The sequence below is a fragment of the Cryptomeria japonica genome, chromosome 9 (assembly GCF_030272615.1).
Source record: "Cryptomeria japonica chromosome 9, Sugi_1.0, whole genome shotgun sequence".
In the NCBI taxonomy this organism is placed as follows: domain Eukaryota; kingdom Viridiplantae; phylum Streptophyta; class Pinopsida; order Cupressales; family Cupressaceae; genus Cryptomeria; species Cryptomeria japonica.
Window position 1 is genome coordinate 610,402,828 of NC_081413.1, and position 72,089 is coordinate 610,474,916.

At 35.5% G+C, this 72,089-nt stretch overlaps 1 protein-coding gene and 1 pseudogene across 1 annotated transcript; one reads left to right on the forward strand and one right to left on the reverse strand.

The window, feature by feature from the left end:
- The first annotated feature begins 21,266 nt into the window (after positions 1-21,266).
- On the forward strand, positions 21,267-32,758 carry LOC131042853 (L-lactate dehydrogenase B-like; annotated as a pseudogene).
- A 16,197-nt stretch (positions 32,759-48,955) lies between these two features.
- Positions 48,956-50,126, reverse strand: LOC131042863 (L-lactate dehydrogenase B-like). The gene has a single exon (XM_057976192.2). The coding sequence runs from the start codon at positions 50,124-50,126 to the stop codon at positions 49,077-49,079; it is 1,050 nt and encodes a 349-aa protein (XP_057832175.2). The 3' UTR covers positions 48,956-49,076.
- Positions 50,127-72,089: the final 21,963 nt, after the last annotated feature.

A 72,089-nucleotide genomic window follows, 5' to 3' on the forward strand; every position in this document is an offset into this window, starting at 1 on the left:
AAGAAAAGGTAGACTTTTTTAATCTTGTTGGCCAACTTATCAATTCCTGCTTCAAAGTTGGTTGTCTCGGAGCCTGCCAATCTAAACCCTTCCTAACCAACTCCTAGCATTCTTGATCCACTTTACAATTTCAAGGGAAAATAATCTATAGTTTCTTCTTCCTCTCCAAACATAGCACATTTGGAAGGCTCACAAAACCCGAGTCTCTTTCAATGCTCACCTGTAAGAATTTTGTACCTATAAGCCAACCACGCAAAGGTGCCTACTTTTGGTAACACCTCTTTGCTCTAAAACAAATCCACCGACCAACTTTCTGCCCTTTCCTCCATCTCCAAAAAAATAACTTAATTTCACCGAATACCTTCCATCAACTGCCCCACACCACACTACTTTATCCTCACGATTTGCAAACTGACACTGTCAATCTCTTAGAATACTATGCATCTGAAGTTTTTGTTGATCTGATAAGTTAACATCATCAATTGATTTCTAGGACCAATAAATATTAAAAGCTCCTTGTTGAAAATGAAGGTAGTCGCACACTCTTTCCCCCAAATGTTGAATGAACCACAACCTCAAATCCTGAAAATTTGCAGTGTCCTTAAGTGTTGGGTAACCATTCCAAGAATCATCCCAAAATTTGGCAGTTTTCCCATTACCTATCTGCCAAGTAATGTGATCCACAATAACTTTACGATATGAAATAATGAAGTCCCATATCACTGAGCCACGGGGGGGTTTCTAATAGTAAATATTCTACTTTCCTCCATGGAGTCCAAACTTTTTTCTTTAAGAATTCTCACCCATAACATAGAGGGTTGAGCATATAAATTCCAAACTAATTTAGCACCTAAAGCTTCATTCATAAGATTCTAGTCTCTCAAACAAGCTCCCCCATTGTCCTTCATAACACATATTTTATTCCAAGATAATAAAAGAATCTTATCTTGATCTCTAGCCCCATTCCAAAAGAACTTCCTCATTCTTTGCCCGATTAATTTAATAATTTTCTTAGGAATATTCAAACACATCATAGAATAAATAGGAATAGCAAATACAATAGATTTTAGCATAAGAATACTTCCAGTTGAAGATAGACATCTACTTTTCTACCCTTCCATTCTTTTAAAACAACTCTCCACTAAACCTTTCCACACCTCGCTCCTACTAGCTCCTCCAAAAAGTGGAATGCCTAGACATTTCCTTGGAGGGTACCCAGTTTCATGCCTAAAATACCATAGATTTCCTTTTACTTTTGCAAACTAGTATTAAATAATAAAACCTCTGATTTCCTCCAATTGATGCACTGCCCTGATATCTAGCTATACTTATCAATTACTTCTTTAATAACCCTAGCTTCCTTGAATGAGGCCTCGCCGAGTAAAAGAGTGTCATTTGCAAATTGTAAATGAGAGATATTTTCCACACCATCCGCCACCTTTACCCTCTTCCAAAGACCATTAATTTTTCTCCTCAAAATTAACCTTCCAAATGCTTAAGCCATAATAATGAAGAGTGTTACTACTTATCAAGTTGCCATTAGTTTTTATATTCAAAGTCATACTTTATATTCTAGTCGGTTAGCACTATCGAATCATGCAGTCGGTATAAACAGAGAAGTTGGTATGCACAGTCTATTTGGTTACAGAAGAAAGCAGTCATAGAACGCAGTATACACCGAGCTGTCTACCAAGTATCTTTTTATGGCTACAGAGCAGTAAAGTTAACACACCGATTTGATATTCACCAAGTGAAATGTGTTACCAGATACATTGAACCTGGACATGCATATGAAAACGTGTTACAAGATCGAGGCACATCTTACCATTATTGCATTGGAAATTGCACTAGAAGATTGTGTATGATTGCAAGGTCAATCCAACCAATGAAATATTTTGTTTAGTTATTCATTCGAGGAATCTTGTTTGTATGATCGAAGCAATGAATTAGATCACCGTTTTAAGAGATCTATATATACAACATTATTGAAGTATATGTATGTATGAAGGAAGACTGTTATAGAGACACAGAGGTCACCGAGAAGGTTTTCAGAGAACAGTCAAAGAACAAAGTAAACAGAAGGGTTTACCAAGTTACTATATGAGTTACCGAGGTATGCTATAAGCAAGGTAATCTTATCCTGAGCACATAGAATCTGCTATAACATTTCAGATGTAAAGTTGCAGATGTTTGTAATGATTTTATTGTAATATTGTGAAGTTGAAAGAGAAACCTTTAATAGGGTAAATGACTCTAACCAAGTCTATAAATTGTAAAGCCTCTAACCAGGTGCAACATTCAGAATAAATGTTGTAAAAGCCTTTAGCAAGGTAGATCTAACAGATCTTATTACTCCTAATAGGGTAAGCTATCAGAAATAGCTAAATTTAGCTCTAACTGAGCATTCTTTATTATTGCAGTACTGAAGTTGTGGGTGCCATCCCCACCACAGTTTTTCTCTCTAACCAAGAGTTTTTGCGTAACCAAAATATATGTGTTATAGAGTGAATCATGTATGATTGTTATCTGTTTGTTTTAACTTTATTTTATGTTACTGCACTATTCTGTTTATGCATAATAGTAAGGTTATTATTAAAGAAAGGTTTTGGAGTACTGATTCACCCCTCCCCTCTTAGTACATTAGCTTTCCATATTGGGCCTAACAATTGGTATCAAAGCCTCAATCTTGGAAAAGGGTTTAACTACCTAAAGAGAAAGATCTTATCAATGGAAGGCTATAAACAATCTTGAAGGATTGTGTATCTGCAAGAAGAGCTGGATCATGCAAAGGCAAATGCAAAAATCTCTGAAAATAAGAAGAAGATTATCTGATGACTTGCAGGATTCTCAAGAGTTAGTGGAACAAATTGAAACATCATCTGAGAATAGTATATCTGAAGAGACTAAAGAAATGATTGGAGTATTGAAAGAAAAGAACAAAGCATTGACTGATCAACTAAAAGCAATGAAAAGAGAACATGAACATTTCAGTACACAGATGACTGAAAATCTAGATGCATTAAGGACAGTAGAGGATAAAGCAAGAGATCTTCAAAGAGAGAAATAACAACTTGAAGTCTTAGTATTTGATGAGAACGATGAAATCATAAGGTTAACTGGGATTCAACAAAATATGACAGATCAACTAGGTTATGCACATCATGAAGCAATTCTAAAGAATGATGAAAATCAAGCATTAAAACTTGAAGTATCAAGGTTGACTGATGAACTTGAAACAGAGAAGAAATCCAAAGAAACATTGAAGAAGAGTTATGATGCATCAAAGATGTTGGATGAGAAACTGAATACAAGAAGACCCAATAAAGATGCAGGACTCGGTTACAAAGGAAAGGAATCAATCGAGAAAGGAATTCATACTACTGAGAGAGGAGAATCATCAAAGCAAGCTGGAAACAGGAATAACATCAAAAGGAAGAAGCCTATTTGCTACTACTATGGAAATCAAGGTCATACTACCAACATATGCCAGATTAGAAAAGGTAAGCAACCAAATATCACTAATTCCAGTGGATATTGTTACAATTGCAATAAATATGGTCACACATCTAATCAATGTAGGACAAAGTTTGTTAACAACTATCAGAAGGCAAAATTCAAAGGGTTTTGTAGAAACTGCAATAGATATGGACATAGTACCGAGAAGTGCTGGTCTAAGCAAACGAACTACATGCGGTGTCCACACTGAGCAGACACAAGAGGTTACCGAACTCACACAGATCCTTACCGACAATATGCAGCAGTACCATGGGATTACAATACAAGGATATGGTGCGAATGTTGTGGAAGATATGGACATATTAGTACCAACTGTTTTATAAGGTTTGGAATGAACAACCGAAGATCATGGAGAAATCCTGGTATGGCATGTTTTCATTGTCACAAAGTTGGACATTTAGCTGGAGATTGCAGAGATTAACCTAGAAGAGACACTGAAGAGATAAAAGAAAAATTTAAGATGATTTGGAAAAAGAAGGAAATCATGTTAGATGAAGAAAACACCTTACCTACCGAGTTAGGTGCACCTATTCCAAATTAATCAGAAAAGTTATGAAGGGACTGCATTCTCTAAAGGTTAAATCATAACAGTTCCTATTCTATTAGGTACAAAATTCAAAATTTGCATAGTTAAGATGCATTAGTAAGTTTGAAATTCTATCAAAAGTACTTTACAGGAAACTTGTCAAGTCGGTGTATACAGGAAGCCTATCAAGTTGGTAAATGAAGGAAATTTGGTTACTCGGTTAAAGGTGAACCAAGTGCATTTAACGTTTTGACCTAACTCGCACGAAGCTCGATAAGGTATTTTGTGTACTTAAAGGTATTTTCGCTGTCATTTTCATTCACCAAGTTTTCAAGAGAGCATAGTAGAGCGAATCAAGGCGATCAAAGTTCATTCAGAGAAAATTTCAAGGTATTTACATCAAATATATTCACACTGTTAAGCTGGTTTTTGATCTTGTCAAATTGCTATTATCTACCGAGTGTGAAGTGTCAGTCATTTGTAAACCATCAAACCCTAAGGATAGTTTGCTAAGTTTTACCTGAAACCTACAATGGCACCCAAGATCCAAGATCCCGTAGTTGTCAAGAATGTGGAGAAGCCCTCGCTGAAGTACTCTTTGACTCCTAAAGTCGCCTTTGAACCGGATGACAAAACTACATTTTCACTCTTCCCTGATCGAGTCTTGTTAGTCAAAGATGTTAGATTCTTCACCAATTGTCGTGTTGAAGAACTCGGTCATGTTGAGATTAGTGACACATATGATGAACTTTTTACCAATGGCAAAATGGATAGCAAGTACGAGCATATCAAAATCAAGGGATTAACTGAAGCCCTAGCCTATCCCTGTGTGTTCAAACCCCAGTGGGTTAAGTTTGTTTTAAGCAGAGTTGATGATGATTTTATGTGGCTAGAGGAGCAACCATTCAAACTCACCAAGGAAATCATTCATGTGATCACCGGGTATCCTATCTATGATCATGCACGAGCACAGAAAATGATATCACATAAGGAGCTAATCAGTCTAACTGGAGTAGAATCTGATTATCGAGGACTGAAATTGAACAATCTCACTGATGCAGAACTTAAGTTTGCAATTAGAGTAATTGGTTACTGTTTCTTCCAATCAGCAAGGGAAAATAGTGTACCATGTGTCGTAGTTGACTTAGCCTATAAAATAGTGAAAAAGGAAATGAAAGTAGATTTATTTGAAGTGCTATTGAAAAACTTGTTTGAGAACCTCAACACAATAAGGAAGCCAAAGAAGAACAACTCGGCAAACACACTAAAGTTTGGTTCACTTCTTGTATGCATGTTTTTCTACTTTGAGAAGTTCTTTCCCTCAGTTGGTAAAGTAGTTTGGGAGCTACACCGACTTATCACCCATCAAATCAATGATTTTATCAAGAAACTGGGAGATAATTTTAATGATATCATGGATGACTATTTCAGAAAATTTCAAGAGAAGATGCACAACAGGTACCGAATTCCACCACAACTGGTAGAGAAAGATAAGGATGATATATGTTTTGAGGTAGACAACGATTACTGTTATATGAATGTTGTTGAACCAAGGACTCAATCTTTGCCACCAATGGGTTATGAGATTGACTATGATATAACACAATAGCAAATTGATGCCTATCTTTCATTGCCAAGGCATGCTACCAAAAAGATATGGAACTTATGAAGAGGTGAAAGAAAAAGTAAAAATGAACATTATAGTACCTAAGGCTACAAGAAAGGCTACAAAAATGATAAAGGTTTTATCTGAGAAATTCGGAGAAGAATCCTCCTCTACACCTATCAAAGGCACTCTTGCCATTACCGAAGAGGAATCAGAAGCTCAAGAGGCAGCAATAACATTAAGTACCGAGTTGCCTAAGGGTAAAGTTTTGAAAAGAAAGAAACAAGACATTTCAAAGGCCCTACCGACTCCACCAACAAAGAGACCTAACACTAGAGCATCAGCTGCATCACCAAGTAAGAAACAAAAGAGTGTTACTATACCCAAGGTAACCAAGACCTACAAGAAATCTACTCGAAGACTCATTTTGGCAAAAGAGTCTAGTGATACAGAATTCGATGATGCAAACAAATTTCAGATTGTAAAAAGCAAGAAGGTAAACATTCATAGTGTTGAAATTTTTTGTGCCGATCTTAAAGAATATGGTGGATTTGCAGGATTTAGATATGTCAAGTATGAGACTAGGAATAATGATGAGAAGCGAAAAATTGAAGAAGCTGTCATCTGCACACTTCTAAAGTTTCAGCTAGCTCCATTAGAACTAGTTAAGTCACTTCCGAGTGAATTATACTTGCATATTGATAACATATGGAAATATGCAATGGACTCAGAGAAACAAATAAGAGAAAGAAGTCTAGTCCATCTATTCCCTGATATGTCTATAGCAGAAATTAAAGAACATTTGACAACATACATTTCTAAATTTATTGTCAAACAGAGAGCCTTAAAATTGATGAATGGGCTATACATTGATGTAGAAAATGAGACGAAAGCCAAGTGGTAGGAAATCTTCAAAATAAAGGATGTCGGTGAACAATCTCAAGTTGAAATTGTTGATGTCACCGAGCAAGGTCCTGATGTTATTGAGCAAGGTCCTGATGCTACTAAGCAAGACCCGGCTGACACTATTCAAATTGATGAAGATGCCATGGAGAAAGAAGCACCGGAGCAGGAAATGATTGAAGGCACTACCTATGCAAAACTTGTATCTAGTGAATCTGTCTTAGAACAAGTTCAACCTTATCCGTCGATCAAGCCACCTGTCTCTACCGAAGCTCCTAAGGATATAGAACAAGGCACCGAAGGTTACAAGTCTGAAGCAGTAGAAGATACAACTAAAGATCAGACGTCTCAAGCACCGTCAAGCACTGAAAATGTTACAGCTAAGACCCCTAGTACTGAGACACCCAAGGACACCACAATGGCTACAAGAACAGACCAAAGTGTTGCATCTACCGAGCAACCTATCGAGGGTCAGTAAGCCTCACAAGAACTTGTCTTAGTTCAACCGATCAAAGGTAAAGAGAAGAAGGTGAGAAAGCATAGTTTCAAAGTTGATTTAACTAAACCGATAGTGTTTCCCAATGTGGATATCTCAAAATTAAAAGGGCAAGCACTTATTGATTTCGGTGAACTATGTAAAGCAAAGGCCGAACAAGAAAAACAATTGGCCATTCAAAAGAAGAATAAAGTACTACAGAAGGTAAAGACACTACTAACAGATATGCTACCTTCAGTAACAGTGTCAACTGATGCAGCCATCCACATTCAACTAGATGAACTCCTTACTCAAATAGAAACATCTGGAGTTGATGCATCTGAGTACTTGAGCAAGCTAAAAGATAAAGAGCTTACTACAAAGATGATAGAAGAGGTACAAAAAGCTCTCGCTATAGGAAAAGTAAAGCTTGTCAAATTCATTGCTGAGTTGTCCCCTCAACTCAAGCACATTCTTTATTTATTTTAGAAACTTTGTACATTTTCCTTATTCATTAAAGATATCAAGAATAAAACTGATGCAATTGAGAAAGAGATCACCGATCTCTCAACTAAGTTGACCACCGAGCCTAATTCAGTTCAGAATTTTTATACCAAGCTTCAACAGCTCATGGCTCAGCAGTTAGAACTCAAAAATGAAGAGCATAAGATCAGGATGGATATAATGACCCTCCAGACATTATTCCTTCCTCATCTCTCATCAGTCCAAGAGCAGATTAACTGAGCTACACGCCTATCTACTACACAAGAGGGAAGCACTCTTGATGGATTAATATCACTATTGGCTGATATTCAAGCACAAAATTCTTTAATGGAAAGTGTAAAGGATGCACTCTCAATCACACTCACCGATGCCCGGAACAAGTATAAATCTTTTTTTGATCAGTTACCGCCCCCGGATGAAAATTAAGTTTTTGATGTTTGTCAAAAAAGGGGAGTAATTTACTATATTTGGAGAGTGATACAGTTTTGGTAATATAGTTTTGAGTATTGTATACAGGGGAGTATACCGAGCAGAGCATGCAGAGCAAGCAGAGCATACAAGCACAAAATAGAACCGAGCATGCAAAATCTAAGTTATGTACAGAATAATGATAAGGGGAGTATATCTGCATATACTATTCATTGACTATTGTATATATTATCAAGTGTAGTCATTTTGCAAAGTATATAGCTTTTTGAGTTATGACTTTGAAAGTAGTTTTTGTCAAACATCTCAACTAATGTCAAAAGGGGAGATTGTTACTACTTATCAAGTTGCCATTAGTTTTTATATTCAAAGTCATGCTTTATATTCTAGTCGGTTAGCACTATCAAATCATGCAGTCGGTATAAACAGAGAAGGTGGTATGCACAGTCTAGTCGGTTACAGAAGAAAGCAGTCACAAAATGCGGTATACACCGAGCTATCTACCGAGTATCTTTTTATGGCTACTGAGTAGTAAAGTTAACACACCGAGTTGATATTCACCAAGTGAAACGTGTTACCAAATACATTGAACCTGGACATGCATATGAAAACGTGTTACAAGATCAAGGCACATCTAACCGTTATTACATTGGAAATTGCACTAGAAGATTGTGTATGATTGCAAGGTCAATCCAACCAATGAAATATTTTTTTTAGTTATTCATTTGAGGAATCTTGTTTGTAAGATCGAAACAATGAATTAGATCACCATTTTAAGAGATCTATATATACAACATTATTGAAGTGTATGTATGTGTGAAGGAAGACTGTTACAGAGACACAAAGGTCACCGAGAAGGTTTTCAGAGAACAGTCGAAGAACAGAGTAAATAGAAGGGTTTACCGAGTTACTATATGAGTTAGCGAGGTATGTTATAAGCAAGGTAATCTTATCCTGAGAACATAGAATCTGCTATAACATTTTAGATGTAAAGTTGCAGATGTTTGTAATGATTTTATTGTAATATTGTGAAGTTGAAAGAGAAACCTTTAACAGGGTAAAAGACTCTAACCAAGTCTATAAATTGTAAAGCCTCTAACCAGGTGCAGCATTCAGAATAAATGTTGTAAAATCCTTTAGCAAGGTAGATCTAACAAATCTTATTACTCCTAATAGGGTAAGCTATCAGAAATAGCTAAATGTAGCTCTAACCAAGTATTCTTTATTATTGCAGTAGTGAAGTTGTGGGTTTCATCCCCACCGCAGTTTTTCTCTCTAACCAAGAGTTTCTGCGTAACCAAAATATGTGTTATGGAGTGAATCATGTATGATTGTTATCTGTTTGTTTTAACTTTATTTTATGTTACTGCACTATTCTGTTTATGCATAACAGTAAGGTTATTATTGAAGAAAGGTTCTGGATTACTGATTCACCCCTCCCCTCTTAGTACATTAGCTTTCCATATTGGGCCTAACAGAAGAGAAAAGGTGAAATAGGATCCCCCTGTCTTAAACCTTTCTTAGTCTCAAGAATGCCCTGCGGGCTTCCATTGACAAGAACAAATAAATGCGGAGATTTGATACAGCTTAAAACCCAATTAACTCATTCATCATAGAAACCAAATCTTTTGAGAACATTTCAAAAATCTCTATTAACTTCATCATATGCTTTCCTAGTATCCAATTCAAATAGCATTCTCTTAGCCTTAGAAACCCGAATAGAGTGTATTACCTCATGAGCCACAATAACCCCTTCATAAATGGACCTATTAGGAGAGAACCCACTCTACTCGCTTGAAATAATAGTGTCCAATAACTTCTTAAGCCTATTCGCCATAACCTTAGATATAATTTTATAAATTATGTTGCATAAGGATATCGGTCTAAAATCTCCAAAATTTTTAATCTAATCTCTTTTAGGAATTAGGGAACTAAATGTATTATTAAAATATTTTAAAACAAAGCCACCAGCTCTAGATTCCTCCACTACCTCCAACAACTCCTCAGCCACCAAATGCCACATATGCTGAAAGAAAAATGCTAGAAATCCATCAAGGCTAGGAGCTTTATTTGCTCCCAAGTCAAAAAGAGCGAGTTTGACTTCCTCCATGGAAACCTTGGTTGTCAGGAGTTCATTTTGATCCCTTGTAAGGAATCACATTTAAGAGTTCCTCCCTATGGGCATCCACTACATAATTATTCCTTGCACATGAGAAGAATTTTACCTGGCTTCATTACAAATTTCGTACTTATTCGTAATTTATTTCCCATTCTCCTTCTGAATTGAGAAAATTTTATTGCTCACTCTTCTCACTTTGACAGAGTTGTGAAAAAACTTTGTATTTCTATCCCCTTCTCTTAACCATGTTTCTCTTGACTTTTGTCTCCAAAAAATCTCTTCACGAGCTAAAATCTCTAGATTCTCCTTGTTAAGAGCTTTCTCCTGTTGAAATTCTAACGAGCTCATACCATCCTCTATTAATTTTTTATTTAGGATCTCCAACTCAACTTCCAGTAACTTTTCTACAAAAATGGTTTTAAAAACTAGTCGGTTCCATTGTTTGATCTTTTCTTTGATGAACTGTAGCTTCTTGAAAAAAATAAAAACTTTATTGTTGTTTCTAAAAGGAGCCTGCTTCCATCAATCCACCGCAAGATCCGTGAACCCTTCTTCCCTCATCCACATCTTTTCAATTTTGAAGGGGCATGTGTTTGGAGTAGTATCTTCATGGATCCTTGCACATATAGGGTAATGATCTGAACCACTAATCAGAAGGATTTCAGCTTGCACTATCCATTGATTTGTGACCCAATTTCCTCCCAATAGAAATCTATTTAGCTTCTCAGCTATGTTGAAGAAGCCAACCTGTTTGTTGGTCCACGCAAAGTCTCCACTTTTGAAGGGAATATCTAACAAGTTATTAGAAATTAAAAAATCACTAAAGTCCTCCTACTTCTGATTGTTCCATCCAGCACCTCCTCATTTATCCGTAGGGTTTAGAATAGCACTAAAATCTCCACCCAATAGAAAAAACATGTCTTCATATTGAGATAAGACATTAGAAATTTCCTCCCAAACCCCTTTAAGGTCAACTATTTTGTTGGGTCCATAAACATTAATTACAAAAAATCTAGCATAAAGTTGTTTGGACCAGACTTCCACCCATTTCCATGATTTCTTAACTCGAAGAATTGTGATCTCCACCACCTCCTCTCACCAGAGAATTACCAAGCCTCTGGAAGCTCCCACAGACTCTACAATACAACTTTTCCATATGTTAAACGACCTACCAAATCTCTCAATCTCCTCACCACAAAGCTTTATTTCTTTTAAAAGGACCATGTTCGTTATTGTTTGATCAAAACAATGCTTGATCAAATGAATCTTGTCAGAGGCATTTAAGCCTCTGACATTCCACAATAAGACACTCGTGGCTCCTGGGAAAAGGCATAGCCTTTTCCCAATCTCAATTTTTTTTGACCCACAACACAACCCGCCATTTCCTACTTCACGTGCACTAATTTTCACCCTCTTTTCTTCTTTTCTCCCACCGAAGCCTTACTCTTCTTTGAAGAAGTTTGTTCAAGTGTTCGCCTCTCCAAGATCCCTTCTTCTGCTTCAAAGCCTAGCTCGTCTCCATCGTCAAAATCCCCCTCTAAGTGTCCTTCTAACTCTAGCTCCTCTAACGAGTTTTTGTTATCCTTCTCATCTTTAAAGGAACTCTCCAGATTCCTTATCGAATGTATTGCAATATCCTTAAAAATTGTCTCAAGTTCCTCATTTCCATCTTCAATAAAACTTCTCGAGTAAACTTTTTCTTGAATCCCTTCCTTCTAGATTTCTGAACACTCCTCCCCTGGTTTCTCCCCCTATAGTCCAACCCTTGGGATTTTCTCTTTTCCTAAGAACTACTATCTCTCGACCACTCCTCCCTCCTTCCTTTAGATCAAAATGAATTTCCTACCAGACTCATCTCCACATCTTTGCTTTGGATCTTCAAATCAAGATTCTCCTCCAAACCTTTTGAAACCTCCTCCTCCAACTCCACTCTATCTATATGAGGTGAAATGCATCTATCTCCAAATGGGGTCCTCCCTCTATTCTCTCCTTGGGTTGCATTTGAAACCAAAAGATTCTCTATCACAAGTGTCTCATTTACTGACTGATTCCATGGGCCATCTAAATTGTTACCCAAAGCTTCTTCACTTTGTTGATCCTGATCTTCATTACCAACCTTCGACCACAAAAAATGTGAGTCAAATTTATCCTCTCTAACCTGTCAACCACAGTTGATCTTGCCTATTCACCATTGAATCAATAAAATTTGCATCTTCCATTAAAAAAACCCTCTCCTTACTTGAAAAAGCCTCATTTAAGGCCTCTTCCGCTAAACCCTTCCCTTTGATTTGTGAAGAACACTTTGATTCTAGGTGTCCAAAGCTTTTACACAATTTACACAGTTCTATGTTTTCCTCTACCTCAAGCATTTGCTTCCAAACTCCCTCACCTGTTTTAAGCTCCACCATTCTGGGAAGAGGATGTGTATCCTGCCAATAAATGCAAATCCTTGCATACATATTGTAGTCATTACTAGTGATTGCCTCATCTACCTTTATGAAAGTCCCCAGCTTATTTCCAATCTGGGCAAAAGTTTCCTCATTCCAGTATTCATGTTGTAGGTTATATAATCTGATCCACATTGTGACTTCTGTTAAAGTTTCATCTTTTGGATTGAAGTTTGGAACCTAGTCCTTTATGTAGAAACCCTTGCCTACCATTAAGAAAGGACCACTGTTTAAAATCCATTCCTTATCCTTTGAACTAGCGCAAATAACTAAATAAAATCCATTCGACAGAGTTTTAAGAACTATGGCATAGCTGCAGTTTTCATTCACCCCACTTTTGATTCTCTTCAAAGCAAGCCAAGCCCCACTCCATTTCATAAAAAAGCCTTATCCTTATGGATACTAATTGAACTATTCCATTCACTACCATCTATTAAAAAAGAAACCATTGTAGTGTGTTCCACGTTAGGGTTTACCTTATCCCGACTTTGAGTGTCTTCTGTAACTTTGGCCTCCAGAATTTCCTCTCAATTATGTGAAAGTTGAAAGGGCCATTCAGCCATAGCTTAGCAAAGCCCTAGTTGTTTCTATCTAGCCCTTATGATTTGTGTGATCCTTCTTTGAAACCTCCTCCCCCCTAATAACTGGACTTTCCCGGAACCTTCCATGCATTATGTGGGGGTCGCCAAGCTCTATTCAGATTCATACTAAATCCATACTACCTGTTAAAAGGCCATGAATTCTAACCTTGACCCACCCATCGATATTGAGGTCTGGTAAACCCTAGCTGCCTCTTGCGCTCCACCATTCTTCTATTACATTGATAATAACTCTTCTTTTAGTGAATACATCTTAGGCATTCATGTAGTTGATTTATTGATTTCATATTATTAGATTACTTATAATTTATATTATATATAGGTAGAGTCTAATTATAAGATATATTACAATAAAATTGAATATAATTATCTTGTTAGGTTTTTTTCAATTTTTATGGAATCAATATTAATTATAGGTGTTGATATAATCTTACAATAATAATATGTACAAAAACATTAAAAAATTCAAATTAAAAAATTGTGTCTATAAAGTATATATTTATGTAGCAAAGTTTAAAAAAATAAAAAAATAGATGTATTCATGTATTTGTCATAAGTAAGAAATTTTCTTTTAGGTCAATGATGTTAGGTAGTTTATGGTATATGAGATTACTTCATATTTCTAAAATATATAAGTAGAGTCAATTGAACTTTAATACGAGATATATTAAAATAAAATAGAGTATTTATATTTATTTTTCTTTTAAATTTAGTTTTGTTAAATTCTTTTTCAATCACTATGAAATCAATATTAACTATAAGTGTTCATACAATCTTATAATAATAGTGTGCAAAAATATATATTTATTTTCGTGTATGTTGTAATCTTTTTGAATATTTAATACAGTAAATTATTAAATTTATTTTCAAAATCTATTTAAGTATCTAAACTCGTAAATAAAAATATTAAAATTATAATTAAAAAATAAAATGTAATATTATAATTAAAAGTTCTTAAAGACTATATGATCTATAATTAAAAATATATTTCCACGTATTTTAACGATAGTGTAATGTTAATATTTTCAGTAATAGTCTAATAAAAATATTTTTTATTTTGTATATGTATACATATACATATACGTATACCTATATGTATATGTATACATATACGTATACGTATACGTATATGTATATGTATATGTATATGTATATGTATATTTCATTGAGGTTCCTACTTCACCTAGGCTCTACAAGTGAGAACTGAGATTGAAGCTTAAAAAATATATATATGAAGTACATGTTTAAATATATCTATAGTCTAGACATTATAATATTTTAATAGTTATCATCTAGAAGTTAACTATGCACGTGTGACCCAGATCCATGAAGCAATGAGGTCACAAATGGGGGAACTCATCCCCAATCAAACATTAAACAATAGCACCCCAATGAGGTTTGAACCTTAATGGAAGGAACAACAATACTACAACTTAACCATCACCAAATACCAATGTCAACTCTTAAATTTTTTGTCTATTATAAATTTATATATTTTTTAAATATTTTTGATAAATAATTTTTGAAATTTTCAAAAGGAAAATGAATAATAGTTGAACATGTTTTTTTTAAGTGAATCAAAAATGCATATTTTGTTTTTTTATGCCTTCTATTTTGATTCACTTTAATCATATAACCGGGGCTTCACTTAGTGAACCTGAGTTATAGCACATGCATTCATTGCATACTAAATAATCCTCCTATTTTCAAAAAGTATTGCCCTTAAATCCTTTTTTGTCACCCCCTTCCAATACACAATTCAAATTAAAAACACCTCTATTTTGACAATATATTGCATTTTTTCATAACCCAAATTAAAAAAACCCCTATTTTCACCAAATAGGCAATATATTGAGCTTATTTTTTGAGATATTAACCCCCCCAATATGAATGCATGTGATATAATATTCCCTAGCTAGTGAAGCCCCCATGGATCATATTAATAGATAAGTTTATTTCACATTGTTGGAAAAATTAGATATCATCTACATTTGTATAGTAAACAAAACATATTAATATAAATTTAAATTAGATTCCTTAAGGATAATTACATAGAAATATACAAATGCTTACATGGCATTGAAATCCCATGAAATTACAAAACTACTCTAAACTTCCTACATGAATAACTCCCAACTTATTTTTTATTAATTCACTAACTAAAAACAAACCTACATTTATTTAATACTTGAAGACTTATTTATTGAATCTAAACTATTAAATTGCCTAATTCATGTAATATTCCAATATTTCTCCCTTATTACATTAATTCAAACAAAGGATGGAACTTTACAAGAGTTGACTGCAACCCTTCTAAAAATATTGATGGAGTGCCTTCCCTAATTCTTGTCACTCACTCAAGAAAAATGAATTTGGCTCTACCAATGGATCTCTTGATTGTATACAAAACTCTACTTAAAATGAGAAAACATAAAGTCTCTCCATCCTTCTTGCACAAGGAGAGCACAAATTTCATCTAAAATTCCTCATCTCCTTTGAGTGTGTCAAAATTCATCCTCGATGTTACACATGAGAGAACAACTATCTTTCAAGTGTCCACATCTCGTCCAAGTGTGTCAATATTCTTTCTTTGATGTTATGGAAACAATCTCTTCTTTGTTGTACAAATGAACCTCAACCAAGTTACCTTATATTTCAAGCCCTTGTTTGGATCCACATGAGGTGATGATTATGTTGGCCATTTGGAGGAATTTATTATGTGTTGAATTAATGTTTTGTCATTGATGTCAACACTAGTTGTTTTGGATGCTTTACCGACACCCTTATGGTCACGGTAGGTTGAGTGATTTCTGCTTGGTTTGGATCCGGCATGATTTGGTATGGTTTGGTTATGGAAATGGCTTATTCATGATAATCATGTTCAGATTCAGTTAGTTAGTTTTGGTTTGATGATCGGATGCTATCCCATTTTCTTGGAAGCTTGGCTTGTGGTACCGACGAGGGTTTCATCGGTAGAGATTTGATGAAGATCTATGATTATATGCATAAGTGGTGTTGGTGCAGCTTCTGATATGGATTCAGGATGATGTTGGTGATCATGTTCGAGACTTGGCAGATGGAGATCATTGCTTTAGTGTGTGGACCTATATTGGGTCCCGATTGATCTAGGTTATGGACCGACTTAATGAAACATGTGGATTGGACCTCTCAATGTGTTTCCAGGATGTCTTATGGGTTGAATATTGTTTGTTTGTTCTAAGGTTGACATGTTTTGTAATTATGTAATTAGTTTATTGTCTGGTGGTTGACTTGCTTGTTTATGGCCGAGGGTTTATATATATATGATGTAAGATCTCATTGTAGATCATCATGGTTATGGTCAAGATGGATATGTAATGTACGAATAATGTAATATCATGCAAGCAGAGGATTTGGTCGATCATTGGAGATCGAGTAGGGTTTATGTAAGAGTATTTAACCCTTCGATATTGAGCTTAACTAGAACTGTACTCAGGCATAGGAGATGCTATCTTTGTAGTTCATACCTTATTCTCGATTGTAGTCTGGATTTCTATGTAGTCAGTGAGACTCCTTTTGTGATGAGAAGTGCTCTCTAGGCTGTTAGCATTCCTGCAAGTGCAAGCCCCTGAATTGTAATTCAAATACTTACTGCAGAAGTATAATTTGATTGTGGGTAGGCTTCCCACCATGGTTTTTCCCTTTATAGGGTTTTCCACGTATAAATCTTAGTGCCATGTGGATGGTATTTATTCTTTGATTATTGTTTATGCTTAATTGATTTAAATGCTATTTTGGTATTTGGTTTAAGCATTCTGGTATTAATGTTTTGGGTTCCAACATTAATGTTTTAATTGCTAAATGTTATGGTAATCAATGACAAATTATTCACCCCCCCTCTCAGTTGTCTTCTGGTTATTTGAATTGTCTAATAGATGAAGTCCTACAAGTGCTAGCACATAGAATGATAATAATAATAGTTTTTGAATAAGATAAAATAGGTTTTACAGGGACTTGAAACCCAAATCCAAGTACAGAGAAATCAAAATAACATCGTAAAAGTCTAGAACCAACATCCAAACAACAAAAGAAATAGGGGAAAAAACCCACAAAGGCCAACTAAAAACAATGCTAAAGCCTAGGCTAACAATAAAAAAACTAAACAAAAGAACCTAAGATCTCAACATTTTTCTCAATAACTTCCTTATTGATATCTTCTAGCTCCTCCATGATACTCCTTGGGGTACTTTTTTCTTAATTCCTACTTCTGGTCCTAGTAGACGGGCCTATAGAAACCTGCACCTCCAATCCCTTTGGAATAGAATCTAGATTTTTCCTTTTAGATTTAGTATCAAATGTCAGAATGTTGTTAATCGGTTTAGCTTTATGGATTATGATTTTCTCATTCATCTTTTTAAGGCCTTCAGCACTGTTATTCATAACTTTTTTGTTGATCTCAACCAAATTCCTGAAACTTCCCTTAAGGTGTTCCACATCTTTCTCCAAACTAGCAATTCTGGATTTGTGCTCTGTTTTCATGACTTTAACATCCTTAGTCAAATTCTAGGTAATTTTATGGATCTTATCAATTTTATTAGACATCAAGGTCTCGATAAGGGTATTAATAATCTCACTAATCCCCTATTTGATGATGAGGATTTCATTAATCACCCAACAAAAACACTTCTTCTGATTGGAGGTGGAGTTAGTCAAGGTCAAAATCCTCATGTGAGGGTCAATGCATAGAAAAAATCCAAAATTATCAATTATTGTGGGTACACCTTTTTCCTCTTATTTGAAAAAGGACAAAGATTGAATTAAAAATAACTATTAAGAATCCTAATGAAATAAATAATGATAGGAACCATTTCCACCACTGACATCATTACAAACCCAAGAAAGAATGCAACAAAGCCAAGAAATATGAGGGAATTTCCTACCATGATAACGAAATCACCAAGGTGGAAGAGTTCAACAACTGAATTAACTAAAACTATTTTCAATGAGAATCTTGATGATGTTGCACTACTAAAAATTGTGGTAGTTGCAATAGATGGCATGACATTGGTACTTTGGAGTTGCCATATCCAACAAGATTTTTTGCTTGTTTTTGTTCTACAAGAAAAGAAGATACAAGAAACCTACCCACTCTATTCTTTGCTTCATCACCATTTTTTGGTACAACACATGATTAAATATATAAAAGAGTTAAATATTGCTACTATATTGAACTTATCTATCATAATTGCAAATTTATTCATTAAAGATATTTGTGAATAAAATGTTTCAACTAGCCACCCAATATAATTTGAGAGTATTTTGTTTAAAATAGATCATATGTAGATACAATTATATAGGCCTAATCATGGACTCCCACTAATTGTTGAATCCTAGCCACATAACACCCACAACTATTTTTACCTAACCATATTATTATAAATATTTTCACTAAGTATTGTCTTTATATATCTCCATTAGAACTGCTACTTTATTCAATCAAGATTTATGTGAATAAAACATTTCAATCACCCTTCCAATCTAATTTAATATATGTATTTATTTTTCAAAGTTCAAATTCAGAAAAAATAAATCAAGAATCATTACAAACCACACATTAACTATTTAGGCCTAACCACAAATTACCCCTACAAGCTTGTGAATATACAAAAATATCAATTTACAAGTGTATGTGTCAATGCAATAAATTGAGTCACCTTTGTTAGATAGTTAAAGTAGAGAGATGAAAGATGAGGGTAAGTAGGGGAGAGGGTCCTATAGTGGATCACTATAACTTCATACCTCCCAAAATATGTCATTAAAATTTCAAATCACTCTCAATTTTGTATACCTACTTACTTGTCAAGTCCATTACTTTAAATTTGGTTTCAATTCCACATGGTCAAATATGATGCCACATCAACATGCTTTTTTGCCAAGGTGTCCAAAATGGTCCCAAAAAGAAGTGGGACCCATAGTTGTACACTAAGTCATGTTTATTAGTGTGTTGACGTGGCATCACATTATTGGTTGCTTTTTTAGATTCATTAAAATCTTTTTTGGGGATAAGTATTGATATGAAACCTTTTGCGCTCCACTAAAGGGCTAGTTGTGCCCAACTACCATCCCCACTATTAGACTGCACTCCATTATAGGGCACTCTCCCCTACCTTAACAGATCCCAAATGGAATCCATTACAAAGAGATCCTTGTTGTGGGTAGAGGCTCACTTTTGCCGCTCACTGTAATCTTCTCTTTGATAGAATTAGAGGCTAAGAATAAGAAGTCAAACTCTTAGTACATGAAATAAATAATAAATTTAGTCTACTTCATATTGTCTTCATGATAGATGAAATGTCTATTTCCAACCTCTTAAAACTTAATGTCAAATTTGTCATATTTCCTAGAACTCTTGAATTTTCTATTTAATAAACATTTAATGAGTTGGTCGTATAGGTTAAATTTGAGTTGCACTTAGAATGTACTCCATTTCTAGCCCTGTATAACCCCACTTCTAGATATTTCAACATTTTTATTTGAATATGGGTTTTTTCTTAAGTGAATCCATCCTTGTACCCTTACACCTCAATCTTTTAAACCTAGATTTTTTTAATTTTTGAGTTCATATGATAACAATGTAAATTGGATTCTTTTTTGTTTGTTACAATTGAAGTGCTTCATAATTGTTCTTCCTATGAAAGTATGTCCACACTAAATATGTTCAAATATCATGATATAACATGTCATGCAAATCTATGCAAAGTTGTTTATCACAACTAGTATAAAAGGACAAGAAAATTCAAATTCAAAGTTGAATATTTAAATTTTAGATTCATTCCCACTTTCCTTAAAATTAAACCACATTAATGTAATTAATCATAACTAAACCTTAAATCTTTGACAATAATTTTGAAATACAAAACAAATAAATGAAAAAACATATAAATAAGAGTACATAATAACAAATAATAAATATATGAAAATTAACATAATCAAAGATAAATCAAAATTAGTAAGCATCAAGTGTTAAAATATACCACATATCTATATAATATTGCTTTTAATCAATTCCATCAAAATATAAATATTTGATTTCACTATTATTTTTACATGCCAAAAAAACTAATTTTTTTTTTTAATCATTGCAAGTATTCCTTGTTCGAGGATGCCGCTAATCTAGCTCCAAAATCGCTGACTAACCTTCATGTTATACACATAGCCAAAAAATGAAAGACACAACTAGTTTTGTCAAGCACAACTGAGATCTATAATTTTCGACTTACCCTTGTGTTACGTGGAAATCATGACGTTTTTGGAGCCAGATTAGCTACCACTCTTGATTGATATTTATGGATGTGTTATTTTATCATATTTTATCATTATTTATGAAACATTCTTGATGTACTTTTCATCATATTTATTAATAAAAAATCATATATATTATAATAGCTACCTTTGACGTAGCAAGCATTCTTCATTCAACCCTTCCAATAAGGCAGCCAGCTCGACCCAGCGAACAAATTGGATATTTTACATCAAATTACTTCACTTTATTATAAAAATCTTCGTGAAAGGGGCTTCAAGTTACGTACAAATCTCAACCCTTTCGTATGTCAGGTTTTTTCCGAGCCTGCTGTCGCCTTAAAGACGAACATTAAAGAGTCGCCAAGAAAGAAAATTAACCAAGAAAGGAAGCAAAACGATATGTCATTGTTTGAGGGTGGCGGTTTGGATGACCAGTTCAACATTCTTGATTCAGTATTTCAGTTGGTCAAGATAACTCATTACGATGTGACGGCACTCATATAAAGTTTCATCACATGAAGCAAGTTTCTAGGGGAGAGGGATCAGTAGTTGTTAGGGCTAACTTCGTCAATATGTAGTCGTCACATGGAATATCGTAAGACTTCCGTTTTTTTTTAGAAATATAAAATGGACACTTAACTATCTATAACTAAGGTTTGAAGGCATGAATCATCATGCAACTCGTCAAAATAGCACGTCTACTGCGAAGTGTCCAAAAAATGACATTTGAAGATTCAACCAAAACTTAATCTAAAAATGCCTAGTAATTGAAAAAATATATATCATTTCTTGTTAGTAAAATATCATATTTTTAATTAGAGTATAACTTATATACAACATAAATGGACCAAATACATATTATATATGGACATTCTGAGCTATGTGGCCTGGAAGCTCTCAGGGTTCCCTTCGAATAAGGTGATTGGAACCGGCACCAACCTGGATTCTTCGCGGTTCTGCTTCATGATAGTAGAGCACCTGGACATGAACGTGTGGGATGTGGAGGCGTACATTGTTGGGGAGCACGGGGAGAGCTCTGTTGCGTTGCATCGTCCATTAGTGTTGGAGGGATACTGGTGCTTGGGTTTTTGAATAAGCAGAAGATCCCTTTTAAGAAGCACCACTCGGAGGCTATTCATCGGATTGTTGTTGATAGTGCTTATGAGGTTATCGAGCTCAAGGGGTATACTTGTTGGGCCATTGGGTATTCTGCTACTAACTTGGTTAAGAGTTTGATGCGTAACCAGAGGAGAATACATCTGGTGTATGTGTTGGCCAAGGGGTTTCATGGGATTGAAGATGAGGTTTTTCTTAGCTTGCCTTCATTGATTGGAAGAAGAGGGGTTCTTAGTGTATACGCCTAAAAATGGTCTGAAGATAGTTAATTGAATTCACAAATAATTTGATTAATTTCCCCATTCAGTCTACTTATAAATAAATCTAAGGATTTATTCATTAAGTTCATTTCAATAATTCCCCTTTGATTAATTAACCTAAGTTAATTAATCATCCCCCCATTTTAATTCAAACTTCTAATCTTATAATTAGTTAAAACAAATCAAATCATGATTTGTTGAAATTAATTATCTTTTCCTAATATTTGAATTTCTAAATTCAAAAATGAGCACATGGCTCCTAACTTCTAACCACCTAAACTAACCACCTTCTAACCTAACCCATTCTCTCTAATCCTGGGTTTAACTAACCTTATCCTATCTTGCACATCCTAACCTCTTATGGGTTGGATATTCCCCCCTCAAGACACATGACACTTTTGCCACATGTCTCTTTCCTTGGACACTTGCCCTCTGATGAGAAAGGTTCCTTGACACTTGTCACCACAGAGATGACAAGTGTCCCTCCTCAAACCTCTTCTCCAACTTCTTCAATCTTAACCCTTGATATCTTCAGATCAAATCTGGACCATCAATTCCTGCCACATTAGCTTTGGCCTTGGCATTCCTATAAATACCCCTCATTTTGGAGTAATAAAGATCCCTTGCATTCATAGTTTTAGCATCATTACTATAGGCAATTTTATCTCAATCATCTAGTATAATTAGCATCTTAGATTAATCATGCATACAATCATGTATCTCATATCATTTTGGATTAATCTAGCTTATTTTGTTAATCTTGCATTCATCTAGTATAAATTCATATAAATTAAATCCTCCATCTTCATGTAGTCAAGTCACTAGTATTGCTTAGAAAAATTTGAGAGCATATCTATACTCGCATCTTTTAGGAGGCAATAGGTCGATTTGTCATGGTTTTACATTTATTGATTTTGATCAACTAACCATGCATGTTATGATCTATTGAGTGTTTGTGTTGCAGATGAAGATTCCATATTTCTCGCGAACATTAATTGGCGCCTGCCGTGGGGCCCGAAACTCAATTTTTGGCCTTGCAGACCATCAAATTCTCATCCTTCGAGATTATGTTCATACATTCTACAGAATCTCATATGACATTATTTGTTTCATATTGCGATATTATTTTTTTGTCATACGGTTAGGTAAGAATTAACGTATGGCTAGGTGATAAAGCTCGTATGAGTTTCTGCTTTCTCGTATAAAAAACAAATTGCATTTCAGGTTTTTTCTTGATTGAATTTTGATGATGCTAATGCTAACCCTGGCCTATTTTTAGATTTTTCATAGCCTAACCAGTTTTTGCAGGACGTTTGTCCAAGAACACGCATGTTGCTCAAAAACAATATGACTACTAATTCATTGTTTTTGCAAGTTGCTTGAGGAGACTCAACTAAACTTTGGGTATTCTTAAGTTTTCTAGGCACTTAAATTGCGATATGATAAATGAACAAATCTATTTTTTCATGTTTGAGAAGAGTCTAAAAGGTAGGAGAGTATGCTCTTGTCTATATAGACAATCAGAAATCCAGACCCTTGAAGCTTTTCGAGTTTGAGATTTGTGTTCCTTTAGCGGGCCTGTCACAGTGGGAAAAAGTAATCACCCTATGAGAACAACCCAAGTGACTACAACTAGACCTAAGCATTCCAAATCACTATAATAAATAGGCCTCTCAAGATTAAAGTCTCAGAGGACGGAGTTATTTGAGTTTTCTCTTTGAGATCTCTCATACCAACATTTTGTAGGGCCTCATGGTCTCAATCACGCTAGAGTGACTACATCTTGTTTTGGTACCTTGTCGGGCTATATGCCTCAATTGTACTTGTGCGACTTCAAGGGGTAATTTCGAATGAAAGTCTTTATTAAGAACTTTAAGATAGAAGCTACCCAGTTCACATCCGAAAGGGGGATAATATTTGTGCAAGAGAGATAGTAAATCTCCCAAGATACTTGTCATATCGTGCCCCCATTAGTATTTGGAGTCGGCTAATACGACATTGACAATCCATTGTGTGAGACTCAGTGGCCATATTCTAATTATCTATTGGGTGTGTACCTAAGCTTGCAAGCAAAGCTTTTCTCTCTCAGCCAACTTCCTTAGGATTGCGTGATGTTCTTGAGGTCACTTTGCATCTAGCATGTTTTCTATGTTTTTGTCTTTGAAACTGAAACTAAAATACTGAAACTGGAGAAAATAATCAAAACATCAAAACTCAATGGTCAAAACTTTGTTCTTGCCAAAAACCCATCCCTGTCTAGTCCTATGTAGTATGAGTCTTCCAGTTTGTCATTCTTATCTCTGAGAATTATCATCTGGTTCGCCTTAAAGTGTCGTATGAGTCTTCTAATTTGTCATTTTGGTCTCTTAGAATTATCATCTGGTTCACACTAAACTGTCGTATGAGTCTTCCATTTTGTCATTCTTGTCTTTGAGAATTATCGTCTGGTTCAGCCTAAACTATCGTATGATTATAGGTAGCATCTCATACGATATTTCCCTTTTGTCATCTAGATCACAGTCTTTTGTCGTACGAGATTCTGTTCTCATCAATTCAGAAATCTATGTTTTCGTATACCTTTTCAGATCTGTCGTACTAGCCTAATCAATCCATAGTGAGCATATACCTAGTATTTTCCATCATGTGGATAGGTTGTCTTCTCGAGTCGCTAGGTCAAGTTATCTTTTGTCAAAACAAATTCAAAACTAGACACGCTAAGAATTTCAAGTATTTATTTCCAACAAGTTCAAGATCTAACATCTCAAAGTGCAACATCACATTTTCTTTGATAAACTAATCATTCAAACATAGTTTCTCATCAGGATCTATCATCCTTTATCACAAAACTACAACCCTTTGATCAGATTAACCTCCTTCTCTATCATAGGATATATCATTCCTATTGAACTTGGTCATATCAAAAATCACAAAATTTGCACTCCAAACTAAGATCGAAAAACTTGCAAACTCACAAATACTTGAATGACCATTTCATTTCTTATCAATCTATCATATTTACCTCAACAATTGATCACTTATTAGGGCATATTATAGAAAATTGAAACCTCGCAAAACATTCAGAGCATGTGTATGCCCATTTTAACCAAGGCTCAGAGATGAAAGATCGAAGAAACAAAAATAGAAATGCTTGAAATTGTAGAAGATCATGAGGAAATGGCACACAAAAATGAAATACAAGAAGAAGAGATAGCGGATCAACACAACAGAGAAATCAAGCTAGATCCTAAATTTGATAAATTCATGTAGAAAATATTGGAGGGTGAAAAATAAAAATACTTCCTAATGTTAGCAAAATCTAGTGTTACACTCCCCCAAGATTTTGATGTAAACAATTTAAGACCGAGGGGAGGATCAAGTAACACTTACAATGACAATGAACAAAACGAAGAAATTTTCAGTCATAAAAAGGATGACACGAGAATTCTTGATGATAGAAGAACTCATGAGGATGCACGAAGAACTAATAAGGATGTACGAAGAACTAATGATGACACAAGAAGGAATCATGATGACACAAGAACCAATGAGTACACATGAAGACCTAGTGATGATACAAGAACCAATAAGTACACATGAAGATCTAATGATGACACAAGAAGGGATCGTGATGATATAAGGAGAAATCGTGTTGATGATCCTCTCTTAGCTCTGACACAACAAATACAAATGCTTTAAACACAAATTCAAGATATACAAAGGGGAACTACTAAGAGGTATTCGCTTCAAGAAATCTATCCTTATCCATTTGATAGAAGTATCAACATGATACCTTTTCCTACAAATTGTGAAACTCCTAGATATGACAAATATAATGGAAGCTCTGATCCCCAAGATCATATAAGATAATTTTGCACGATGAGCATGGAGTTCGCACATGAAGACACATACTTAATGAGGTTATTTCCAAAGAGCTTAAGTGGACAAACTATGGATGGTTCTCGAAACTTCCACCTGGAATTAGATCATTCTCAGAATTGGTGGACAAGTTTGTTTCGTGATACTCTTACAACATACAACATGAGGTCACAATGCTAGACTTGTGTAACACCAAACAAAAAAGTGGAGAACCTTTCATGACATTTCTACAGAGATGGAGATGATTAGTTGCATGTTATCCTTGTACAGTGCTAGAATATGAAAAGATGGACATATTCATTGACAATCTAAATGCACAAATGAGTTATAACCTAAAAATGCAATGTCATTCAAGTTTCGAAAAGATGATTGATAATGGAATCAGGATGGAGGAAGGTATGGTAAAGAAGGGAGAGTTGAAGATATACAAAGAAGGAGTTAATCCTCCTCCCAACAACAATACCAACAATGATAAACCAAAATTTTGGAATAGAAATTGAAACATCATCAATTATGGGATAGTGGATAATAATAATGTGAAACCAAAGCAACCAGTTTTCAATCTATCAAATCACACAACAGTAGCTCAACAAGATAATAATCAACAAAAATCATCTTTTAACAAAAAATTTTGCAGGAAATTTACTAACATTGGTGAACCACTTGGGTCAGCCTAAAAGACACTTCTTGCAAACAAATTGATTACCTTGCCAGAAGCAAAAAAATTTGAACCCAAGGTAAAACCTTTTTGGTGGAATGACAACCACTATTTCAAGTTCCATTGAAACAAAGGACACTAAACAAATGATTGTCAGCAGTTAAAACATGTCATCCAAGATTTGATTGATAATAGTGTCATAACCGTAGATGGGCATAAGACAAACGAATCACACATAGATTTCAAAACTCTGCTTCCTAATTATGAGAAGGGTGAATCATCAACAATGCATAATGGCAAGGGTAAAGAAAAAGTGAACTATGCTCGTACTTATGATAACATGGTTAATGTGATTGTGGTCAAAGAGAAGCAACAACAAGAACCAACTCGTGCTATCATGAGAAGAAAAGACAAAGTTGTTTTGTCGGGTCCTACAACTGACACATCATCCACTTCAAAAACAATCTAGTGGATCAATTACAGAAAACTCTTGCACAATTATCAATTTTAGAACTTTCACCTGCACATAAATAAATCTTAGAAAGAGCGCTAGTAGATATGACAGTATCCAAAGATCTTGATGTAGATCAATTCCAAACCATGGTGGGATACCTCATAGCTCCTCATTTCTTATCATTCACAGAAGAAGATGACATATCTTTACAACATCCCCATAATGCTCCATTGCATATTGAATTCCTTATTCATAAAATGCGCATTAAATGTGTCCTAATAGATGGAGGAGTTGGCTTGAATATTTTCTCATTAAGTCTTGTTTGTGCTTTAGGTTATTCTGAAGATGCAGTTGATCCCCGTAAAAAGATCACAATCAAAACATATGATGAAGAAGAACGTTCCTCCAAAGGAATTGTGGTATTACCCATCTAAGTAGGAGCCTTGCAGAAAGATACAACATGCCAAGTCCTAGACCTGAATTTATCATACAACATACTTTTGGGAAGACCATGGATTCATGACATACAACCTATTCCTTCAACTTATCACCAGTGCTTGAAGTTTCCTTACAATGGGCAAGATGTCACAATTTCAGCAGACTCGAATCCATTCCAATATTGTAGTAATTTGAAACCAACACAAGAGGTCATTGTTCCGCAAAATAGAGAGGCATCGTCTTCAAGCACACAATCCAAGGAAAAATAATTTTCCTTAATCTTGTCAAGTTTTAAAAAATAGATATAGCTAAGGGATCAAGGGAATGGAGAATATTCACTGTCATAGTTACCACTTTCTCCTAAATCTTATGGTAAACCATCAAACTCAAAACAACAACCAGTTGTAAAACCTCTTCCAATATTTCATGGAGTATTTGTTAGTGCTGGGATATTATCTGAGGAAACAGAGGACAAAGATGTGCTACAATGGCTATATAAAGATAAAGAAGCTCAACAAAACATCAATAATGGCAGAATACCGATAGAAAAATATGGAAAAGGATTTAACATTCTTCAGAAAATGGGATACACTGGAATAGGTCATGTAGGAAAAAAGAAAAGAAGGTATCTCAGACACCATACAACCTCATACTCAACAGGCTATAGACAAATTGAGCTTAGGGTATGTACAAGTTACTCCACAAGAAGAAACATCTTCTAGGCAGCAAAAAGATGAACATGACAAAAGACAAGAGAAACTTGAAATTGAAAGAGAAGAAGCCTCTACCAAACAACAAGAACAAGAAAACATAAGATCACAAAAAGAGAAAGCTTCTAATCAACAATAAAGACAAAATAAAAGCACTTCCCAAGCAGAGTAAACTCCCAATCAAAATAGACAAGAAGATGGTATAAAGCAAGAAGAACTAATAGCAAGACTAACTTAACTAAACATCAGCCCAGAGGAAGCTGAATATGAGAGAAGAAAAGAGATAGCGAGGAGAACAAAAGAAACACACCAAAAGCTATATGAACAAATTTGTAGATTGCAGGCTGCCAGTGAGACAAATTCCAATGAATGGGAATGGGATTCCTATCATTCTGAACAATCAACTGAAGAAACTTGATATGAAGAATATGTGGGTGTCGATGTGGTCCATGCGTATGTAGGACAAATGTTAGGAACTATATCACTTGAATTAGAATCACATTCGACCAACTTGGATTTAATCAAGGACGATTGGGAACTACTTGCGAGAGGTCATTCTGATGAGAGTATCGTCCTAGACATTGAAATACGTAGTGAATACTTTAACGTTTCTATCATGACCCTTAAAGCCTTTGAAACATCTCAACCTGAAGATCCCTTACCTTTAATACATCATGAACTTATTGACTGGGATAATGAAGGACAATATTGAAATTGACACCTTTCCTAATGACCATGCTATAGCCTTATACCTCAATGCAATTGAGCCTACAACAACTTCCCCCAGGGATTTTGCCAACACATCTTCCATTCAAGTGGGTGCCAAATATCCCAGTCTCAAAAGTAAAAATAAAGAAAAAAATATTAGGTCTAATGCTGAAAACCATTTATTGACAACATTAGACCAAAGAAAAGTAAAAAGAAAGGACACATCTAATGGTGAAAACCTCCTTGAGGCGTCAGAAGATGGGAGATTTGAAACCTTACCTGAATATTATCAAGAGAGATCATCTATGCTAATTGAACCAACAAAGGTAGTCAACATTGGAACAACAGATAAACCAAAGATTCTACATCCGGTAACCTCTCTATCAGAACATGAAAAGTAGAAATATCTGGAATTTTTCAAAATACGACAAATCAATTTCGCTTGGTCATATGAAAACATGCCAGGGTTGGATCTAGATCTTATAATGCATCACCTAAATGTTAGTCCAGGAGCTAAACTAGTAAAACAAAAATTGAGAAAGATGCATCCTCATATAGATCTCCTTGTCAAAGCAGAACTGAAGAAATTACTGGAGGTAGGATTCATCAAACCTGTAGCATATCCTCAATGGATATCAAACACAGTTCTTGTTTCTAAACTAGATAAAAGTATCAGAGTATGCACAGACTTCAAAGATCTCAATAATGCATGTCCAAAGGATGCCTCTCCTTTGCCTAATATTGACATCATTGTCGATTTAACTGTTGGACATTCCATGTTCTCTCTAATGGATAGTTTCTCAGAATATAATCAAATTAAAATAGCCCAAAAAGATCAAGAAAGGACAACTTTCACATGTCCATGGGGTACTTTTTGCTAGAACGTCATGCCATTTGGATTAAAGAATGCAGGTGCTACTTATCAAAGAGCCACGACAACAACATTTCATGACATGATGCATACATTCATGGAAGACTATGTAGATGACATATTGGAAAAATCATACAATAAAGAGGAGCATCTAGAAATACTAGAAAGGATCTTTGATCGGTTAGAACAATACAAGCTAAGGCTCAATCCTAAGAAATGTGCCTTTGGTGTCACTCCAGGTAAGCTATTGGGATACATTGTTTTAGCTAGAGATATAGAATTAGATCTGACTAAAGTTAAAGCAATCATGGAAATGGCATCTCCCAAGAATATTAGTCAACTCAGATCACTTCAAGGAAGATTGCAGACAATTAGAAGATTTGTTGCTCAGTTAGCAGATAAGTGTCAACCATTTACACATCTATTGCAAAAGAATGTTCATTTCAAATGGGACAATCAATGTGAAGATGCATTCAACAAAATCAAGGAATATCTCATGCAACCACCAGTTCTAATGTCACCAATTCATGGAAAGGCATTGTTACTATATGTAGATTAGCCACAAGAGTATCATTAGGAGTTCTGCTCACAAAACAAGATAATGAAGGAAAATAACGAGCTATTTAATACATCAGCAGAACATTAATGGGATACGAGATTAATTATTCACCAACAGAAAAAGCATACTTAGCAATAGTTTTCTCTTCTCAAAAATTGTGACACTATCTACTCTCTCACTCCATCAAAAGATTGCTAAAATAGATCCATTAAAGTATTTGCTCAGTAAGATGACATTAACAGGAAGATTAGCAAACTGGGTCATGATCCTGAGTGAATTTGATATTGAATATGTGGATTGAAAAGCTATCAAGGGACAAGTTATTAAAGACCAGATAGCCAAAGCACCACTTCAAGATGATCATCCCTTAAACATTGAATTTTCAGATGTTGATATACTCATAGTCATCAAACAGACATGGAAGTTGTACTTTGATGGTTCATATACCCACCCATGGATTAGGAGCGGGTGTTTTATTCATCACACTACAAGGTCACACAATTCTAAAGGCATATAAATTGAGTTTTCCATGTACCAACAATACAACATAATATGAAGCTTTGGTCACAAGAATCAAGCTGGCCATAGAATGAAATATCACACAATTATAGGTTTTTGGAGACTCCCATCTCGTCATCAATCAAATTAATGATGATTATCAAATAAAGGATAACAAACTAATGCCTTATAGAAAAGATGGTGTATTATTTCAAGAAGTATTTTGTAGAAATCACTTTTGAGCGAATTCTGAGAAATGAAAACAAAGCAGCAGATGCCATGGCAACACTTGCTTCTTTACTTCTAACACAGGAAAATCAAGAGTGTTACGAATTCCTAGTGGAAGAGTTGTTTTACCCTGCCCATAACTATCATGATTCCCAAATTATTTGTCACCTCGTTGGGCATGATTCCTCCCACTATGGCCAAATTTATACATACCTAAAATATAACACCCTCCCTCCCGACTTGTCAAAGAACCAAAAGAGAAATTTCATTTGCCAATTTTCCATTATACTCTTGTCATGGATACCCTTTTTAAATGAGGTCTATACGGTACTCTCTTAAGATGTCTGGAGAAAGAAGAATCCAAGAAGGCCTTAAATCAAGTCCATAACGACATTTGTGGCACTCATTTAAGTGGTCTTACTCTTTTGAAAAAACTCATACGCTTGGGCTATTATTGGCCAACTATGGAACGAGATTCTTTTTAGATAGCTAAAACATGCAAACAATGTCATATCCATGGTAATTTAATTTGTGCACCAACACAAGAGCTTCATGCTTTGGCAACCTCTTGGCCTTTTTGCCAATGGAGTCTTGATCTAGTAGGAAAGATAAATCCTCCTTCATCCAATGGTCACAAATTTATCCTTGTAGCTCTACAGAGTATTTTACAAAATGGATTGAGGCAGTAACTTTCACAAATATCACAAGAAAACAAATTGCTGCATTTATCTTGAACTACATCATATGTCGCTATGGCATACCCATGACCATTATCACTGATAATGGACGACCGTTCAAGAACCAAGATGTACAAGAGCTTTGTGAGAAAATTTAGATCCAACATAGATTCTCTACACCCTACTATCCACAAGGGAATTGACAAGTAGAAGCATTAAATAAATAAAAATTGAAAATCCTCAAGAAGACAATGAATGATTGATGTAGCCATAACCGGTAAAAACCCTCAAAAGAGTCAACTGACTTATGCAACAAGAGAGACACAAAGAAAGCAGTAAGAAAACATAACAAATTCATATAAATAGATCAGGTTGCAGCCTTAGAACTTTTAGAAATAATTTGGTAATCTTCCTATTATCATAAAAGAACATCTGGTAGTTAGCCAGTTACATGCAGGCTTCAAGCCAGATACAATCCAACTAGGACTCTAAGAATCAACTGGATTACATAACATCATATTTATACCCACCAGAATATATCTGGCTTGACCTCAAAAGATTACATTCACCAATGCAAGAAAATGAAACATGTAATTAGGTCGGCCCTATGGTGCAGGAGCACCTGAGGTTTCTTGATGGATTTTTGAATTTTGGAGTGCATGATCCTCATTGGGTCAAATATTGAATAAAGGAATATTGAAGAGTCCCATAATGTGCTTGAGTTTTTTTTGTACTTTGTTGGTCATTAAACTTAGCTTGTTTACTCAGTTTTGGCTTATGTGCCTTTGTAAGCCTAAAATGGCATCATATAGAAATTTTTTGTAAAAATTCTTGTAAGGCCTCATAAGGATTTTGTAAATGTTTATTTGATGTTAGGAAACCATCCTAGGGTGTCGACAGTGTGTAGATATGCAAAAATTGTAAAAATGCACTGTGGAGGAAAAGTTGTCATGTTTGCTTGACAATATTTTGCAACAATGTGAACAATTTTTGAAAAATGATCAAATCGGTAGTTAGAGGACCAATTGGTGGTTGGTCTTGGTTGATTAGGCATATATAAGGCCTCTCAATATGTTGTAGAAGAGTCGGAAGATCCAAATATTGAATTCTTCAATAAACAACTTCAAGCAATTTCTTGTTTTCCACTAAAATTGTCAACTTGCTTGTTGCAGTCCATACTAGATGGATTAGATTCCATAATGTACCTTCATGGGTTCTTAGAAAGTACTTGTGAAATTTCTTTGTGCATATCTAATTGGTGTTTTGAATTTCTTTCTTGTTTTACTGTTCTCAGCCTGAGTAAAGGGTTAAAGCCCAAAAGAATGACTCCAACTTGAATTCCCCTTGTGGTTTCTCTATGCCCTTTGGGATTTGATTAATGGAGTTTGTAAATAGTGTAAATATTCCATTTTGTATCCTGGAAGTTTCTTTGGATCATTTTACTATCATGCCCTAGGCGAGCTCTGCCATAGCCCGACTAGGAGCATGACTACTATTGTCAATTTTTCTTGTAGGGGTGATCTAATCCAATAGAGCCACATGGTTGTATTTGAATTTGGATGTTATATAGTGCTTCAGTGTGAGTGTGAAAGTTTGACAGGGTGTGGAGATCAATAAACCCCTTTGGAGAAAGCTTCTAAGCATAAAACCCTTCAAAAGAGCCATCTTGGGGGTCGTACCTATATGGACAAATAAGACCACCTCATCCCCTATATCCTGAAGAGTGTCCAAATGGGTATCCAAATCACAAAAGCTTCTAGGGGGTCATTTGGAATTTTTTATCACAAAAGAGCAAAAACCGTGAAGGGAGGGCTAAAAGGGGCTCATAGGGCTACTAGGCCTTGAAAATAGGAATCTATGAAAGGGATAGAGAAATAAAGAGAAGCAAACTTAAAAACTACATGGTAGGAGTTGTCAAACCATCTCAAACTCCTCCTAGTCCCCTACAAGTGAAGGATAAATAATTAGACATGTTGGTGGTTAGACTTACTCCTATGAGTCCTAACCTTGATTGAGTAACTCGAGCAAACACACTAGTAGAGAGTTCTCCAAGGGAGTTTGGGGGTTGGTGTTGAATCAAACAAGGAAAGAAGGGCATAGGACAAACAAGGAAGCCCACAATGAGACCTATTCCTAGTGTATGTGCCAAATTGCACTTCTTTGTGAGAGTCTCCCTATCACCCTCAAATTTAAGAAATCTTTCTGAAAAATAACAACCAAGTGATGCAGTTCAATAGGAAGGTCAGTCATACACCAAAGAACATTGGACAAGACCCAAGATGGATCCAAACACCATGAATCGCACTGGTAATGAAAGAAAACCAACCAGTAAGCACAAGAATTATCCCGGGAACCCAAAAACAACCAACTAGAAGTGATAACTGACTGGGTAAGAACCCAAATGAACTAGAAATCTGGAATCAACCACATGAAACTGCTAGGAAATTGCAAACAAGATATGCCATGGAGAACAAGCAACTACCGGTACATATCGATAAGAATACTAAAACTACACAAAGAACTAAACAAGAAAGGAAATGTTTTTGGTTGATGCAAGATTGCTCATCGATCGGGGATGCTCTTACATCAATGATGTTGGCAAAGATTGGCATATTCAATTGAACCCTGCTCTATGGGCCTATCGTACTAGTACCCACACACAAATAGGAGCCACACCTTTCTCTCTTGTCTATGGATCAGAAGCAATATTGCCAATAGAATTAGAGATACATTCTCTACGAGTATCATTAAAAGGACTTATCCCAAATGAAGAACAACAAGTATCCAGAATACAAGAGCTAGAATTGATCCATGAATGATGACAAAATGCCTTTGATCATTTGAAGGTGTATCAGCAAAGAATGTGCTGAAGTTATAATCATAAGGTCAAACAAGAGCCTTTCAAGCTGGGGAACTAGTGCTAAAGGAAAATCCACGCAACCAGTCAGATCAAGAAAAGAAAGGGAAATTTGATCCAAACTAGTTGGATTTGTTTGTGGTCACAACAGTATTTGGGTCAGGAGCCTATCAGCTATCAATGCCAGATGAGGATCATCTTGAGGAACCCATCAATAGCATGAATCTGAAAAAGAGTTATGTCTAAATGCAAAAAAATCCAAAAAACAGTGGAAAAGCAAAAAAATACAAAAAAAATACAAAAGCAAAAAATTCCAAAAAAAGTGAAAAAGCAGAAAATTCAAAAACAATAAAAATAGTGAAAAATAAAAAAAATCAAATATGGGAAAAAGTGCAATAAAGATAGATGGTGAAAATTGGACAACATGCACTATCTGTCAGCGAGCTCTTCCATCTGTTAGTTCATGTATCCTTCCACTTGCATTCATTTTCATCAACGATGTTCATATCCATAATAAAGCCTTTGTACATATGTAGGCTTTGTAGGTGATTTCTCACCATGGTTTGGATCATTGTATATACCATAATAAAGTTTGTTTCTAGACCGAGGGTCGAATCCCAAACCTAGCTAGAGGCAAAATTTCTTTGGGATTAATCAAATAGGTAGAACAACAGATAGGCCACACTTGTCAAGTGAAACCTGAGACAGATCCAACATTGAACACAAGATCAAATTATCAACAATCAAACTACCCACTATCAGTCTAAACATGACAAACACATATGAATGGATGATATCTTTTGATTAATGATTTTAACATTTTGATAATAATGGTTCAACTATTTTATCTTGATTTTCGCTATCATGATTTCAAAGTGACTCAAGGATGTCTCTGACTAGAGAAACAAGGATGGAACATGATATTTTCTTGTCTACTGTTTGTAAATTAATCGTTAATATGTGTAAATTTGTCTTAGGACATGATCTTTGGAGTATCATCGAAGACATTTTGGATTTGCATATAGAAATGGTTAATACTACATGTTTTATGCAAACAACACTCAGGTCATCTTGGTTCAATTATACCTCAATGCTTGTGCTAACTTGCAATATCAAAACCCAGGAAAGTAGTGCTCAGGTCATCATGGTTCAATTATACCATCGATGTTTACACTCACTTCCCACATTTTAAAATCTCAATGATGACAAAAATCAATGACCAAATGACTAATCTGATCGCAGCGTTGCATCTCATTTGCATTATTTAAAGTAGATTGTATTCCATTTTGCATGGGATCGTAAAAGCCCATCTTTTTCCAAGGCGAAAATGCTTCAATAGGTGTTATCTCTCTTATTACATGATTGAGTATGTTGGACATTAACAAAAATAATCAATTCATTCATTCAGCATGATAAGTTAGTTCATTTCATCACATGTCGACATTGCATAATAGGATGTCATTCATATAGATCCATCATCCATATAGATCATTCAATCTTTCATTCATTCATAAATATCAATCATGTCCAAAGACATCATCATTCCATTGCATTGCATCCATCTCATATCAACATGCATGGGCAAAGTCAGAAAAGCATCATACAAATAGGAAACATTTCACTGCACATGCATTGTAATGCCCCACCAAGAACCCTAAACGAAAACAACACAAGTAGGCAACTAAAGGGTGAAATATTTTTTTTTTAAAGATTAAGTGCATTAATTATAACAATTGCACGTTTAATAACACAACGGAAGTCTAACACATGATTTCCTAAGGGTTACCAAGGAAGATTAATTCGTAGATTATATTAACACCACGGTTAATCCAATTGTCCATTTAATTAAGTAAATTAAATGCTTATGATTAAAACTACACATACATCTAAATTCCAAAATGAAAGAATCAAAGTATTCCATGCATTCAATTTATCCATAAATCATTTATACATAGAATCAAAGCAATTGAATTTAACATACATTCTACTGACATAATATTACAATATCCATAAATACACAGCTTCCAAAAATACCATGGAATCCAAAGTTACAATATCAAGGTTACATAAAAGTCTGATACAATGACCATAAGGTCTCAACTGAACAATGATCCTGAACCTAAGCTGGTACATGAACCATGAACCATGAACCATGAACCAAGAAACACTAGCAAAGCCTTTCCTCGCCTGAAGATACAATCCAGAACATCCAATGGGAAGTGGCACTACCACCCGACCATGTGATCCCGAAATGGAACCACCCCACCATGCTAGGAGATAGTAGAAAATCCTCAAGCAAGCAAAATAAGACAAGTACAAAAGAACTACATGACTTCACAAACATCCATGTGACTCAACTCATAAACACTAGTGACTCTAAGGAGAGAGTGTCATCGCATAGCTTAAGATGGATACCATAGTACAACCTCCATAGGTCCTAGCTCACTGTCCTGGTAACCTCTCTCGAACCTCTGGTTCCAACTAAGTCTCATGCGGACCCTACTAATCCTTTCGTGAAGACAAGGTGGTAAGTTTGCCATTCCAGGCCTTCTCGCAACATTATGAGCCCTGTACAAGCACTTCACCTATGCACGAGGTACATTATCTTAATTAATATTTATTTCACTCTCCCCCAATATATTATTAGGTTATCACTTTTTAACTGACTTTTGACGGGTTATCCTATCATCCACTTCGAGCATGGCCCTCGCTCGAAAGCCACTCTCTCTCATAGGACACTAACAGGAAATGTCTCTCTACGAGAACTCTATGGCGAAACAGACAACCATAACTAATCCTGACAAACCATAGGTGAAGGATACACAATCACTAACCCAAGATTGACCATTTAGATAAAACACACAATGGCTCACATCAATAAAGTTACACAACAACACCTGACCAAGGAGATATAATAACATATGACATAATGACAACTCAACCAGAATTGCAACGAATTTAAGCTTGACTGCAAATACCATTTACACAAGATCCTAATACAGGCAATCCTTTCTTAAAACAACCAAAAGCATAAATAACTTGCAATTAAAGATTTTCCAGGAAATAAGAAATTACAACTATTTAAATACAAAGAAATCAATCTATCATTTGTCCAATAAGGTAAAATCAATCACATAAAAAATAAACCCCTAATTATATGTTCATGATTACTTTACAAATAAACCCAATTAGATTGTATCAATAATCTAAATTAAATATATATAATAATATAATAAAATTATATCACATTAAAAATATATAATAAAATGAAGATTTCATTTTACAATAACTTTTTATTTCCAAAATAACAATATATATATATATATATATATATATATATATATATATATATTTTATTTTTTTAATTAATTAATTTTTTTATTTAATTTTTTTTTAATTAATAATTTTATTTTTATTTTTTTTAATTTATTTTTATTTATTTTTAATTTATTTTTTTTAAATACAATAATCTAAAACAAGTAAACTCTATTTTCACCCAAAATTTATTTACAGGGAAATTAATTAATACATAATTTCTCCAAAATAATATAATAAAATAATGTCCCTTAACTTTTATAATACAATAAATTTAATTAATAATTAAATTTATTTCTATAATAAATAATAATATCACAGAGATACACAAATATTAAAAAAGATTGTCATAGACAAATATCGAAACAAAAATCAAACAAGAGGGAATGATTTCTCTGGTAAATTCCATTCCTCCCAAATCTTGCAATTTCCAGGCACAATAAAAATCTTGGCAAAATTTGTCATAATAACATTTCCCAATTTTCTCAAAATTTAATCTACAAACACCCAAGTAATAACTCCCTTCCACAAACTAGAAATTAACTTCAGGAATGGACTTTAGCCAAGAACAAGAAATAATCAAACAAGATTTTAGATTTGACAAACATCTTAACACACACATCATTCAGAAAGATAGAAGAAATAGAAATATTTTCTTTAAAACAAACAATCAAAAAAAGCCACCCAACCTGGTATAACTTTCCTGGAAGAAATTTGTAGAAGAGAACCAATCCTTCAACAAGCTTCCAAATAAATTTCTTTTCACCTAAATCCTTGACCTATTTCCTGTCTTTTTCTAGAATAAAGACCTATTCCCCTTTTTAAACTAAAATTCTAGGTTGAATATATTTCTCCCAAAATCCTAAATTTAGTAATAAAAGCAATTTTATTTTCTTTACTAATTTTCTAACAAAGGATAAGTTAACGTGCAATAATTAAAAATCATTTTTCTTTCTTTTCTTTTCTCGTGCAAATTAATTAATTTTCTAAATAAAGAAATTAAAGCAATACTTCAATTCTAATTAATTCTTTTATTTATTTATTTATTTATTTTTTAATTCTTTTATTTATTTAAAATTCTAGGAAATAATAAATGAAATTAATCTAATTTATTTTTCACTAATATTTAAATAAAATATATTTGTAATATCATGCAACTTGCAATTTAGTTTAATAACTTCTTTTTAATTAACTAAATTTATAATCTCAATGCATAAAATGCATAATTCAAAAATGCCAACTGTGAGATAACTCTATAAATTTAATTAATTAATTAAATACACTAAAACACACAAACTGAACAAACCTCAAGCAAATACTCATAAAAAGATCAAACGACAAAATACGAAAGCCGAACAAACTGACAGGACGACCAACTGACAATACTCACAAGAGTGTAAGTGAGTAAACTAGGGTCAACTATTATCTCCTCCACTTCTATCGAAAAATATAAGGCACGCTCAGACCTGTGACGCCAGGTGTAGACGATACCTTGTACCTACCCGGTACTTGTACCTGCAATATCCTGCATCACCGAACCATGCATGCATATATACAATATAGAAAACACGACATACACACCGATGAAGGAGAATCACGACATTCCCTATCTCACCGAAATGAGTGAAGGAAAATCATCCCCTTGCATCCAATACACTCATAGACACACAACATATAATTACACATTGCATAAATAAAGTAAAATGTCAGTACATAGCAATAATCCATAAAATGCCATAAATCACAAGTACTGAAATACTGCAAATAAATTATGCATCTCATATCTAGATAAAGCATGAAATAATGTCATATAAGTCTGAATAACACATCATGGCAATGTATCCACTGAAAGTAAACAATAATAAAATATGAGTCTAATGAGTTCAAACAAGTAGGGATACTACATGCATCACCATATATATTCACATAGTTCATATAGGATCATCTTACATCATCATATAGAAGGCATACATCCATCATATAGGGTCCATAATCATATAGCAAGTAGAATGCATCCATAATCTCATAGACCATATAAGACAAATAGGATCGACTACATATCATATCATCAAAAAAGAATCGATGTCCAATGTACAATGATATCACAAATATATCAAAATATATCGTAGACATCATCAATGTCTCATCAATGGTGTATACAATATCGGATCAATGATTAAACTCTCATATCAATGTCCACTCGGATGATGACCAAAACTTTCTCTAGATGTTGTCAGCCTAAACGAATCTCATGCTACAACATCAGCACATCTAAATCTTCCTGCAACAGGATATCAACAAAATGTCAGTTCTTTATCCAATCAATCTCTTTGATCATTTGATATTCTATCCTATCTGCTCACTGGATATTTCCATCAACCTCTTTGAGCACCCATCAGTGATTTTCATTCATCATGAGGTCACGCATCTAGTATTTCCAATCTTGAGTTTACATCATTGATGCTCACAAATCATGACGTCAATCAAACTCATCCTATCAGATCATCAAATCTTGAGTTCTTATCATTGACCCTCATCAATCATGCGGTCAATCAAACTCTATCAATAATAAATTCAAGAAAAACATCAATGTAGTCAGAGAACTGACACTTTCATCAACCAAAGTTGCAGGAATCAAGTAAATTTTCTCGAGAAATCAATTTCACACAAATCCAAATAATTCAATCATCAATTCTCTCAATTGATCTCTCAAGGGGGCATCCTCATATCTGATAGTTCTGATACTTAATGTAAGTACAAATCCAATAGCTAATGAGATGAGAAGCGGGGGGTGAATCATACAAACTTAATCTTCCATAAAAACAACAGATTCAACCTTAGTAACATATACTTCAGTAATATAACCAAAACTGCTAAACATGCAAACACAAAAGCATATAAACATCATAACACTCATAACACCAAATTTAACGTGGAAACCCAAATAGGGAAAAACCACTATGGGATTTTGGACCCACTAAGAAATATACTCTTCTAGAGTATGATCGGTTAAAAGCAAATCCTTTAAAGATTACAAATACATTGCTAGATGTAACCTGGTTAAGGGATTTCTCTCAGATCTGTTAGGATCTTCACCTTGTTAGAAGTGACCTTGTTAAAGGATTTCAAACACTCAATTAGAATGTCACCTTGCTAGAGGGTTTTACAAATAAGACTGTTAAGTCCACTCGGTTAAGAGGTTTTCTGTCACTTTACAAATAACAGTAATAAAAATCTATCTGCAACTTCACATCTAAAATGCTAAAGCAGATTCTTATTTGCTCAATACAATAGGACTTATCTTATCAATCTGCTAGGCTCTATACTCTGTTATTCAAACAAGTCTTCAAGCTTATGTTCTCGGTAATCACTATGTAGCATCCCTATGCATACACTTGCCCACATACATTGTTTATCAACAATTCCTTATTTATAAACAATTCGCCAACCACTTAATCTCCTTGATCACATTTCCCATGATCAATCATAGCCATCAGATCTTCAAACTTTGACCAGGTTCAATGTATCCTTCGATCTAAAAATGTTTTACCCCGCCTTGGAACTTGCATACATTTCTTGGAACTTGTGCTTGGGTATTGCGGTTCACTCTGAGCTGTAGATCTTCCTGTCAATTTTCCTTTGCCATAGATTCTTTAACAAACTTCATGCACGACATACCAATCATTCAATCATAGCCAAGTCATCAGCTTCCTTCATTAAATAATACTTTTATTCATTCAATGCATTTTGTTACTACTCGGTTGCAACTCAGTAAATACTAAACTTCACTCGGTAGACATTCTGCCTTCATTAACCGATAGCGACAACCTTAGGGTTTACCGACTAGGTTCTTTGCTCGGTAACATGGTATAGTATTAACCTTACAATCAATAACATATGTAGGATATCAAAACAATCTAAACATCATAATCTCATCACTGTCTAACTCGGTAATAGTTGCCCATTGAATAACTTATTTCTCCCCTTATTCATCACATTCTTTCTGTGTCTTTTACCGACATCTTTATACTCATCAAATCATAGTTTTTAAGATATGGCAACATCATACTGAATTAGAAAATTAATTTCTTGACATCAATGACAAAATAATAATATTAAGACGGTAAACATCCTTAATCAGTTATATCCATAATCATCAGCAACCTCCTCAATATCCTTATTGAAATACCAACAATCTCTCCTTGTCTGTTATAATGCCAACAATCTCCCCCTTTGGAATTGATGGCAAAACCAATTGATTTGACCTAATTGATTCAGATTGCTGTGAGATTTTGAAATACTGAAATGCTCTCCCCCTGTCATCAGTCTTCTCCCCCATACATTAGTATCCATTCTTTTTCTCCAGTCTTCTCCCCCTTTGACAACAATGCCAAAAAGTAAAGAACTAAAACATAATTTCTTCCTGTATGAAGTGATTTCCTATTGTTATGTGTCAACTTAGTCTCGGTCAGAGCATTTTGTCTTCAATTCTTGTCCCCTGTATTGCTTCTTGTACTGTTTCTTGTACACCTTCAGAAAACATCCTAAAGTGTGTAAATCAGCATCAACTCCTAAAAGATATTCTGTAGAGTCATTGAATTGATGCTTTCACTGAACTCGGTCAATGAATGAAAGATAGGGGTAGGACCCCTAACTTACTTCCAAGATACTCAAAAGTGTCCCTTGGCAGTGGCTTGGTGAAGATATCTTCTATTTGTTCCTTTGTGCTAACATACTCCAACACCACTTTCTTCTCTTGAGCTTCTTCTCTAAGATAATGATATTTGATAGAGATGTGCTTTGTCTTAGAGTGCATAACAAGATTCTCTGAAATGTTAATGGCACTAGTATTGTCACAGAATATAGTTACTGACTCGGTAACTTTCTCATTTATACCTTCCAACAGTTGTTTGATCCATGCTATGTTGGTACAATTCAATGCTGGAGCAACGTATTCAACTTCTGTTGTTGACTGTGAAACACATCCTTGTTTCTTGCTAAGCCAACTCACTAGTCTTTCTCCTAAAAAAAAAGCTCCTCCACTCGAGCTTTTCCCATCATCAATGTTGCCTACCCAATCAGCATCAGTATAAACTTTTAAATAAAAATCATTTCTTTTATAATATACTAAGCCATAATCTTCAGTGCCTTTCAAGTATCTAAAAATTCTCTTGATTGTTGTCATGTGTGTTTCCTTAGGATCTACAGAGAATCTTGCAACTATACCTACTGCATGTGCTATATCTGGCTTGCTGTGAACAACATATTGTAGCTTTCCAATCATGGATCGATAAAGTGTCTCATCAATAGTTTACAGTTGGTAGTCATAGGAGTACTTATTGGTTTTGAATCCTCCATTCCAAATTTCTTTAGGATTTCCTTTATGTACTTGGATTGAGTAATGAAAATCTTATTTTTCATTTGCAGTATTTGTAAACCTATAAAATACTTTATCTCACCGATTAATGACATCTCAAATTCTTTGCTCATTTCATTTCCAAAGTTCTTGCATAAAGAATCATTTCCACAAAAGATAATATCATCAACAAATATGGTTGAGATCAGTATTCCATTTTCATCATTCTTCATGTACATATTGTTGTTTTCACTTGTTCTTATAAAACAAATCTTGATTAAATAAGAGTGCAATATTTCATACCATGCTCTAGGTGCTTGTTTCAAACCATATAAAGCTTTGTTCAATTTACATACCTGATCTTTATTATTGTCTTCAACAAATCCTTCAGGTTGTTCAATAAAAACTTCTTCTTCTAATATACCATTCAAAAATGCAAATTTGACATCCATTTGATATACCTTGAAATTCTTGTAAGCAACATATGCCAACAATGTTCTTACTCCTTCAAGTCTTGCCACAAGTGCAAAAGTCTCACCATAATCAATTCCTTCTTCTTGGGCATAACCTTTGCAAACTAGTCTTTCTTTATTTCGAATGACCTCACCTTTTTCATTCAGCTTGTTTCTGAAGATCCACTTTGTACCGATTAGATTTTTGTCCTTCGATCTTGCGACCAATTTCCATGTGTCATTCTTCTTGATTTGATCAATCTCTTTTGTCATAGCATTCATCCAATCTTCACTGTTAAATGTCTCTTCCACTATTCTCGGTTCAAATTCAGATATCAGACATGTGTTATGTCTCAATTTGTTCCTTTTCATCACTGGATCATCCTTATCTCCTATAATCTAACTTGATGCATAATGTCTCTGACATACTTGGCTAATACAGGATTGGTAGGCTCTGTATGATCTTCTTCATCACTCGGTAACTGGACATTCTCTTCATTTCCTTCTACAGTTTTCTCGATAGGACTTGTCGGTTGAACATAGACAAATTCATCATAATCTTCTGGTTCCTTGTAATTTCATTCATCATTTCTTTCTGCAAATTCATCAATTTTCACATTTGCACTTTCTACTATTTTGTTAGATGATTTAATCAGACATTTAAATGCTTTACTTCTAGAAGAATAACCAAGAAATGTTCCTTCTTCACCTTTCTGATCAAACTTGCCATTTCTATCATCCTTGTGTACATAGCATCTACTTCCAAAGATTTTAAAATAACTTACATTAGGTTTCTTGTCATACCAGATTTCATATGGTGTCTTCAAAGTTCCTTTCTTCAGTTGTACTCGGTTCAGGGTGTAAATTGCTGTGCTTATTGCTTCTCTCCAAAATGTTTGTGGCACTTTCTTTTCAATCGTCAGGGTTCTGGCACAATCCACAATAGATTTGTTTCTTCTCTCAGCAATTCCATTAGGTTGTGGAGTTTGCAATGCAGAGACTTGTCTTTTAATACCATGATCATTGCAGATTAAGTTGAACTCATCAGATGTGAACTCTCCTCCTCTATCTAATCTAAGACATTTCAGTTGTATTCCTATTTCATTTTCAACTCTTGCCTTGTACCATTTAAACAATTGAAAAGCTTCTAATTTTTCTTTTAAAAACATTACTGACATCATCCTTGAGTAATCATCCACAAATAATATGAAATATTTATCACCATAATAACTTTGAACTTTCATAGGACCACAAAGATCAGTGTGCACAAGATTTAAAATTCCTTTTGAAGTGTAGGACTTACTTGTAAAGCTTGATCTTGTCATTTTACCCATCTAGCATCCTCGACACATAGCATTCTCAGGCTTTTCCAAATTCGGTAGACCTCTTACTCGGTGCTTCTTGCTTATTTTGATCAGATTATCAAAATTTACATGACAAAACCTTTTATGCCATAACCAGGTATCATCTATCCTTGCATACAGACACTTGTTCTGAGTTGAGTCAAGTTGAAATGTGTTACCTTTTGTTTGTGTCCTGATAGCAGCTAACTTTCCATGCTTGTCATGAACTTTGACAATTCCTTTCTGAAATTCTATTCGGTATCCTGTATCGTTTAGCTATGCTACACTCAAAAAAATTATATTTCAAACCTTCAACCCAATAAACATCATTGCATCTTGCATTGTCAAGAAGTGTTATAGATCCTTTACCTTTTAATGGACATGGTGCATCATTACCAAATCTTACATAGCCTCCATCATAGTCTTCTAACATAAAAAACTTATGTTTATCACCTGTCATGTGATGTGAGCATCCACTATCTATGATCCAAGAATCATTAGTATTTATGTGAGATATTAGGGCTTTTTCTTCATACCTTTCTTCATCTGATCCATCTTTGATAGCCACATAAACTACTTCCTTTGTATCAGTTTCATCTGATTTATCATCATTGAATTCCTCATCGACTATTAAGCATGACTTTCTATCTCTTCTTCTGAAGTCTCGATGTCCTCTGTAATGATTATCTTTCTGTTTGTCATCTTGGTAATCTCTCTTTTCAGTAGAATCTTTGTCAGGACAGTTAGAAGCAATATGTCCTATATTATCACAATTGAAACATTTCAAAGGTATTTTTCCTTTATACTTACCTTTGCCTCTCGGTAACCTTCTGGCTAATAGTGCTTCAAACTCTTCTTGCTTTCTGATTTCCTCATACAGTTTGTGTGCTTCCTCCATGTTTTTGCGAAATCTTTCACTTGCTCCACTGATTTGATTGACAATCTCCTTTAGTCTTGTATTGTATTGGGTTATGTTCTCACCTTCATTAATCCTCATAGATTCAAGTTGTCCTCTTAGACTATCCACTTTTGCTCTTTGAACATGTTCATCTCCACCATACACAAATATGAGCTTGTCCCACATTGCCTTTGCATCATTGCAACCTTCTAGATCATTAAATTTTGAATCGGTCAATGCAGATGTTATTTCAATCATTGCTTGAATATGTTCTTGCTTTTCTTTTATCTCTTCCATTGTCAATGGATAGGTGCTCGGTATAATGAAATCATTCTCCAGATAATATATAGCATATTCTCCAACTCCTGATAGGTGCAACTTCATCCTTTTCTACCATGTAGAGAAACTTGACTTGTTCAGCTTCGGTGCATACCTCTTATACATCTTTGGATCTTTGCCTCAAGTACCTTTAAACTTTTTCTTCCAGAGTCCAAGGCTCTGATACCAATTGATAGTTTTGATACTTAATGTAAGTACAAATCCAATAGCTAATATGATGAGAGGGGGGCAGGTGAATCATACAAACTTAATCTTCCATAAAAATAACAGATTCAACCTCGGTAACATATACTTCAGTAATATAACCAAAACTGCTAAACATGCAAACTCAAAAGCATATAAACATCATAACACTCATAACACCAGATTTAACGTGGAAACCCAAATAGGGAAAAACCACTGTGGGATTTTGGATCCACTAAGAAATATACTCTTCTAGAGTATGCTTGGTTAAAAGCAAATCCTATTAAAGATTACAAATACATTGCTAGATGTGACCTGGTTAAGGGATTTCCCTCAGATCTATTAGGATCTTCACCTTGTTAGAAGTGATCTTGTTAAAGGATTTCAAACACTCAATCAGAATGTCACCTTGCTAGAGGGTTTTACAAATAAAACTATTAAGTCCACTCGGTTAAGAGATTTTCTGTCACTTTACAAAATAACAATAATAAAAATCTATCTGCAACTTCACATCTAAAATGCTAAAGTAGATTCTTATTTGTTCAATACAATAGGACTTATCTTGTCCATCTGCTGGGCTCTATACTCTATTATTCAAACAGGTCTTCAAGCTTCTGTGCTCGGTTTAATAGAAATATGAAATAATCTCATATACTACTTATAGACCAAATAATCCAACATCATTAATCTAAAAACAAAGCTCTTAATAATAGATTACCTATTACTAATATATGAATATAGTTTTAAGGGTAAAGCACAAAATTATGTCATGTTTCATGCCAACTTATCAGCACAAGTGAATTTAAGTAATTCTAACTAAAAATTAATTTTAGTCAAACATATGGTCTATAAAGATGCATTATAGCTATTTTATACATGGGCCACAACTTTTCCAATTGGAATTGTCTACTAAATGTATATTTTATACCACTTTGGGTCTAATTACCAAAAAAAAAAATATTTTTAAAAATATCGATTACAAATCCTACTCATATAAATAATATTCTTTTTGAATTGTAAAAATACCGTTTTATAGATCTATAAGTGAATTTTCCAAAATATATATCTTTTAATATTTTAATTAGTTTTTATATTTTATATTTTATATTTTATTTTTATTGAAAGTAGGTCATTAACACTAAAATATAAGGTTGATTATCTTGTAAAGGAAAAATACTTAAATTTATTTAAGCATTTTGAAAAAAATAAATGCACTGGAGAGTCTATGTCAAGATGATATTTAACCCTTTTCTAATTTGGATAAATAATTAATAAAAAAGGTGATGCCAAATGGAAAGAGTTATGTTTTAGTACACAATTTTTCAAATTTATTGAAAAATATATATGCATAAAAAATAGTTAAAAATATATTTTTGCACTAAATTGTCAAGTTATCAACATACACAAAAAAATTGAACAGAAAAAGGTAAAATTTACTATATTAAGTGTGATGCCTTGTGTAACTTTAATTTTAGTATTTTATCAAAAACTAAATTACAGTGTTTACTTTATAAGAGGTATATTCAAATACTTTTTAAAATTTTTAAAAATATTACAAACATAAAATACACAAAAAAATATACATTTTATTAGTTTACATCATTTCAAAATTCAAAACATATATTTTTTATATTCACTATCATGGTATATATTTCACTTTCTATTGATTCAATTTAAAAAGTTGAATCAACATTGCCCATTTCCTTTATAAAAGTGTGACACAATTTTGTGCTTTTACCCTTTATTCTTTTTTTTTTTCCTACATAGAAATATATTCTCCTTTTATTAAACATTATCAATAGTGAAGAGTTATAATCCCAAGAATAGTCGATATCATAATTGAAACCTCAACAAAGATGATCATTTCCATTAAACTTAAATTTAAAACTCCAAGCAAAATAAATATAATGAATTTTGTTGCAATACATAATATATTGAAATACATATTATATTCTTTTACATTATTATTAGAAGATTGTAACAATAGCCAACATTATAATTGACTCTATATAGATTGAAAAAAAAGGTCTGACAAATTAGATTTAAAATTCAAAACAAAAAAAGATTGTATTCTATTTTATTCTAATACACCTTGTATTGAATTGCAATTAGACTCTCCTTATATAATAAAAATATTAAATAATCTAAAATACTATAATATGAATTATGAAATAATCTCATATACTACCTATAAATTAAAACACTCAACATATATTTACTTAAATACAAATCTCTTACCTATTATTAATAGATGAACAAACCCGCTTTTTGTTCTTCCTCTATTTTCCTACATAGAAATATACATTATTCTCCCCTAACCATTATTAGTAAAAATTATAGTTCGAAGAAGTTGACATCCTAGTATTATTCATGGATGGCTTAAATCACATACACTAAGCTTTGACTTCTAAGCTTAAAAGTGTTAAACACTCAGAATTGACTGACATTTTATAGACTTAATATGTTGCTTCATATGTGTAGCATTATTCATGAATCATATCAATATTTATAATTAAAATTGAATATACGATTAAATTTTTTTATCAAAATTAAATTTAAAATAAAAACTAAATAAATATATTAAATTTTATTATAATAGACCTTATATTGCTACATAATAAAAATATAAAAATAATCCTAATACTATTAACAATCTATAAATCAAATCATTCAACAGCATTAACGTGAAGGCATATCTCTTACCTATTACTAATAAAGGAATAAATCTATTGTTTATTCTTCTTTTATTTCCTTACATAGAAATCCACTTTCTTCTCCCCTCCTTAATCATGACCACTAGCCACGAATTATAGTTCCGAAAAGAAGTCGACGACATAGTTGAAACATCGACAAATATGATATCGTCCCTTGTACGTCATCAAATAGAGAGCTGCTTCTGAACGTCATGAATGGCCTGAGCCGAGAGCCTGAGCTGCTGGGTCTCCTCCTCAGTCAAGTGAAAGTTAACAGCACTAAGAACCCCTCTTCTTCCAATCAACGAAGGCAGGCTAAGAAAAACCTCATCTTCAATCCCATGAAACCCCTTGGCCAAAACGGACACCGGATGTATTCTCCTCTGGTTACGCAGCAAACTTTTCACCAAGTTAGCAGCAGAATAGCCAATGGCCCAACAAGTATACCCCTTGAGCTCGATAACCTCATAAGCACTATCAACAACAGCCCGATGAATAGCCTCCAACTGGTGCTTCTCATAAGGGATCTCCTGCTTATTCAGAAACCCAAGCACCGGCATCCCTCCAACACTAATCGACGACCACAGCGCCACGGAACTATCCCCGTGTTCCCCAACAATGTACGCCTCAACGTCCTGCGCATTAACATCCAGGTGCTCAGCTATCATGAAGCAGAACCGTGAAGAATCCAGGTTGGTGCCGGTTCCAATCACTCTATTCGACGGGAACCCCGAGAGCTTCCAGGCCACGTAGGTCAGAATGTCCACCGGGTTCGACACCACCAGGAGTATGGCCTCCGGGCTGTGCTCCACCACCTGCGGAACGATGCTCTTGAAAAGCTGCAAGTTCCGTTCAACCAGCGACAACCGGGACTCCCCTTCCCGTTGTCGTGCACCCGCCGTGATTATGCAGATGTCCGAACCGGCGGAGACAGTATAGTCGCTACCCGCCACGATCTTCGTCCGGGGCAAAAAGGCGGCGGCGTGTTGTAGGTCCAGCATTTCTCCCCTTAGCTTCTCTGCATCCACGTCTACCAAGGCTAACTCACTGGTGAGCTCCTGGGTCAGAATCGTTTGCGCCACCGCCATGCCCACATTTCCCACGCCCACTACTGTGATCTTCGTGTTTCTGGTATTGGGATGCAGTGGCTCTGCACCTTCGATTGGCTTGAAGAAGGTGCTGGCTATGTCTATGCCCAAATCGCCTGAACTCATGCTTTTTCGACCCTTCTCCATCTTGTTTGGTTTCTTCAGACTTGAGCCTCGCTTAATATAGTCATCGGTTGCCTCGAGGTCAAGGAAAACATAGCGGCGAATCTCACCATTGCATGTTCGTTTCTAGAAGTCATGGGTAGCAGATAATGGAATAAGTCTTTGTATTACAACCGCCTTTTCGCCCCCTGATTGCCATTATAAACCACCTAGAAGCTTGTTTCATGTGCTGAAACTTCATATGGGTGCCGTCAGATCGTAATGATCAGTGAATTGACCAACTGAAATACCTAATCGAGAAGGCTGAACTGGTCATCCAAACCGCCGCCCACAAACAACGACATATTGTTTTGCTTCCTTTCCAGGCAAATTTTCTTTCTTGGCGACTCATGAAGGTGACACCAGTATGGGAAAAAACTGACATACGGAAGGGTTGAGATTTGTACGTAACTTGAAGCCCTTTTCACAGGTTTTTTTATAATAAACTGAAGTATTTGTTCGCTTGGTCGCTAGCTGCCTTCTTAGAAGGCTTGAATGAAGGATGCTTGCTACGTCAAAGGGAGCGGTTGTAATATATAAATTTTTATCATAAATATGATCAAAAGTACATCAAGAATGTTCCATAAATAATGATATTATACATAATAATTTTATTTTTTTTTGACATGCTTAAACTATGGCCTTTATTTTCAAGTGTTTGTATATATACATATAATCATAATTAATTATGATTATAGTGTGTAAAAATAAGATACAATGTAATATTACATAGATATGTAGTATATTTTATTACTTGATTTTTATTAATTTTGATTCATTTTGAATTATGTTAATTTTTATTATTTATTCATATATACTTTCATTTATTTGTTATTTATTCTAATATTATTATTTTATATTTAAGATTTTTTTATATTAATATTGGTTAACATGGTTCAATTTTGAAGAGTGTGAGAATGAATCTAATATTCTAGCTTTTTTGTTCTTTTATACTAGTTGTGATAAGCAAACTTGACATATATTGGCATGACATGTTTTTCATGATATTCAAGGACGTTTAGTGTGGACCTACTTTCATAGGAAGAACAATTACAAAGCACTTCAATTGTAACAAACAAAAGAGGAATCATATTTACAATGTCATCATATAGGCTTACATGTATGCATATGTTGTCTTCAATATATCTAATTGTCAGTAATTTATCCCACTAAATTATGTTGAGCTAGGAGAATGCACCAACATATTGACTAAATAATTTCCTCAATGGCATCCCTAGACACCACATATCAAAAAGGAAAATATGAGAAAATATTCGAGCACATATTCTATTAGATTATTATGATAGATTAGGTCCATGTTAGTTGAGATTAAACTCATGATACTCAAGATCAACCTCCATCATTTTTTAAGCTAGTTTCAATTTTGAGATAGTCATTAGATTAAGGCCATTATTTTTTGGAGATGAATCATTTTCTTGGATTCATTAGGTCCAGAGTCATTCCTATAACCATGGTATACCCATGTCAATTAAAAATATCTACTATTTAAATTAATGCTATGCAATCAGAAATAGCTATCCAACCATCAAGATGCACCCGGAAATTAATAAATGAAGGTTACATAACTAAAATTTAATGTAAAAAGTTGCAAGCCAATGAGAAGTCAAAACTTTAATTGTGTAGCATCCAACCATTGATACCATAATACATCATGATGATTGGATAGTTGTTTCTGCCATCATATAGGAAACATGTACGATTGATATGGCGGATATTGTGGATAAAGATACATATTTGGCGGTAATTGGTAGGGTGATGGGCAATAAATTATGTAGAGAAAATATCAGAAGATGGATTAGAACAAATTGGGATTCGGCCAGAGAAGTGCACTTTATGGCCAAGCAATTTTTTGTAATTGAATTCGAGAGTGAAACAAGCTGAGACGATGTCCTTAAACAGGGCCCGTGGAGGATTGATGAACAGTTGGTTTATTTTCAAAAATGGGTTCCAAATTTTGATATAACGGTCATGTGCCCAGAAGAATCACCGTTATGGATTAGACTTTATCATCTTCCAATTGAATTTTGCACCGAAGAATGTATTTTAAAGATTGGGTTTCAATTAGGTCTCCCTTTAGAAATGGATATGGGAGAAGATGACCAGATTAATTTCGTAAGATTAAAAATTCTGACATAGATCAGAAGTCTTCCATATTCCATTCAATTGAAAACATCGGCTGGGGTATGGCGACAGAGGATTGAAGTTGAAGAAGAGAATTTGTTTTGTTTTAATTGTCGCAGCAGGAAACATAATACAAATCTCTGTAAATTACGTGGGAGGAAGGAATGGCAGAGGAAAGCCCAGACTAATGAGAGGCCGGTGATGGATGAAATACAAAATAATAGGAATCTGGCAGTTATTCCTAGTGAAGTAAGTGATGAAAGCCCAAAATTTGTTGAACCTGTGGCAACAAGTCAGAAAATGATTTCGTCAGAGAATTGGGCAGTTCTTTTGGCTGATCAAAAGGATGTATTGGAAAAGGATTTTCAGAAACCAGAACTGGGGAAGGGTAAGGGCTAAAACGGGTAGAAAGGCCAACAATAGGAAGAGGGCGAAGGATGGTTTACTGCTTGACCAAACTTCTATTAGAACTTATATGACAAGATCCAAGGGAGGAGGCCCTTCCCTCGGGAGGAGATGAGAGTCCTCACTTGGAACGCCCCTAACAAGAGGCGCATGGTCAAGCGACAAATATGCAAAAGTGAGTCAAATCGAGATGGAGAAATTTATTAACCAATGCGCAGGATGGATTGGTTGTGCTTCTGGTGCGAATGGTGCTTCTGGTGGTTTATGTATCATGGTGAAAGGTAAGAAAGTGTCCATTCGAATGTTGAGAACAGCTTTGTTATGGATGAAAGTTGAGATAAAAAGTTTGGACTTGAATCTCCATTTCATTTTGTATAATTTTTATGGTCCTACTAAGACAACAGACAAGAGAGAACTATGGAATAGCATTGATGATAACATGAAGCAGCATGGGGAAAGGATTATTCTTGGAGGGGATTTCAATGCTATCCTCCATGCGGATGACAAAATTGGAGGCCTAGGTAGGATGGGTCAAGTCCAGGCTGATTTTGCTAATTTTGTTCGGAATTGCGGTCTGACAAATATTGTTCCCTCAAATGGGAAATATACATGGACAAATAGAAGGAAAGGCCTATATAACATAACAGAGAGTTTAGATAGGTTTTTAATCTCAGATGACTGGAGTATTCGAGACGTTCAATTTAGTTCCTTGATTATCCAATGTCAAATTTCAGATCATTTTCCAGTGGAACTTTTTGTATTTGAAGATTCTAGACCAGCTAGAGTTCAATTTAAATTTGAAAGCATGTGGTTCAGATGGCCAAATTTCATTCAAATTATGAAAGTATGGTGGGAGGAATTAGAACAATTCAACGACACAAAGATGCTTGTTTTCTACAGGAAACTCAAAGCACTCAAAGAAAAATTAAGAACATAGAACAAGACCACTTTCGAAAACATATTTGGTGAAAAGATTCGGATTGAGTAGGAGATGGAGGCACTTAGTGAATATATTATTCAGAATGGCATGTCTACGACAAAATTTCTCAGAGAGAAGGATTTGATCATGGAATATGAGGAGATCCTTGCTAGGGAGGAAGTCTACTGGAGGTCCAAATCTCAAGATGAATGGTTGAAAGCAGGCGATCAAAACACGAAATTTTTCCATAACTCTATAAAGGTAAGGAGAAATTGGAATATAATATCAATGGTCCTTAATCAGGATGAGCTTATGCTGACAGAGAGAGAGGATATCGAGAAGGAAGGGATCAGGTTCTTCGATGAACTTCTAGGAGGAGACAGTCGGTCAGAATGTTGGAATATGGACATTTTGGAGGTCATCCCAGAGCTAGTGTCAGAGGATGAGAGTAAGTATTTATGTGGGGCGCTCTTTGAAGAGGAGGCGAAGACAACCACTTTCCAGCTTGGCGCTAAGGCCCCGGGGCCTGACGGTTTCACTGCCTAGGTGTTCCAAAAATGTTGGAGTTTTATGGGGAAAGAAATAACTGGGGTGGTTGAGGAATCCAAGAGGAAGGGAGTCATTCTAAAGGAGTTGAATAACACTAATATTGTCTTGATCCCCAAAAAATAGGAAATATCCACCTTTGCAGACTTCAGGCCGGTCTCTTTGTGCAACACGATCTACAAAATTATTTCAAAAGTGATGGCGATTAGACTGAAGATTCCGCTACCCAATATTATTTTAATTGAAGAGAGTGGTTTTATGCAAGGCAAGAACATAGCTCATGGAGTCATTATTGCTCATGAAGTTCTACATTCGATAAAAAAAGGAGAACATGAAAGGTATGATTATTAAACTCGATATTCGTAAGGCTTATGATAATGTTCAATTGAGATTTTTCATATTGATTTTGAAGAAATTTTGGTTTTGTAAAAAATGGCTTGATTGGGTGTGGGGTTGTATCTCCACACCACGGTACTCTGTTATGTTAAATGGTGCTCCATGTGGTTTCTTTCAAGGAGCAAGGGTGTTAAGACATGGGGATCCTTTATCCCCATTTTTATTCATCCTAATGGTAGAGACCTTAAGAAGAAAGATAAAGTTGGGGATTGAAGATTGGAACAGACTTTAGGTTGTGCCATCAATGCCAACTTTCATGTATCAACTCTTTGTAGATGACACACTTCTGTATGGATAATCTACTATGACAAAAGCAGCTAGAATCAAGGCGACTCTAGATGAATATTGTGCAGCCTTCGGTCAATTAGTAAACAAAGAGAAATCATGTATTTACTTCTTTAACACGAGTGAGAAGGTGCAGAAGATGATTGAAGTTGTCCTGGGTTTTCCCTACAAGAAGTTCCCAACGATTTATTGGGTGTGTCGCTCACTAATGACATGGTGAGGAATGATCTATGGGAGGAAACCATTGATAAAATGAGTAAGAAGACCGAGTTGTGGAAGGGAAGATGGTTGATGTATGCAGGAAGGATCACCATGATCACAGTAGGGTTGGTTGTTGTTCCTATATATCTTTTATCCACCATGAAAGTAACGAAGAAGGTTGTCGGGGATATGAATAAATTACAAAGGAAATTTATGTGGGATGGAGCCATAGATCAACATTGTATCCCATTGATGGCATGGGACTTGGCGAAAAATCTAAAGAAGAGGGCAGTGCAGGGATCAAAGATATTATGACCCAAAATAAAGCCTTAGTGGCAAAATTGATATGACATATGGTCAAGGAACCTTTTGTTGGAAATATGATGGAATTGATTATGTATTGCATTGATGGCAACACCGACTATTTTGGTTGTTTACCGGTTTCCAGTTGGTTTCACTAGAGTGGTTGGATTATGATATTGATCCAGTATGCTCCGATATGCTTTGGTTGGTGGAATTGGTTTCGATTGGTTATTCATGTGTTCTGATGCGTATCACGTTCTGTTGGTATTGACTTGATGACCAGATGCTATCTTATGTTCTAGTAAGCTTGCTTTATTGGTCCGGTAAGGGTTTCACCCGCAGAGCTTTATTGAAGATCTTTGTTGTAATGCATAAGTGGTGTTGGTGCAGCTTCTAGAAGGGATTCAAGATGTTGATGGTTATTGTGTTCGTATCTCGACTGATTGGTGTCATTTCTTTAGCGTGTGTGGATCTAATTTATGTCCGGTGCTATCTAGGTTATGGACCGGTTTCATGAAACATGTTGGTGGATCCTCCAATGCGCTTCCGGGATATTTTATTGATTGGATGATGTTTGTTTGGCCTTAGGCCGACATGCTTTATGATTTTATTTTAGGATTATGTAATGTTGCCCCATTTGCCCCTCGGGCTCTATTGAATTATCGTTTGGGTGGCCGACCTAATTGGTTAGGTCCTGGGTTGGTATAAATATATGTAAGATCATTGTAGATCATATATATGGATGGATATATGGTAAGGAAGAATAATGTAATAATCATTTGTGCAGAGGATTTGTTCGATCATAGGTGATCGAGTTGGGTTTATGTAAGAGGTTTTAGACCTCTAGTATTACGCTTAACCGGAACTGTAATCTGGCATGTTTGATGCTATCACCGAAAATTCTTCTCACTGGGTTGTAGTCCAAATATCTTGAGGTGGTTGACATCTCTGTATTCAGTGAGACTCCATTGTGATGAGAAATACGCTCTAGGCAGTGTGCCTTCCTGCATGTGCAAGCCCCTTATTGTAATATTTATTCATCTGATCAGTGGATAGATATTGTGGGTCTCCAATCCCACCATGGTATTTCCTCCTTGAGGTTTTCCATGTATAAATCTATGGTGTTATGGTGTTCATCTTTATGGTTGCATTGTTTCTTATTGTTATATGCTTTTATGTTTATCGGTTGTTGAGTTATTGTATTAATAAGGTTAAATTTCTCAGTTCCGGTAGAACATTGATTCACCCCCCCCTCAGTGTTCTTGGATTCCAACACCTTTGGCCTTGTGGAGTCAACTCTTAAGGCATAAATATTTGGATGATTAATCTCCAAACCATATCCTTACCATTGCTAATCCCCCAAATAGGTTGGCAATCTGTAATTTTATGTTGAAGTGTCGAGAGGTGATCATAGAGCATCTTTCATGGAAAGTTGGAAGCAATGAAAGAGCTTTGTTCTGGTCAGACTCATGGAACAATTATGCTCCATTAAACAGTATAGAAGGTGTGGCAAATGATTGAACCACTACATGTGCACAGATTGGTCTCAAAATCAAAGATTATTTAGAAAGAAAAAATGTAGGAAAATGGCAATGGAAGGATTTAAGGAGGCTCTACCCAATTGAAGGTGGTAAAGTTATGGAGGAATTACAATAGAGGCATATTTTTTGTAATCAAAATGAGGATTATATTATCTAGTGTGCTGCGAAGTCGGGATAATATTCAACCAAATCAAGGTATATAAGATTCAAATTGTAGAAGGGAACAGATGTGTATGGCAGCACTTATGTTGGAATGACCACATCTTACCTAAGGCTGGAGCCTTTGCATGGTTGGAGACCTATCATAAGGTCTTAGCAGAGGATAGATTGATGAAAATTGGATTCCATGGTCCATTCAGGTGTCCGATGTGTAATGAGCATAAGGAAAATGTGGACCATTTGATTGCAACTTGTCCTTTCACAAGTGAATGTTGGTCCTTCTTCTATAATAAATTAAATTGGTCTGGTTCTCTTCTTGGTACTCTACAAGGGATCTTTGAGAGTTGACCAACATTGTATAAATCCTTTGTGTGGAACAGTTTGTGGTATGCAACCTCAACCCAAATTGTGTGGCACATTAGGAGGGAAAGGAACACAAGGATTTTCAATGATAAAATCTCCTCGGTGCTTACAGTCATTAATGGCATTGAAATCGGAATAAGTGAGCATATCAATAGTAAAAATTAGAGAATAAAAACATATTGTGTACTCAAGTTGGGATAAAGCGGTGAGCAGTAAGTGGCCACATCTTATTCCTTTGAAAGAAGTGGTTCCTAATAATCAGGCTAGAGAGGAAGCGTGGTGGATTCTTCCACCAACAGGTCGATTGAAGTTGAACTTCGATGGTGCCTCCAGAGGCAATCTGAGGCCTGGTGCCTCCAGAGGCAATCTGAGGCCTTTCGGAGCAGGATTTATTATTCAAATGAAAGGGGACATATGGTTTGGGGAGGTTCGATAAAACTTCCGGAAGGTACAAATAACGATGCAGAAAATGCGGCATTGCTTGGCGACCTCAAACTTTGCAAAGAGAAAAATCTTCGGATGATAGACATTGAGGGACACTCACTCAATGTTATTAGACCAATAGCTATGAGATCAGCTCTGAGTTGGAAATTGGAGATGTGGGTTGAAGGCATAATGGATATTTTGAAGGATATGGATTATACGATTAAGCACGTGTTTAGGGAGATCAACAAGGAAGCATAATTTTTTCTAATCATGCCATTGATCAAGAGGACAAGGCTATCATTTCAAATTGTATTGATAGTGGGACGAGTCTATACCAAATTGCCGCCAATGGCAGTAGATGAGGTACGAAGTTATGGAGTAGAGTGCTAAGGGATTAGACCATTACCGAGTTGGCAAGGGTTATGCATGAACGATGATCATTTCTTAGGATCTTCTTTTGGTAGAATTCTTGAAGATACACTAGGTCCTTCACAATGGAAATACTACTGACCCACCAGGCTTGCTAAAAAATACTATTGATCCCTAGGAAGGCTTGTGCATTAAATAAGGGTAGTGCGAAAGTTTCACAAACATTGGATGTAGATTTATTTGTGGCTTGTGAAAAAAACTCCAAGATTTTAGAAGTCAACTCTTTGTTTTAATAAAGGGGAGTTAAAGGGAGGAAGGAAAAGAAAGAAAAGCTAAACAAAGGTGAAGCACTAGGAGAAAATATTTTACAACACTTTAATTCCCTTTGTGAGAATCATAAGAAAACTTTGATTGATGAGGATCAACACATCACACCACAACCCTTCATTGTTAGAAGGAGAATGAAATGCACAAAGTGACTCAAACATAGGGCATAAGTTTTAAATCCTCTTGTGGGAAGGACTTTCCAAGGCTCATTGAAAGTAGAACATTTCTTTAGGGTTCTCATAATAACTAACCATTCTTAAAAGTAATGGCATAATCCAATTCCTAATCTAAGAGTAATGATCGAGTAAATTCTACTAATGAACCATCAAATTAAGAAGAATTTTAGAACCCAAAATGAGTATACAACAATTACTTATAAATCAAAATGACATAGAGCACATCAACATAAGAAAAGCAAGTGAAAGGAAAACAGAGGCACAGTCTAGTGCCCAACCTAAGAACAAACATGCCAAGGTCATATCATAGATACAAATTACTGAACTTTAAGACATTCTTTGATTTTTTGAAAGAAAGGGAATTACAAAAAAAATTCTTTCACAAAAGTGTTGAATTCCTATTACATGAATGCCCATGGGATTTTATAGAATTCATTCCACCAAAAATGGAATAATTTTTGCAATTGAATTCTCCTTCACATACTCGTGGCGTGTTTTCCATAATCATGATGATCATTATAACTACTTCCCATGAAGGATTTTTCCGTTATTCTATGTCTTTGACTCTATGCATGAGTGCTCCCAAAAAGGAACTTTAAAAAAAACTTGCGTGCTTTTGAGGGGATTGAGGTTGTGAGGATTATAACTCTCCTAGATTGAAGCCTGACTCAATCTAGCTATAGTTGAAGAATTTGCATAAACAAACCCTCAACCTCTTCCACATGAGAAGAGGCCATGGTAAATGCATCATAGGCCCACATCTTAAAATTAGAACTTTTTGAGTATAGAGAACTCTGAGCACCAATATGAAAAAACTTCTCCCAAACAGTAGAAGAAACTCCTAATCAAAAGAAACTGAAATCCACAAAAATTGCCCCTAAAAGATTAGGGTTAATAAGCACAAGCTTAGGAATAACCTAAAAAAAACCTTCACAAATCTATAGAGTGGGAAAAGTGAACCACTTTGACAAGTGGATAAGAACCTCCCAGGGACTCACTAATCAACCTCTCCACTAAGGATGAGTACAAAGCCTAAAGCTGTCAAATACCTCGTAGATTTTATAGTCTGAGTACAAAATCTGAAAGAGGATGATGTAGAGACTTTTTTAGGACTTTCACTAGCTCTTTGTCCAAGGATGCACACACAAGTTGTGGACGATAGTGCAGCATCCTGGTGTCGCATATAGGTAGAGTATGAAACATCTCACAAAAAGTGTAGAGAAATAGTTATTATATTTAAATATGATGAACATGCAACAAGAAGTAAAATGACTATATCTATGAAGTAAAAAGATAAAGAAAATGAGATAAAGTTATACAAAAGTCCATATATGAAGCCTCCAACAAAATAACTCTTCTTAGCAACCCACACACAAAATAGAAAGGAAAATATTGGGGCTGCATTTTAGAGGTTCGTTGCATTCAGACTCCCATTTTGGTGTTTCCGCCTCTGCATGTAGCCAGATAGATTGATAGATAAAATGATAAGAAAGGTACCAATAATGTTATGGAGATAGATAAAATGATGAAACAAAGAGAGAGAGAGAGAGAGAGAGAGAGAGAGAGAGAGAGAGAGAGTACCCTTCCACACACAAAAACATAGAGCTTGTTCGAGATAGAAGAAGTACAACCCCCTCTCAAGTACAGATCACTAACAATAATAATAGAGCCTCAAGCATGAAGTACGAACAAGTAAGTTGAGATCTAAGAAGCAAGAGAGCAAAGAGTGAGATAAATTTCTAGAGATCTAGGATCAATCAAATAGAGTGAATCTAGAGATCAAAATGAATCTTGGTGTAGCATCCTAAATTGTACTCACCTACAAGTTTTTCCCCACTTTGGTGTTTTGTCCTCCAAGGCTTGACCGAAGCACTGATTTTTCTCACACCACTCATTAACCTTTCATTCTCACCACATTTCTATCTTGACCCCTTGATTGGACTCCTGATTTACAGGACCAGGACATACCACGCCTTGGTCCCAAATCAGGACTAGGACATACCACACCCTAGTCCTAAATCAGGACCAAGATGTATACATCCTGGGCCTCCTTATTTGGCCCCAATTGGATCCTCTTAATGGGGTATGTGCACCAAGTTGTGGTACCAAAAAGGTGCCACTTTTTATCTTTTCATAAAAACGTGTAATTGACATGAAAAGGTCGTCCAAACCTTTGGGTTGGATTCCCAAGGAAAATCCAACCCCAAGGGTTGGTATTTTCCAATGCAAACTATTTGGTGAGTGCCAAATATGGTGCTCGCCAAATTCAAAATTTTGAATTTTCACATTTGGCGTGCGCCAAATTTGGTGCTCGCCAAATGTGAAAAGTCATTTTTTTGCATTTGGCGAGCGCCAAATTTGGCACGCACCAAATGCTCTGCATTATCCAATTTTTCATTTTGGGAATTCATCTTGGGCACAAGTTATACCCACTCGGCGGGAGAATATATACATGAAATATAACATTTAAGTATAAGTCACATTTCAATATGTCTTTTTCCTTTCTTATACTTTAAGTTATATTTCATGTATATATTGGCAGGATGTTTGAGAGTGGTTTCATCTCTATAGGATTTATAATGTAGATTCTAGTTTTTAGAGGATCATATAAAACTTCAGACTTAGTCAAATTTCAATAATCAACATGCTCCTATTAGCATTTTTTATCTCTAATATCTCTCTCCCGCTCTTATCTCTCTCCCTTATCTCTCTGCTCTCTAGGTATATCCCACCCTCTCTACCTTTCATTCCTTAATCACATTTATATCCTTGACTCCTTCCCTTTCTCTTCTTCTCTGTCATTCTCTTAATATTATTTTCCCCTCCCTGTCCATTCTCTTGGTTAATATCTATCCCTTCTATCCTCTCTCTCCCCATATCTAGGTCTCACCCTCCCTCCCTCCTTATATTATTACCCACCTCTCTCTCCTCCTTTAGGTTTCTCACCTATCTAATTGTCCACCCTCTAGTTCTCTCCTTCTATCTCCACCTTTCTCTCCCTCCCCCCTTACCCCTATCCATTTATGAACTCTCTCTCTCTCTCTCTCTCTCTCTCTCTCTCTCTCTCTCTCTCTCTCTCTCTCTCTCTCTCTCTCTCTCTCACACACACACACACACCTATCTATCTCCCTATTCCCTATGTCTTTGACTCCCTCCATGTCTACCTCTCCATCCATTCCCTCTTACTCATCTCTTTGCTCTTTTATCTATTCCCTCTCTCCATTGTCTAGGTCATCACCTCTCCCTCCTACTTTCACTCCCTCCCAATTTCTAGCTTTCTCCCTCATTCTCTCTCCACCTCTCCACCTCTATATCTCTACATCTATGTCTCATTAGGCACCTATCTCTATGCCCCTCCATCTATCTCTCCCCTCTCTCTCCCATCTAGGTATTTAACCTCTCTCACCCTCTACATATCTCATCTCTTTATCTATCCCCTCTCTAGTTCTCTCCCTTCCTCTCCACCTCTCTCTCTCTCCATCGCATCTTACCCATCTCCCTTTATGAACTCTCTCCTTCACTTATCTCTCTCATCACCTCTTTATCTCCCATAAACTCTATACCTATTACTCTCCCTCTCTTCTCTTTATTTGTTCTCTCTCTCTCTCCTCTCTCTAGGCCTCTCCTATACTCTCTCCCTCTCTCTCACCTTCCCTCCTTATCTCCATATCTATCCTTCCCTCCCTCCATCTCTCTTCTCCTCCTATTTCTTCTCTCCACTCTCTTTTTGTTCTCTTCATCACTACCTACCCCTCCCAACCTCTCTCTCCATACATATTTTTCTCCTTCCCTCCATCTTTACCTCTCTACCACTCCTTCTTTGTATCATTACCCACCTCTCTCTCCCCCTCTATCTCCCTTACCTCTATCTTTCCACCCTTAGTCTTTCACCTCTCTCTTCCTAGCCTCTAGATCGCTCACCTCTATATCTCACTTGTCTCTAATTCTTTCCTCTCCACCTGCTTATCCCTCTTTCTCTCTTTGTGAACTTATATATCTTATTTTCTTCTCTCTCTCTCTCCCTTACCTATCTACCTCTTCCCTCTCTCTTTCTCAATCACTCCCTACCCATCTCTCCCTCTCTTCTTAACTCTCTCTTTCTCTTTATTCTTCCCTCTCTCCTCTTCTCTCTCCCTCCCCTCTCTAGGTTATCACACCTCCCTCCCCTTAGGATCCCATATGACCCCTAATGACACCATATGACCCCTTAGGACACCATATAACCCTTCAAGATACCATATGACCCCTTAAGACACCATATGACCCCTTAAGACATCATATAACCCCCTTTAACCTCCTAGTACATGGCATGGCCACTTAAGACACCATATGACCCCCTTTAACCTCATAGTACATGGCATGACCACTTAAGACACCATATGACCCCTTAGGACAATATGATGTCTTAAGGGGTCATATGGTGTCCTGAGGGGTCATATGGTGTTCTAACACATGTATGGTGGGTAATGATACAAAGAGGAGAGAGGTCTAGAGGTGAGAGACCAAGGGTGAAAATATAGAGGTGAGGGAGATAGAGGGGGGGAGAGAGGTGGGTAATGATACAAAGAGGGAGTGGTAGAGAGGTAGAGATGGAGGGAAGGAGAAACATAAGGATGGAGAGAGAAGTTGGGAGGGAGAGGTAGTGATAAAGAGAACAAATAGAGATGGAGGGAGGTAAGGATAGATATGGTGATAAGGAGGGAAGGTGAGAGAGAGAAAGAGAGATTACATAGGAGAGACCTGGACATGGGAGAGAGAGGAGAAAGAGAGAGAAGAGAGGGAGTCATATGGGGTCTTGAGGGGTCATATGGTGTTCTAACACATGTGTGGCCCTTTAGGACCCCAAATGACCCCTAACAACACCATATAACCCCTTAGGACACCATATGACCTCTAATGACACCATATGACCCCTTAGGACACTATATGACCCTTGGGACTATTAGGTCTTGGAGACAACTAAGAAGGGGGGGGTGAATCGGTTGTCAAATAAATTCAAACCAAAAACTTATTAACCAACTTAATGCTTAATACCGGTAAACCAGTTAAGTATGTCGGTAGACAGTGTTAACAGTAAATTGCCATACCGGTAAGAATTAATGCATAAAACATAAACACAAAGTCATCCACAACACATGACACCAATATTTGTATGTGGAAACCCTGTAAGGGGAAAAACCACGGTGGGAAACCTTACCCACAATCAGATGATACTGCTGCAGATAGTAAGTGTACAAAGAGGGGTCTGCACATGTAGAAAGGCCAATAGCCTAGAGCTCACTACTCAATCACAAACGGGAGTCACACTGACTACAATTGGATGGTTAAATCCAATAAGAATGTACTGTACAAAATTGCATCTTCATATGCTGAATTCAATACCGGTGTAATGCTAATATGCTTCTACAAAAACCTAACTTCACCTTCAGATGATGTCTTCGTGTATACCTCTACTTGATCTCGCATATACCTTCACTCAAATCTTTTTCGCATTCCACACTTGATCTTACAAATAAGATCTTACATTTATACCATAGCCTAAGACCAATTTTAGTAGGTTGGCTCTACAAGATATTACAATAAAACATTTTACAAATAATATAATATCTGATACAATAACTGATAAAACATGTCGGCTTAGTGCATAATAAATCATCTCGATAGCATGCCATGCTGATCTGGAAAAGATAAACCTACCGGTGTAACCCTAGATAACCTGGACCTATTTGCCGATAAAGGCAAATATGTAAATAAGAATATATCAATGATTAGTACTTCAAAATAAAGTGTCCACATGATGTCTTCGATATTATCAAGTGTCTTCCATGTCATTCTAGGTACCGGTGAACATTATATCCTGGCGGTTGATCATATACTAGTAACTGTTGCATAGATTATTGCTTGCCAGTGAATGTTGCTGGATCTCCAAAGTAGGTGTATTTAGTAGGTGTTGACATCAATGACAAAACCATACCAAAATACCAACAATCTTCCCCTTTGGCATTGATGGCAACACAAGATAGAAAAACCATCAAAGTGCCAAAACATAAATGCCAAATACAAAAACCAACAATCTTCATTTCTCCCCCTGGGAGTAACAATACCAATCTTTTAAAAAACTTTCCCTTAAAATCTTTTTTTCTTTCCAAAAGGATAATGTGTTTTTCCATAGATATGTCTCCCCCTTTGACATCAAATGCCAAAGTCACAAAAGGTCAAGTTCATACAAAATACCAACCAATTCAATATACCAACTACTCCCCCTGAGAAGTAGCTTCCTCATCAAATACCGGAATAAAAGATTTGTCCATTTAATTCTGTCGGTTGATGACAATCATCAACTGTCTAAGTCACTACCGGTGGTGGTATGACTCCGAGCTGATTTCTGAGATACTCAAAAGTTTCCTTAGGCAAGGGTTTTGTGAAAATATCTGCAAGCTATTCTTTAGTATTCACATAAACCAGTTTTATCTCTTTTTCTTCAACTTTTTCCCTTAGAAAATTCAATTTGATAGAAACATGTTTTGTTTTAGAATGTAATACCGGATTTTTAGATATATCAATTACTATAGTGTTATCACAGTATATAGTAATAGGTTCCTTGCATTTTACCTTTATGTCTTTCAACATTTGCTTAAGCCAAAGTACCTGTGTACAGTTTGTTGCTACTGCAACATATTCTGATTCTGTTGTTGATAAAGATGTACAACTCTGTTTCTTACTCAACCAAGAAACTAATCTTTTTCCAAGAAAGAATGCTCCTCCAGTGGTGCTTTTTCTATCATCCACATCTCCTGCCCAATTTGCATCTGTATGTGCACATAGATCAAAATTTTCATCTTTAGGATACCATAATCCAAGATTTGTTGTGCCTTGTAAGTACCAGAAAATCCTTTTCACTACTGATTCATGATTTTCCTTAGGATTACTCTAAAATCTAGAAACTATACATACTGCATTCATAATATCAGGTCTGGTTTGTGTCAAATACAGTAAACCTCCTATCATAGATTTGTATCTAGTTGGATTAACAAGTGTAGATTCATCCCTTTGAGATAATTTGTCATTTGTAGTCATAGGTGTGCTTACCGGTTTAGAGTTCTCCATCCCAAATTTCTTAAGTAGTTCTTTCAAGTACTTAGATTGACTCAAAAATATACCTTTATCAGTCTGTAAAATCTGCAATCCTAAAAAGAATTTTATTTCTCCAATCATAGACATTTCAAATTCTTGCTGCATTTCAAGAGAAAATTCTTTGCATAATTCATCTTCTCCTCCAAAGATTATATCATCAACAAATACTTCAATAATCAAGATGTCATCATTAGTTACTTTGTAATATAAATTGCTATCTGCATTTCCTTTAGTAAAACCAATCTTTAAAAGATACTTATCCAATCTTGCATACCAAGCTCTTGGGGCTTGTTTTAATCCATACAAAGCTTTTCTTAATTTGCAAATCATATCATTGTCATCTGTTAAAGAAAATCCATCAGGTTGTTCAATATAGACTTCCTCTTCAAGATCTCCATTCAAAAATGCACATTTAATATCCATTTGATAAACTTTGTAGTCCTTGTGAGCTGCAAAAGCCAAAAATAATCTAACTACCTCAATTCTGGCTACCGGTGCAAAGGTTTCATTGTAATCAACTCCTTCCTTCTGAGAATATCCCTTACACACTAGTCTTGCTTTATTTCTGACAACCTTACCATCTTCATTAAGTTTGTTTCTAAATACCCATTTGGTTCCAATTACAATTTTATTTTTAGGCCGGGGAACTAATGTCCAAGTATTATTTTTCTCAATTTGTCCTAATTCTTCTTCCATAGCTTTGAGCCAAAATTTATCTTCACATGCCTCATTGATAGTTAATGGTTCAATTTGAGAAATAAGACATACCTCTTCATTTTCCAATCTTCCTCTTGTCATAACTCCTTTAAATTTGCTTCCAATTATCTGATCTTCAGAATGATTCAGTCTTACATACCGAGGTGTCTTAGTCTGTTGTTGTTCTTCAATTACTGTGGAATCCTCTGATGATACCGGAGTAACTGAATCATCATTATGTATCGGTGGATTTATTGTAGGTTCATTTGTCATAATTTCTGTTTCCAGTTCAGAGTCTATATATCTTGAAGTTCCTCTAAATTGTTCATCAATCTTTATATTTGTACTCACAACAATTTTCTGTAATCTTTTATTAAAACATCTATATGCCTTGCTCTTAGATGAATAACCAAGAAATATTCCTTCATCACTTCTAGGATCAAACTTGCCAATATACTCATCTCTTCTAATATAACATTTACTTCCAAAAATTCTGAAGTACTTAAGAGTAGGAATATTACCAAAGTTCATGAGGGGTCTTGCCGGTTTCACCTTTGATGTGAACTTTGTTGTATGTATAGACAAAAGTACTTACTGCCTCTCTCCAGTACACATGTGGTAGATTTTCTTCTAATAACATACTTCTTGATGCATCCAAGATAGTTATGTTTTTCCTTTCAACAACTCCATTTTGTTATGGTGTCTGAGGTGCTGATAACTGTCTTTTGATTCCATTCACTTCACAGAATGTATTAAAATATTTAGATGTGAATTCTCCTCCTTGATCTAATCTTAAACATTTGATTTTCTTACCGGTTTCATTTTCAACCATTGCTTTGAATAGTTTGAACTTTCCAAGTGCTTCTGATTTTTCTTTGAGAAAAGTAACCCAACACATTCTAGAATAATCATCAATAATCAACATGAAATATATATCACCTTGTAAGCTTTTAGTTCTAGCTGGACCACATAAATCAGTGTGAATTAAATCAAGAGCATTATTGGATTTTTCTGGAATACTTTTGAAACTAGCTCTAACTTGTTTTCCAAATTGACATTCCTTGAAAATTGTATTCTGAGGTTTCACAATTTTAGGTAGATCTCTAACTGCCTTAGAAGTACTGATTTTTACCATGCAATCAAAATTTACATGACATAGTTTTTTATGCCATTACCAACTTTCATCTATATGTGCAATTAAGCATGCCTTTTCACTGTTATTCAAATGAAAGATATTACCTCTAGTCTGATTACCAGTTGCAATTTCCAAACCAGTTCTATTCATGATTTTGCATTTTCCATTTTTAAATTGTAACTGAAAACCTTTCTCAACTAATTGACCAACACTTAAAGGATTATGTTTTAATCCTTCAACATAGCAGACATTGTTAGTGTTATGTTTACCATCAAGAGATATTGAACCCTTACCTTTGATTGAATAGGCTTTGTCATCTCCAAATCTTACTAAACCTCCATTGTATTCTTGAAAGTTCAAGAATTTACCTTTGTCTCTAGTCATGTGATGTGAGCATCCTGAGTCAATAATCCATTCATCCTTTGATTCAACTTTAGCTAGTAGGGCTTGTTCTACTGGTTGAGCAATAGGTGTCGGTTGATCTTTTGTTATAGCAACAAAGATCCATCCATTATCTGCTGGATCCTCATCAGAATCATCAGTCAAACCTTCATCAGCAATGTAACAAGATTTATCTTTGTTCTTCTTAAATCTATATCTCAAAATATTCAGGATTAGGCTTGTATGTTCTTCTAGCTTCTTCTCTTAGTCTAGCATGTCTATCAGGGCATCTTGAAGCCATATGACCAATCTTATTGCAGTTAAAACATTTAAAGGGTGCTTTACCTTCATACTTACTTCCAATTGGACCTTTTGGCATTTTTCTTGCAAATAGTGCTTCAAGTTCTTCAAGCTCTTCATTCTCCTTCCTGGTTTCTTCAAGTTCTTTTGCATAAAAGACTCTCCAGTTTGATTTGTCAAAAGATGGAGCAGATGATGTTGATGCTTTGAAGGCCAAATCAGTCTTTATAGTAGCAACAGGACCAAATTCCTCAATTTCAAAAGCTGAAAGTTTTCCAATCAATGTATCCCTAGTTATTGATGTATTAGGCATTGTTCTCAACTCATTTATAGTAGTAACCTTCATTTTATATGCTAGTGGCAAACCTCTTAAGATTTTTGAAACAATCTCATCCTCACTCAGGGTTCCTCCACAACATTTGATACCCAAAACAATTTCGTTTACTCTTTCCATGAAAGCAGAAATCCTTTCATCTTCTTCCATTTTCAGATGTTCATACCTGACTCAGAAGCTTTCAAGTTTTGCAATTTTGACTATGGAGTCTCCTTCATTCAGTGTTTCCAAATGATCCCAAATAGCTTTAGTAGTAGACCTATCTGATAATCCCATGATTTGTTGATCTGATAATGCGCTCAAGAGTGCTTCTCTTGCTTTGCAATCATTTTCTTCATCTTTAGCTAAAGTAGTTGGAGCAGTCTGACCAGCTACAGCAATAGTATAACCATTCTTAGTAACTTCCCAGATGTCTTTACCGATGCAATTCAGATGTGTCTCCATTCTAATCTTCCATATCCCATAGTTGGTGCCATCAAGTTTAGGACTATCCTTTCTAAAATAATTAGTAGACATTGGATCTCCTCAAGTTGTTAAACTTCTGCAAAAAGAGGACTAGGCTCTGTTACAAATTGTTAGGTCCCGGAGACAACTAAGAGTGGGGGGGTGAATCAGTTGTCAAATAAATGCAAACCAAAAACTTATTAACCAACTTAATGCTTAATACTGGTAAACCAGTTAAGTATGTCGGTAGACAGTGTTAATAGTAAATTGCCATACCGGTAAGAATTAATGCATGAAACATAAACACAAAGTCATCCACAACACATGACACCAATATTTGTACATGGAAACCCTGTAAGGGGAAAAACCACGGTGGGAAACCTTACCCACAATCAGATGATACTACTGTAGATAGTAAGTGTACAAAGAGGGGTCTGCACATGCAGAAAGGCCAACAGCCTAGAGCTCACTACTCAATCACAAACGGGAGTCACACTGACTACAGTTGGATGGTTAAATCCAATAAGAATGTACTGTACAAAATCGCATCTTCATATGCTGAATTCAGTACCGGTGTAATGCTGATATGATTCTACAAAAACCTAACTTCACCTTCAGATGATGTCTTTGTGTATACCTCTGCATGACCTCACATATACCTTCACTCAAATCTTTTTCGCAATCCACACTTGATCTTACAAATAAGATCTTACATTTATACCATACCCTAAGACCAATTTTAGTAGGTTGGCTTTACAAGATATTACAATAAAACATTTTACAAATAATATAATATCCGATGTAATAACTGATAAAACATGTCGGCTTAGTGCATTTATAACACTAATAAATCATCTCCATAGCATGCCATGCTGATCTGGAAAAGATAAACCTGTCAGTGTAACCCTAGATAACCTGGACCTATTTGTCGGTATAGGCAAATATGCAAATAAGAATATATCAATGATTAGTACTTCAAAATAAAGTGTCCACATGATGTCTTCGACATTATCAAGTCTCTTCCATGTCATTCCAAGTACCGGTGAACATTATATCCTACCGGTTGATCATATACCAGTAACTGTTGCACAGATTATTGCTTGCCGGTGAAAGTTGATGGATCTCCAAAGTAGGTGTATTTAGTAGTTGTTGACATCAATGACAAAACCATACCAAAATACCAACAGGGACATCATATGACCCCTTAGGACCCCACATGATCCCTCAGGACACCGTATGACCCCTTAGGACACCATATGACCCCCTAGGACACCGTATGACCCATTTTAATATCCTAGTACATGACATGACCCCTTAGGACAAAATGACCCCTTAGAACACCATATGATCCCTAGCAAAACCATATGACCCCTTAGGACACCATTTTACCCCTAAGGACACCATATTATGTCTTGAGGGGTCATATGGTGTCACAAATGGTCATGTCATGTACTAGGATGTTAAAAGGGGTCATATGGTGTCCTAGGGGGTCATAGAACACTATATGACCCCTCAGGACACCATATGACCTCTTAGGACACCATATGGTGTCGTTAGGGGTCATATGGTGTCCTAAGGGGTCATATGGTGTTGTTAGGGGTCATATGGTATCCTAAGGTGTTGCATGGTATTCTATGACCCATTAGGATGCCATATGACCCCTTAGGACACCATATAATGCCTAACGACGCTATATGGTGTCGTTAGGGGTCATATGGTGTCCTAAGATGTCATATGTTGTCATAAGGGGTCATATGGTGTCCTAAGAGATCATATGGTGTCATAAGGGGTCATATGATGTTATATGACCCCTTAGGACACCATATGACCCCTAAGACCACCATATGGTGTCTTCAGGGGTCATATGGTGTCGTTAGGGGTCATATTGTGTCCTAAGGGGTCATATGGTGTTCTATGACCCCATAGGACACCATATGACCCCTAACAACACCATATGGTGTCCTAAGGGGTCATATGGTGTCCTTAGGGGTCATATGGTGTTCTATGACCCCTTGAGACACTATATGACCACTTAGGACATGTCATATGGTGTCATAAGGGGTCATATAGTGTCCTAATGGATCATATGATATTCATGACCCCTTAGGACACCATATGACCCCTAACGTCACCATATGGTGTCCTTAGGGGTTATATGGTACTCTATGACCCCTTAGGACACCATATGACCCCATACAACACCATATAATTGCTAACGACACCATATGGTGTCCTAAGGGGTCATATGGTTTTCTATGACCCTTACAATACCATATGATCCCTAATGACAACATATGGTGTCCTAAGTGGTCATATGGTATTCTATGACCCGTTGGGATTCCATATGAGCCCTTAGAATACCATATGACCCCTAAAAACACCATATGGTGTCCTACGGGGTCATATGGTGTTCTATGTCCCCTTAGAACACCATATGACCCCATACGACACCATATGACCCCTCACGATACCATATGGTGTCGTAAGGGGTCATAGAACACCATATGACTCCTTAGGACACCATATGACCCCTAACGACATCAGATGATCCCTTAGTACACCATATGGTGTCGTTAGGGGTCATATGGTGTCCTAAGGGGTCATAGAACACCATATGACCCCTTAGGACACTATATAGTGTCCTTAGGGGTCATATGGTGTCCTAACGGGTCAGATGGTATCCTAAGGGGTCATATGGTGTCCTAAGAGGTCATAGAACATCATATAATACCTTAGGACACCGTATGATCCTTTAGGATACCATATGACCCTTAACAACACCATATGGTGTCGTTAGGGGTCATATAGTATCCTAATGGGTCATATAATACCATATGACCCCTAACGACACCATATGACATGTCCTAAGGGGTCATATGGTGTCTTGAGGGGTCATAGAATACCATATGACCCCTAAGGACACCATATGACCCCTTAGGACACCATATTGTGTCGTTAAGGGTCAT

Bases quoted from the DNA above. Each gene is read 5' to 3' on its own strand.
- LOC131042863 (XM_057976192.2), bottom strand. From the start codon at position 50,126: ATGGAGAAGGGTCGAAAAAGCATGAGTTCAGGCGATTTGGGCATAGAC.